Here is a 72,089-nt window from a genome sequence, read left to right as displayed (position 1 = left end):
CGGACATTTTTGCTTTTCATCTCATCAGAAAAGTGGCTGCCGCGGCCGGGAATTGAGCCTGCATCTTCAGACTCAACAGCACAACGCCTTAGCCACTCAGCCACCACGGCGGGTCATTCCCAAAATATCAATTTGTCACTCAACCATGAGAGGGCTAGCATGCCACTATTGCTCTTGTTACTGGCCACACCTGCATACCAAAGTCGTTATAGTACACTCTGACTGCATTATCTTCACCCCAAATTTTCGTTCCTTGTTTTACTGCAATTAATTTTATTCTTTGGTGCCTTGTGCTGTGTCAGTGCTCCGAAAGGAGTGCGGCAGTTCGGGAGTCCACCACAACATTAAAACGAGAAGCGATAAAAGTGTGCCAAAAACAACAGCCATGCTCCTGTTTGGTGTGTCTAAATAAATGTTTTATACTCATGGAACTAGACGTTTAAGTTGTCGTGCCACCACCTAAAGAAATAATTTTGCAGACATCGTAATGTGACCTCAAGATAGACCATACAGTCCTGAACTTTATTCGTGTGCCTAGCATGAAGTCTTTACTGCTCACTAGCACATCCGCTGCGAAGCGAGCTTGCGTGGCAAAGACAGTTGAAATAATTGAAGGACTCTAGGTCTCTTGCAAGGCTATTTTTGTGAAGCGTGGGCATTTTACCTTTTCACAAAAGTTCTGTTAGGTCAGATGACTGACTTCAGCAGATGAGAGTGTTGTTGACAGACACGGTGCGGAAATAAGATGATATTACGTTAGCTTTTATGCAGGATGCTTTACAGTGAAGCTGTTTACATCCAGCGTTTCATGAATTTTTTGTCTGTCAGTAAATCGGAAGCGGCACAAACTCTAGCACTGACATTTTGTGCGAAATTATGAGGCATTCCTTAGCACTTTGCATTTATCTTTGTAGGGAGGCATTTTGTTGTATGAGGTGTTCATGTATTGTATGTACATTTGTTTATCTGTTTTGTTTGTTTGCCTGTTTGTTGGTTTACGTGCTTGGGTGTTTTTATTTGGCTCTGCACTTACTTTAACCTCTTCTGTTGCCAAAACGTGCTTGGGACTTGCAAAAACTCTGCCTAAAGGTGCCGTGCTCCAGTCCTCCACCATGAACGGATAAGTCTATTTCCCAACACTGGGCCATCCACTGAGATCGAATGATCTTGAGGAACGGCAGGTTGGAGCACAACTTCCGTGAGGAGTTGAAACCTTTGTTCCTTCCCAGCTTCATTGGTGATCCGCCTTCATATGAATGGCTCACAATTTTGTAATTTCCTTTTATGTCAGGTTGGTGAAGCAAGTTATGCAGTGTAAACCTATATACAGTATGTCGTTATTTTAAAAAGAGCCTTACGTGGAAGTTGCTTGAAAGGAACTAGTTGTGAAGTGAGATATAATATTTTTTTATGTTTCAATTGGAGCCGCTTGTTCTAGACTAACATTTAGGCTTGAGAACTACTGTAGTAAAGGGTCACAAATTAGCCTACACCACATGTGGCTTTTTAAGATAATATTGATGATGATCTTTTTATTGCACCTCCTTCAGAAGTACAAGACCTCTGTGACAAGTGATGGTGAGGTCATTTTACTATAAATTTTCGCTGATCATCCGAAATTTCTGAGTTATATTTTGCATCTTACTGTGTTTGAAATATTCGTTCTGACTGCGCATAATGCTGCTACATAATGCATTAAGTCTGATTCATACTTACACTCTGACAGTTTCTTTTTTCCTGCCTTTGTTTTGTTTGGGTATGTACTTAAAATCAGGTTCTTTGCTTAACACCTCAGTGAACAGTTTATTTCACTCTAAGCTTAGTAGTGTTTCTGGAGGTACATTTTCTTATTTATTGTATGTATAAAAACGTATCTTTGTGCACGCATCTACCTTGTGGTGCGAATAAGCATGTTTATGATATGGTTCTTAATAAATGCTTACATTCACATTTAATGCTGGTGTTTCTGTAGGTTTTATTTCATTGAAAGCCACACAACTGTAGGTGCACCTCCGCTTAAGATGTTTCTTGAATGTGGGTATAAATATCCGTTCGAAGAAATGAAAAGTATACGCTGTTGTGTGCAAGGCAAAGAGGCAGCAAATTCTGAGATACACTGTTGACTGGATTGATGCTGACCATGCTGACCTGATTGATGCAAGTTCAGACCACGCAAGCATGCCTGATGTTCCCACCACAACACACTAAGCTGGCCCGACGTGCGCAATGAACCCATCAGACAGACCGGCCTGATGTACACACCAAAACATACCGTGCTTTCATGGTGTGCCTGCCCGAACCGACTAGACCGGTCTGGTGGGACCACCAGAACCTATCAGAACGTCCTGACTTGCACTAAGAACCCACCAGACCGGCCTGATGTATACGCCCAGCCAACCTGGTGTACACATCAGAACCCATTAGACCGGTCTGGTGTGTACAACAGGACACACCAAAGAAACCTGATGTTTACACCAGGATACAGAAACTTCTGTTCTGTTTTAAAAGGTATCACAAAAGGCGAAAAGAGCAACTGGTTCTGATAAATAGCGATTATAAGAGTCCCCTCATCTTTCTCGTAATTCTCAAACTTACTGAACTAACTAGTTTAAATTGATATAAATGGAAATCACTACGCTCACATTCCGCATTGTTTCGGTGTCCGCGTTTGTGTCGCGCGGTGATACAGCCCAGAGCTAGCACATCGGGATGGCTAGGTTCCGCTGTCTCGCCCTTCGAATGACGCTCCTCGCAATTTTCTTTCTGTCGACGCACATCTAGGCTTCATCGACGGCGTCCCCAGCTCCAGACCAGCCGTGCACGACGCTCTGCGTTCGGGGCGCCGCCCCTACGAATTCTAGGTAATGGCTGGCAGAATCTCTGGTTTCACTCTTAGGTGTGTGAATTCAAGTGACGTCGAATGGGCAATTGTTGTGGGTGTCATTTACAGCTTTGCTCTCCAATCACCTTCACAGCGTAGATTAAAGCCAATTTTTGTAGCTTGAGCTACACTGGCCGAGGTTGAGCAGTTTCACGTGGCTCCTGGAGAGCCGCGCTGCGCATGCGCTAGGAGCAGTGACGTCTAACGGCGCCAAGCTGGCGCGCTGGAGCCACCGCCACCGCAACTGCTTTGGATTCGGTTGGATTGGATTGGATTAGAAATCGCTTTATCCGCAGTAAGCATGATAATCAGCTAATACTAGACAATCAGAAAACCTAGGAATAACCAGCTTAACCTTTGCTCATAGTACGTATATCCTTGCCTAGCTGAGCTAAGCCACTGCTAATTTTTTACAACACCTAAAGTGGAATTTTTTGTTTGATTTATTTCAACTGCTACAGATAGGGTCCTGTTACATCAGAAGGCAGAAGAACACCGTTATTAGCACACCCTTAGATAATAAGAGTCTTCAAAGTAGTGAGTTGTGTGTTTTTAGCCAAAAGAAAGACTGCCTGGCACCGTTTTCAAATAGTAGTGTTGCATTGTCAAAGCAGGCCTGAATGTCCTATGAAAGCATTTAGGTATCATAAATTCTTCAGAACATTATTCTACACTTAGGCTTACAACCTGAATGTTTCATCTTCAGTTAGAAGTACTTCCCCGAATTTCAAGCGCTTTTGTTGAGACACTGGCCTATTTTACCGCAATGAAAGGCCCTTCCTGGTTGCAAATTTATGGTCACGTAAATTCAGTGTCACCTGTTTTTAATGTTGTGATGTTCGGTAGAGCTTCAACGAAAAGCTTTGATTGCGGCGACATTTGGAAATCATCACGTCTTTTTTTCAGATTACATATCTATGACTATAAAATTGTATGATAAATATTTCTATTAAAACATCGGTAGCGTTTGGCATTGATGGCATAAGTCCTAATTTTCAAAAAAAAAATCAATGTATGTTGTCCATTCTGTTAGCTAAATTCTTTCAGCAATCACTGGACACCGGCGAATTACCAGATAGTTTCAAAATTGGGAAGGTGGTACCAGCGTTCAAATCTGGAGATAAACATTCATCCTCAAAAAACAGACCAATATTTATCGCTAGCGTGCCGTGCAAAATTGTTCAGCATATAATATATTCGCACATCTCCAAGTTCCTCGAGCCGTCCAATTCATTTTTCCACCAATCCCAGCGTGTATTCCGCAAAACATTCTGTTGTGAGACGCAACTGCTCCTATTGTCTCACAAAACTTCATGCGATTCTTGACCGTTGTTCTTTCGCACACTGCCGTTTTTTGGATTTTGCAAAAGCTTTTGATAAGGTCTCTCACCGGTAATTGGAATTGAAACTGACGTATTAAAGTGGCTTGAACTTTCCTTACTAACCGCCAACAATTTGTCACAGCTAACGACGTTAGCTCATTGTTTTCCCCCATAATACCAGGTGTTCCCCAAGGAACAGCCCTCAGCCCATTATTTCTTCTTATTTACATTAGCGACCTACGTAACGGCGTTTCCTCTTCAATTGATTTATTTGCCGATGATTGTGTTTTTTTCGAGAAATCACAACTAACGACGACATTCATGATCTTCAAAGTGACATCAATGCCATTTCCAACTGGTGTAGCACGTGGAAGATGAAGCTGAACGTAAAAAATGTGAGTTTATGCGTGTTTCACGTCTTTCGACAATCATGCCCTCGTATCACCTGGATGACATTGCTCATGAATCAGTCTCATCGTAGAAATATCTCAGATTTTATATAACTATAACAACCGATCTTTCCTTGAAAAACATATTGATTTCATCATTAAAAAGAAAATCGCATGATCGGGTATCTTAAACGAAACTTTCAGTGGGCTCCTTCATCTATCAAGCTACCTTTTAACGAATCCATTGTCCGCAGCCAACTGGAGTACGCCTCATCGATATGGGATCCTCACGTGCAAGTTCTTATTCATCAACTAGAAATAATACAAAACAACTCTGCGCGTTTCATTATTTCTAACTATCAGCAAGCACCAGTGTGTCTACGATGAAACTGAACTACGATGAAACTGAACTGAACTGCCATTGACTGCCATTCCTCACCACGCGTCGTCAAATCGCTCTATTCTGCCTTTTCCATAAAATCTTTTATCATGATAGCCTTCACGGCTTTTATAACCACGCCGTCATATGTATCTGCACGTCTTGACCACTCCCACAAAATAGGCAAAATTTCATGCCATACAGCAACTTTTTGTAAATCATTTATTCCGTCAACGTCAAAAAACTGGAACCACCTACCCCGTCATATTGCTGCGACCGTTCATTCCGACTTATTTAATGTTGCTGTTCATAATACTGTTGTGTAACCTTATTTTTAACAAAGTGGCGTGCCTTCGATTAACGCCTTAGATGTCATTATCGTATGTACGTGCAATTTGAGCCACTGTACAATGTGTAGTGTTCCATGATTTGTATTTACGCTTCTACATTTTGTTGTTGTATTTTGTTGTATTTTGTATTTTGTAGGTATATATAATAGCAATTGCTATTTACTTAACCGGGGCATTTCCAGGGCAATTCGTATGTGCAATAGGCTTTGCGACGGCAATTTCATATTTTGTTTCTTGGAAACACGACCGACAAGTATTGCCAATCTAACACATGTAGCGACATCTAGGGTGGTTATACAGTTCGAGAAAGGTTATAAAAGGAATTGCGAACCGGCGCGACTTCAATATTCTGCTGCTGGAATTTGTGGCTGTTTTCAGCCGCTATTAACGCTAAACGCCCAGTGAAAAGGGCGGAACGTACCTTCACTTCGGAACCCTCTACGATTTCCGTAAAAATGTTTACATTCTAATTTTGTCACAGCACTTGCAGCCATAAGAGCCCTGTAAGTTTTGTTCGATGTAAATGTAAGCCTCGAGATCAGCAACCTGTCCGACGTTTCACAAGATTAGAATTTTCGTTTAGACGATGCTTTTAGACGATTATAATGAATACTTGCAGACAGAAATTGCCGCACCTACTGACAGTTTCCTCCCGTACAATATGTCACAGCGCTAAATAACTTTTCCTTCACCGAGGTAATTGTCATCTGACCCCTACTCTCTCTTCGGCATTCTTAAACTGAAGCAGTTTCAAAATAGGCTTCTGAAAAAATGAAATTTGTCTGAAACCTTGGGTTCCGATGCTCTTTCTTGATCCCAGATTACCCCGCAAGTACGTTTATCAAGACAATATCTCTGGTGATTTTCGTAAACTTATCGCATTTTTTCGTGTCATGTGCGCGTACTTGGGAGTGGGTCTTCGTCGGAAAAGAGATATTATTTTGGCAGGGCAGTTTCGAGTTACTTCTGTAAATACATGCTATCGGTAACTTTGTGCGTAACTCTGTCGTATTATTGCACTACCAAAGTCCACAGAAGATACTGCATTATGTTTTATAATCCGCTACAAATCACCGCCGAGTAGTCATGACTCCAAACTGGGGAGTTTGTGGTGCCTGTACCAAACATTTAGCATCTTTATGATGCACTTTATTATTCGGGTTTCTCCTTACTTTTCCCCGGCATGGACACCCGCCAAAAACTTTTAAGATTGACTTATTTCCACCAAGAAAATCTTGTGAAAATTGGGCATCAAACACAACTATCGAAAAATCGAAAAGAGTTTTCTTGATAGCAATTATGAACAATCGAAAACCACACAGTAAGAAGTCCCGAATTGAAGAATGGATTGGAAGTCGCGAATGGTAGTCGCGAACGGAAGATCTTGCCTTTATGTACCACCCAGTAGCTTGAACTATAAGGGGTCGTTCCTTTTTAAATGCAGAGCATTTCTTAGCCTCGCCTATTCCTGCGTCGGACGGTGTCAACAGCTCCGCGTCCGCAGCAGGTGCGCCTCTCCTTCCCTCCTCTCTCTCAACAGCAGCTGGCGCGCGCATGCGTCGTAGTCAGCCCGTTCGCTCCGTCGCGGTCTCGGCTTAACAGGTGCGTGATAGCAGCGCGGTGGGGCGTGGAAGGCCGCGCGCTGCTTGCGCATGCGCGCTCTCCCCCCCGTACTGCTCTCCCTCTACTGCGCGCGCTGCACAAATAGCGGCGAGCGGTCGCTCGCGTTTCAATCACTGCGTTGCTCCTTCCTCCCTTGGTTGACGCTCGTGCCCACGTTTACTCGTGTCTGCTACTCCAGCATCACGGAAGAAGCGATGGAAGCAACACTGCCTTCAATCAGTACTGAGGCCCCAATGCTCTGCATTTACTCGTGTTCCCCTCGCGGGAAGGCGCGGGAATTTTTTTGTTTCGTTTCACGCGCTATATTTTATGCGTTGTCATGCAGAATGTCGCTTTTTATTACTGTGAGTACCAATATTGTTGCCGTTGAGTGCAACTACATGTTTATTCTTTAAAGGGACAGTAAAGGGAGCACAGCACCGCCACATCTACGATGCTCACAGTGCTTCTACAATTCCAGGTGCTGACGTCCCTGGTGCCTGGAGCCGTTTGCCCTTACGTCACCGCGCAAAGTCCCTCCGGAACCACCTACCTGCACGAAGAAAGTTCTCCGCCCGCCGCACATCACCCTTCCAAGTTAAATGTCACCCGCCACCCGCTTTTAGCACGAGCCTGGCACACCGCCCGGCAACCTTGGCCCTCTCCGACATCAGCAACCACGGGACCGAATCGAGCGCTACATAAACAGCCAGGGATCGCCGACTGCTCGGGGCACAGCACCGCCACATCTACGATGCTCACAGTGCTTCTACAATTCCAGGTTTGTTACCTCACCTGCTCAAAAGAATTCCGAAATAGTGACAGATGTATAGGGGCGGTGTCGTGCCCCTACGACTTGAAGTGTCGCGGAGTGATGCCGTTGTGTCGCGATGCGGTTGTCCTCCATTTGCTGTGCGACATTTTGTTGTTACTATCCGGTGATGTTGAGGTTAACCCCGGACCCTCCCCTAGTGCTGAACTTTTACCTATCTTTGACGCTATCAAACGAGTAGACAGTGTTCAAGCCGCAATTTGCATAGATCTTGAACAAATTAAATCAGCACAGACTGCCCAGGAAAACCTTATATCTGAGATTATGAGCCGCTTCAACACATTAGATACAAGTCAACAAAACCAAGACATCTCAACTGCTGTAAACACTATCGACCGACTGGAGCATGCCATTACTACCCTAAAAGCCGCGAACATTGACACCAACAACCGTATGTGCAGAGGCAACCTTATTTTCTTTGGCATTGATGATTCTGATAAAGAACCTTCGAACGATTCAGATAACAAAATTCTAGACATGTGCAAAAATACTCTTGACCTAGCCCTAAGTGCTAGCGATATAGAGCGTGCACACCGCCTTGGAAAATTTTCTGCAACAAAAAAACGCCCTATAATAGTAAAACTGGCTCGCTTCAAGACGAAAGAAAACATATTTGCTTGCGGGCGTAAGCTGAAAGATATATGTTTCGCAATAAGAGAAGATTTTGCCCGAGTACGCACTTTGCACGCTCTAAATTGTTAAAATTTATCAAGCCCCAAAAATGGCGTTTAAGCTTAGCCTGGACAAACTACACGTAGGTAGCAGATGTTGCTCTTACGACGCTGCATCCAAAAGCGTTATTGAACACCCCACAGCACCAAACAGCAATACACTAACAGCCCCTACAGATACCTTATCTGACCCACCCCAGTGACGAACAAGAAATACTACCCTCTCTTCCTCCAAAAACCGACCTGACTCATTCCTTAACATTAGTGTGCTTTTCACCAACATACGCAGTATAATCCCAAAACGTGACGAACTCGAAAGCTTCATAGACGATACCGCAGCCGATATCGTCCTGTTAACCGAAACGTGGCTTAACAAGGACGTTAGGGACTGTGAAGTTTTTCCATATAACCCCAGTTTAATAGTATATCGACGTGACGGACAGGACAGACGAGGGGGAGGAGTACTGATTGCCGTTAGAGACAGCTTACTATCGTCACTAATCACTCACGACGAAAAAATTGAACTAACATGGGTATGCGTGCACAGTAGAATTGGCAAAATATTCCCCGCATTTCCCCGAGGGGAAGAATGTGAAAGTGCGAATGCACGAGTTGAATTTGCGCGGTTCGGTAATGTTCGCGAAAGAGAGATCACACACACACACACAACTACAAAGAAAGAAAGATGCATTTATTCACAGACACCTATTTGTGTTGTCGTTGTACTTGATTGCTAGAGCGGATCTCAGCTTTGAAATTTCGTGTCAGTACTCCTTTAAGCAGGTGCATTAGCCCTTCTCACACCCGATTCTTGTCCAATCCCCCACGTGGGTATGTGCCATGTCAGCGGCCAGGCAGCGCGCGCCCATCTCCCCCCGTTGCCAAGGAAGACGAGGAGATTCCTGGCCAATCCCCCATGTGGGTATGTGCCATGTCAGCGGCCAGGCTGCGCGCGCCCATCTCCACGTGCGCGGACATCGCCGGTGGACGCAGGTTCAGGGTCGCTTAAGAAGTGCATTGCACTTTACCGTCTGTTACCGTCCACCAGATAGTAGCCCCTCCTTTTGCGATAACTTACGTATTTCCCTAGAACAAATAAAAAAAGATATACCCGAGGCACCAATCTTCTTTTTCGGACATTTTAATCATCCCAGCAAAAATTGTCCGCTACTTTCAGTATCCAAAAAATCACCATATAGCGAACCAAAGCAGTTTCTTGAATTTACTCTGGACTTTAATCTGCACCAAACCGTAACATGCCCTACAAGGGGCGCAACACCCCAGATCTCTTATTAACATCTAGCCCAGAAAACATAAAAAATGTGACTTTGCTCCCTGGCCTCAGCGACCACAGTCTGCTTCATATCAGCATTTCATTGCCTATAAAAAAGAACGCCCCGACGCAAAAATCAATCACAGATTTCAAAAAAGCTAACTTCGACGCATTTAACCGTGAACTTCCACTCTTCTACGATGCTTTTCGACGGTTATACTCTGCTCGCGCGGTCAACACCAATTGGGAATTATATAAAAACACAATGCTAAACTTAAAGAACAGACATATTCCCACTAATCTCGTAAATACAGACAAAAATAGCGAGTGGTTTACGCAACGTCTAAAACGCCTACTTAGCAAGAAAAAACGCCTTTATCAGAAAGCAAAACTTCTTAATAACCCCATGCTTCGGGATCAGTACAAATTCATTGCTAATGAATATATTAAAGAACTGAAAGCTTCCAAAGACAAATTCTTCTCAACTGACCTCTTATCAATCCTACACCCTAACCATCGTAAATTCTTTCAAATTATCTCCCCGCCAGATCGTCAAACGCAGCTCCAGCTATCAAACGCAGACAACGAATTAATCGAAACTGAAAAATGTGCTACAGCCCTTAACGACTTCTTTACGTCAGTGTTTTCACCTGCTCAAAGCTTCAATTTTACCCAATTACCACACCACTCGCCGACCACAATGCCTGATATCTAGATTAACGTTGATGAAATAACTAAGTTAATAAACTCTCTTAAATTATCGTCCTCGGCCGGTTGCGATCAAATCAGCAGCAAACTACCTAAAAACACTATTTCCCTGTCAAGCACAATACTAAACTTGCTCTTCCAACAGTCGCTAAGCACTGGTGAAGTTCCCCACGATTGGAAAAAGGCACAAATCATTCCCATCCATAAGTCTGGAGACCGATCAAAAGCACCTAATTATCGTCCGATTTGACTAACCAGCATCCCGTCCAAACTGCTAAAACACATTAGAGCAACCAATTTAAATACCTATCTCGAATCAATTAACTTCTTTTATGCGCACCAGCATGGTTTTAGAAAACTATTATCATGCAAAACTCAGCTCTCAGAATTCACCGAAGATATCTTACAACATATGGACGATCGTCTACAAATTGACGCCATCTTCCTCGACTTCTCGAAGGCCTTCGACCGTGTCCCATACAATCACCTGCTTGCAAAATTATCTACTCTTGAAATCCCCCCGACACTGATTACTTGGACAGAACATTTCTTAAAAGGACGCGTACAATACACAACTGCTAACTCCCATGACTCGCGAATTTCTAGTGTTACATCGGGTGTCCCCCAGGGAGCAGACTTATCCCTCCTATTAAATCTACGTCAAAGACCTGCCATCTAACACAAAAACCAGACTCCGATTTTTTGCGGATGAACGCGTCATCTACAATGCGATTCGTAACCCTAGCGATTCCACTGATCTTCAAAAAGACATTGACACTATCGTTGCATGGTATGCAAAATGGCTCATGCCTCTTAACCTTAATAAGCGTCAATCCATGTCCTTTTATCGTAAACGCAGCATCAGAAATCACGCATACCATATCAGTTCAAATGAAATAACTCGAACAGACTGATATAAGTATCTAGGCGTTCACTTGACATCGTCATTATCATGGGTCACTCACATTGAAACAATATGAGCACACGCCTCCCGCACACTTGGCTTTTTGTGCCGCAATCTCAGATCTGCATCACCAGCTATTAAAAAACTTGCATATCAGACTTACGTTCGGCCTAAATTGGAACACGCCTCATTTATCTGGCACCCCTCACAAGCATATCTCCCCTACGAACTAGAATCCATCCAGAATCGCGCTGCTCACTTCATCATGACAAACTGCTCGCGTAAATCTAGCATCACTGAACTCAAACGCACACTTGACCTTCCATGTCTCCAATCACGTCGAATCATCTCGCGTCTCTGCTTGCTTCACTCGTTCTACTATCACCCACTAGCCAGGCACCCTCGACTTCAATCCCCGCCCAGAATCTTGCCGCGCCTCAACCATAGCAAAACAATCGCACACATTCAGTTCCGCACATCATCGATGAAAGATTATTTTTTTCCCTCATTCAATAACCCTGTGGAATACCCTGGCCGACAGTGTTGTTTCGTCCGCTGACCGCACGACTTTTCGCGAGAACTTAGCAGTGCATTTCACCTAAATGGTTTTTTGATAAAATGACTTGCTAGTTGAACCATATTAGCAAGAAACTTTTAGTGACCGGTGCATTCTGATGCCTATTACTTATGTATATTGCTCTTTTATTTCTAGTCTATGATTTTGTATATTTTTCTGCTTGCTTGTTTCCTTTCTGAGCGATGTTTTTTGTTCCCTTTCTTCGTCTTTTCTTCGTTTTTTCGGCCATTTGCGTGATGAAGAGTCCCTCACATATTGTTTGCCCCCGCCTTATGTAATGCCTCCGGCCGCTTAAGGCTTCAATAAACGAAATGAAATGAAATTAAAGGGGAAAAATACACAGAACAGGAATAGAAATTCTACCTATGTTAATGTTCAGCATGAATGTCACACGTTTTGAACCCATTTGAGGTCAAAACTGCCATTTCGACTTTCAGATACGGACAAGGGAAGGGGTACAAGGGCGTGCTGAGTGCGCCAAAATAGCACCCCGTGGGCCACAGGTTGCCGACCCCTGTATTTAAAAATCTAAGGAAGCTTGCACTCACGCGCAAGAACTGAATCGCGAGGCTGTTGTAGGTGAGCATTGACGCACACATAGTTACAGTAGCACGCCCTTCCTTTCGGTTGGAGACCTCTTCCTCAGCCATGCGAACAATCCGCAGCCCGGCCATGACGAGAACTGCGAAGACGTTACGCGCGAGGTCGCTTGTACGATAGCGCATGCGCACGACGACGCGAGCTCCCGCGCAAGCTTTCCTTTCCTCCATGTCCCGCGCCAAGGACTCACCCACGATACTGAATGCATGCGTAGGCTCCTCTCGAGTGTTGTGGCGGCCGCTGTCACGTGTATTTCCGTTGTAGAGTGGGTATTGCGACAGCTGCGCGACACCCACGCAATAGCGTTCCTCGCAGGGAGTTTTCGGCGTTCACGAACCCCGAACCTATGGCCAGCAACAACAGCTCCGCTGTTAAAACCGGTTGGCCTAAATCGACAGATTACGGTGCCAGAAATCGGAATGCGCTATTCACGCGACTAGCATTTTCTTTATTAAGGCAGAAAACGCCGGATACGTGAAAGGGGGTGTGGACGCCCCTTACATTTTTTTGTACTACGGTTTTCATACCACGGAAGATTACAACAAGAACACATTATAGAAACATTATGTTACGCTGCAGAAGGGTTTATTTACAGGAAGAGATGGGAACCAGTAAGTTTAAGGAGGCAGCCACTGAACGTTCCGACAGTACGAGCGAGCACCGACTTCTGTCTCATTCTCGGCTATCCAGAACCACTCGACACATACCCCTTCATGAGGACTAATTCCCATAAGCGTTGTACTACTCCCCGACGATGCGTGATATTTTCCCTTGTTGCAGACGAGGCCACACGGGCCGAGTCACAGTCAAGGGCGTGTGGAATGTCTTCAAACGGGCGACGTGGGCGAGTTGAGTTTTTGTAGACCTGCGTCAAGATGTCATCAGACGAGAGATAACGTAAGTGGCGTCGCTTAAGCGATCGCTTAAGTGACGCTTAAGTGACGTCGCTTACGTGACATCGCTTAGGCGAACATCATTGTACGGCCTAAGCTCTCTTTAAGATCCCTACTCATTACCGAAGCAGTGGAGACTCCATTGATGAAAACTTTAACCTTATTTGTTCCAATAAAAACGGGCAGAGGGTTGTCTATCAAAGGCTCTCCGGCGACCTCACCTCCATCGGCCGCACCGACTAGTTTCCCGGCAGAGGCGGAGGCAATCCTAAGCGACACCGGGGCGACGGTGAACGGTGCTGGCATCCAGAGGGGGGGTGTTAAGCTACGAATGGAGGCGGCTGTAGAGGCGTTGCGCTGGGACCGGACCTCTTTCTCTTGCAAAAATTGGTGACGGGAAAGGAGTTCTGGGACCAGAAACTTCCGAGGCTTAGAGGGTAAGTCCGGAGTAGTTGTGCCGAGAATCTTGCATGGTAATCCGAGAGCGTTGGCGGAAAACTGCGCGATGTGTCCCACGATTCCGCAATTGTAGCACGTAGGTGGTGGGCGCATCATGTTTTGTTGCAGGCTGTTACGCCCTTGGGTCGGTAGGTGCGTCGGTCTTGACTGTGATAATTGTCCTCGCGTGGACGCGAGTAGCCGCCGAGAGATGAGGGCCAATCCCAGGCGGTGGTTTAAGCTGGCGGGAACAAGTGTCGCGAGCTGCTGAAGCTTGCGGAGTTCACGGAGGGGTAGGATTCAGGAGGAACCCAGAATCTTCGGGACGAGGCATCCTGCTGCGGGTTGCAGACGCAAGTCGTAGCGCTGCGATGCACCGAGACACCATGCAGGCGCAGTTCTTGTCGAACTATCTGCCGTATTGTCGCCGCGAAGTCTACGGCTTGGTTGTCGTCCATGCTGGCCACAGTAGTGAGATTTGCCAATCGGCCAAACTTCGGTGCGATGCGGCGTGTTTTCAACGCTGCAAATGTTTGGCAATGGCGAATGACGTCTGCGACGGTCATCTGGCTGTCCATATTAATCAGAAAAGTATAGACGTCTTCTGATACCCTTGAGTAGGTGGCCAACCTTGTCGTCCTCAGACATTGTGGAATGCAGAGTCTGGCGCAATTTTAGTACACCCTCGATATACGTTGTATAACACTCTCCGGCCAGTTGTGCCCGCTGAAGCACAGTGTGATATGCCCGCGTATTTTTCGCCATGTAATCCCCGAAGCGCTTTTCAATTTCCTCGACTAGTCAGCTCCAGGTGGTCAGTGTGCCCTCATGGTTTTTGAACCACGTCAAAGCGGTGCCCTACAAGAACACTGTGATGTCTGCCAGCTGCACGGCACTATCCCAGCGATTGAACTTGCTCACCCGGTTGTAGTGAATGAGCCATTCATCGATGTCGTCTCCGTCGTTTCCAGAGAACATACGGGGCTCCCTGCCCGGCTGCCAGTTTACCGTCAGCATTGTGTGATTGCTTTCAGTAGTCGCAGCTGGGGTTGATACCGGTGGCGGTAAAAGACCGGCGACTCTGCGGTTTCGGCGAAGCTCCGGTGGAACCCTCTTCCCGTAAGGTACCCAGCACCTCCAGCACAAACTGTTACGGTTCAGAAGGGTTTATTTACAGGAAGAGACGGGAACGAGCTAGTAATTTGAAGGAAGCGGCCACTGAACGTTCCGGCAGTACGAGCGAGCACCGACTTCTGTCTCATCGTCGGCTATCCCCCATTATTTGACACATACCCCTACCAGGGAATTGATTTTCATAAGCGTTCTACTACTTCCCGACGTGACAATATATAAATATTTTCTTCGCATAAAATATTCCTTCGGTGGCGAGCACGTAAAATAAATGCAAATCAAAACTTTACGTCTGATCATTGCATTTACAGAACACAGACGAGAGCTTTTATACATTGACAGACAGGCTGGACAGGCTGATTCCCTAACGCTTCAGATCCGGCCACCATACTTTCAGTTTCGTTTTGGAAAAGGCGTGCTCTAGAGTGGTGCCATTTTAGGGAAGTCCATAATATTCGATGGTGAACTCCGAAAGCAATAGCCCCGGAAAGAATCGGCCAAAGATATAAGATGTGTAATCGACCCGCTTGATCTTCTTCGTAATCTTCCGTTCTCCGCGCGCCGATGTTGCTATCGGTAATGCATGCCCTCTCCCGATTAGAACGTTATCGCCAGTGAAAGGCAAGAGGGTAATCACCTTGTCATCATCCGTTCGCCGGAGGCTGCCATTAATAATCCGTCTACGTTTCGACCCGGGAGAGCCGGGCAGGACTACTAAATAGTAATGTCTGCAGGTCTTAATATGTGACCGATGGTTTATTCTAGGAGCGTTAAAAAATTACAACTTCACTGTTAGTTGATCCAGTTGGCAGTTCGATTGCTGGAAGCGTAAGGCGCGGTCACAACTGATAGCATTTCACTGACGTCTTTTTACCACGCCAGGAAGGCGCCATCGCGGGAGCTCGCTGGAGCAGCGTCGGAGGAAGCTCAGCGCCATGCCCGCTTTACGTGTCACCTCTCAGGAGTCCGGTTTGTGGCCTTGGGCAGTGATTAAGGCGGTGTTGTTTGCATGGGCGTCACTGGTATGTCAAAAAGCGTGTCTCGTTCCGCCGGGGACTAATCAGAAAAGACCAAGCCAGCCCGCTCGCCCAGACGAAACGTTGTCTGCGTCGGCCATGGGTTCTAGACGTAAAAGCTACCGCGGTCAGCGTGAGAGCACCTGAATCACACGGGCGCCTCGCGCCTAGTTTGGGATGCAATGGCTAGGTCACGAAAAAATGAAATGGAAGCGGGTGAGAGAAATGGCAGCCTTATTTGCGTATTTCTCAGCAATTAACGCATCATTGCCCGGCGAACAAAAGCCGAGAGAGCAACAAAACGTATGATCTGTAGGGTAAAACAAAATTTCATGCAGCCTTTAGTGTCCCTTAAACTGGCAGCTACTGCCATGCACGCAAGGGTATGGTGACCCCGCAAGCAGTTTTGTAGCTTTTTTCCTCAGACGTTCCCATCCTATGAGTGGGCGAATAAACGCTACCATATTTCGTCTTATATTCTTCCATAATAGCCAAACTTCCTTTTCCATTTCAGTGTCCACTTGAGGAAGGCTCTCCTGCTGGGTGCCAAAGAAGAGTTCACCAAAAAGCTAAAGCGATTTTGGGGGATCGTGTTGTGAGTATTGTATGCCTAATTACTAAGGCATGCGGTAAAAGAAACATCAGCAAATTAGAAGAAGCAACCGTCGAGCCTCACAAAGCAGCGTGAGTCCTCACGGTCGTCACAAGCGATATTGCTGCGTGCACATTCAAGAATTTTTCAAGATTCGTAGTCATAATTCGGAGGAAGAGCAGTGCACGACGGGGCGTCGTGAAACTTTACGAACAAAAAATAGGGAAATAAATGAAGTGCTCTGCTGTCAATACCGATTTCGCAGACGGAAACTGAAGTTTTGGAGAGATTTGCATTACCGATAAGACTCAAGCTGTGCAAATTTAGGCTGGTTAGGCAGTTTTTGTTCAGAATGTTCATGTTTTCCTTTTTTATACAAATTTTCAGTGGTATTTGCAGTGTCAGAGTAGAGTACCTGCTCCGATGGCTGCAATAAAGTGACAAGTCTAATGTCAGCGTGTGTGTCTTGTACGTTTATTCTTCATTCTTGTTTCAATGTGGGCTCTTCACCATCCAGGAATAAATTAAGAAGTAATGCAAAATAGTACCGTATAAAAAGACAAACGAAGGTTTAATTTCTTTGAACGCCGTCCCAGGCGCGTGGTTTTATTGCTTGACCAACAGCATCAGTCATCTGTGCGATTTTAACGTCGGTTCGTAATTCATTGCAGAACAGCCAGACCCAAGCTCTCACTTTGGTAGCAAGGAAGAACTCGTTTGGCATTTTCTAGCACCCGAGTACGTAATCTGTTTCTTCACGACACACATATTCTTTCCCATACCTCTTGCATGTTGTCTCAATAAACTTTGTTGCATCGACTTTATGCTGAAAGACACAAATTGAATGAAATGTACCGTTTAATGCATAGAGCAATCTAGTCACGGCCGCTGTCAGCTGCGCTAATTAAGCAGACTAACCGTTCAGCATATAACATTAGCTAGTTCCCAATATTGCTTTATGTGGCTTACGTATTAGCAAAAGTTGCCTCCAAATTTCTCAGCAATGACTTACATAGCTTCAAAAGAAATAAAATGTTCTAACTCACCCACTAACATACCTTCACTTATTCTGGTAACGTTTCAAAGATCCACCACCAACTTACGGCGCTAGTAAACTTGTTACGACGGCGATGCAAGTTGAACAATTCCGTTCGCAAACAGTCACACCTCTCTCCAGCAGTGGTCACTCAAACAAACAGCTAGGTTCCAGCGCTTACACAAAATTAGAAATTATGTCTTAGCGACACCCCCCACTAGGATCTTGAGTATACGCAAGGCATCCATCGAGCGAAAAAGAAGCGGGTTTTCTGACAGGTTCTTCAATGGAGAGTTTTAGCAGAGCAGAGAACCGTTCACGGCACGGTATACGGTAGGTGGCTGTCGCTACTGCGCGTGCGCAGAGACGCAAAAACTGGTTGCGCGCATGCGCAGGTGTACTGGGCACCGTACAGGGACTCGTCCTCCGCTCTGCTATAACTCTCTGACAACGCCTGTTACGATTCAGCGTGACGTGCATCGCCATGGCCGGAAAAGTTTTTTTGCATTCAAGGAAGTTCCGTGTGTGGTAGTAATGCCAGCTCATTCTGAGATCCGACATGTATGGACATGTATGTGTCACATCTGCTGCCGAAGGTAGAATCCGGTTCAAACTGGTTCAGCCGAGACACGTTCTAACAAGCCGTCCGGGCTTGACGGCAGTCAGATGGACTCCTCTTATTCCCCCTCTCTCAGGCACAGGTGTACCCGCTTCTGGGGAAGGCACCACAGGACGTATGGACGGTGTTGTGTAGATTTGTGCTTTTGGAGCCGTGCGCGACAAGCTGAACGCCTGTTGACGGTTGGGAATTCTCTGTACATATTCTCGCCTTCGGTAAGCCCAGGCCAGTGCGTCCTCGGCCCCCGTAACGAAGGATGCGTTTCTTTGCCCGTTCGAGTTGTCATGTTGTAAGCACGCTTCTGTGATGCTACTTGTATCGTCGCTGTTATCTACGGGTCATGCATTAAAAAAAGTTAAGTTTGGCTTCGGCTCTTTATCTTGGAAACGAAGGCAGCTCCCCTGGAAGTTGCTCACCCACCCCGCTATCAAGGCATGACGGAGGTCGGTACTTGCACGCTATTGCCATGCAACACGCCACAATTTCTTTCATCCTGACAGGGAAGACAGTTAAGGGGGTGCCCATGGTACAAAAAACCTGGAAGGTGGAGTGGGCCTTGTTATGTGAAATTATGAGAAAATATTTCCCTGTGGAAAGAGCTCTCATGTGAAGGATGAAGGAAAAGAACCTCAGCTTTTACGCATTCCATGTATGCTTTTAGGTTTCGCTCAACTAACTTGGTGGTAATACCCGTAACTGCAGAGACATGTTCACTCATATTGAGCAGCGCAATTACTCTTCCACATTTAACTCCAAGGTTTAAGCTGCATGCATGAGAAAAGCCGGCATCATTGGCGGACAGGACCATGCTCCCATGTTCTGACAGCATAACCTGGTGCAAAGAATCTCGTTGTGCTACTTGCGCCCGTGCTTACAGAAACGCCTGGGGTGGTTAGACGCTGCGCCAGCAGATAGGGCGTACAAGCATACCGGCAGCTGCTATTACGAAATTCGGCCGGTTCAATATCAGGGTTTGCGTTTCTTTCAGTAGATAACGAAATGTGCCCCCGAAACCGGCTGAATAAGAGGGTGTTAACGCACTGTTTTCTGTTTTCTATTTGTTCTATTGATTGTTTCAGTCTGGGGCTTGGCGCGCCGGAGCTATACAGACGATAAGGCGCGCCGTAGTGGAGGCCTCCCGAATATTTAGCCACCCGGGAATCATTAACGTTCGCCGAAGTCTCGAACACACTTCTATTTGACGTAGTTGCGCTACATATGTAGGAAAATGGTCACTAAGAAAGCCATAATCAGTTATCTTTACCCATTTACTGAGTTGCTCAACAAGTTATAAAATGGCCTTTCAACTCTCCCGCACGACTAACCTATTGGAGAGGTGAGAATCATTAACTGGGTTCCGCTTCTGACATGCGCGGCCGACGTACCGGTCAAAGTAAAGCTGGAACTAAGTTGTGAAGTCGAAAACCCCGATTAAGCTCTACAAAATATGAGGCCGCTAAAGCTTCGCCTGTACGTGTAAAAAGCAATAGCGTAATCGTACTGGGCAATGAATAAGACGGTACTGCACCCAGCACAGACAAACGCACATCCATCCGACGTGAATCAAGAGGGAGCGCCCACTAAGCGTATAAGGATCTCTTTAAATTCCGCACATCAGTGCGCCAGGCAGCGTCGTTAGGGACCAGTCACGTTAGGCTCGTCAGGTCACGTTGTTACAAAAACTGACATCTTTGTGCTCCAGGGCGTTCACAGCAGCAATCCATACTGCACCTTGAAGCATTTGCGAATTCGGTTTCATGCATTGCGGAAACATCGAAGCTGCCGTAAACTGCAACAGGAAGAGTGTCGAGGTGCGTACGCAGCGACTTCTGTCCGGCGAGGCTGGCGTCACCGGCGGGAAATACAGCGTGCCGCCTCTCGCGCTGGCTGCCGCTGCGACTTGCCGAGGGATGCAACTTACAGGGGCTAGGCCCGAGGACCGGAATACAGTGAGGCGGAGGTTACGTTTTCAGCGCAAGGGCTGCCCTGATCTTCTCACGAAACAGTGGCCTTGGTTTTTATTTCCGGATACACAAAGACTTCACTGACGTCATATCCGTCACGGAAAACACGCCTGTACAACGGAGCAAGCAGCCTGTAAAGACTGCACCCCTGCACACAGGGTCTTCTTGTCGGGAAGCAACCTTTAGTACTAAAGAGTGCGTTATACTTAGCGTTGTTCGCTTTCTGGTTTTATATTTTTACAGGAAAATATTTTTTGCCGGGATACACCAATATTTCACTGATGTCATATCCTTCACGAAAATGACACCAGTACACCTTCGCCGAAACGACCCGCCAGCAGGATGTCGCTCTCCAAGCACACCCGTAAGACAGCCGCCGACCCGCAAATCGTGCTCAGCTGCCGACTTCGCTGCACGTGCATTTCCCTTTCGTGTTTTACCGATTCCTATAGCAGAGGAATCAACCACATTTTTTTCTGGCTGAAAGGGACTCTGAATGGATTTGTAAACATTGTGGGATTACTTGCGCAAATTCTAGTGTGTAGTCCCTAGGCCATGTTTTCACCAATATCGTGCCTCTACGAGGCTTTGTTTAGCAGAAAAATCCAATTAAAATATTTCATTCTCTTTGCATCCTCCTTTCTGATTTCCTAGGACGTCTCGTATGACGTTTACCTGGCTTGACTCCACTACTGTGCCGCTTGTGGGCCCTTCGGCACAGTCAGTCGGCCGGCAGCCGCGGGTCATCGCACTGCGTTCACTCAGTTATAATTTAGCCACGACTAGATTTATGCTCGGAAGAATGGGGCTTTAGTTTGTTATTTTGTAGTCTGTAGCAAGCTAGTAAAGTCAATAAAGTCAAAGTAGCTCCACACAAGGGCACATGCGACGCTTCGCTGACTTTTACGGTAATAAAAATCTAAGGCCAATTGAAGGCAAGAGAAGAGTCAGCGAAGTTAATATAGGTACTATACCCGCCGTGGTGGCTAAGTCGCTAAGGCGTTGCGCTGCTGAGCACGAGGTCGCGGGTTCGATTCCCGGCCACGGTGACCGCTTTTGTGATGGAAGCGAAAAGCAAAAACTCCCGTATCTACGAGATTTCGGCGCACGTTAAAGATCCCCAAGTGGTCAAAATTAATCCGGAGCCCTCCACTACGGTGCGCCTCATCGCCTGCGTTGCGTCGGCGCGTTAAACCCTACAATCAATCAATATAGATACTATGGAAATAAAGTCAGATGAACCAGTGCGCGAAGGAATTTTTGCGCTGGGTGAACTAGCATAGCGATCAGCAGCACGACCACACAGTTGCGATTCCTTTTCTGCCAAAGAAATCCCATCACCAGAGGTGAAATATTTGTGGGAATTCAGGGCGACGCTTACTGCACATGCGTTAGTCAAGCTAATGTAAACCTGATGGGATTGCTCAAATTAAAAGAATAAATAGGCTATACGGTGCATACATTCTATCTCCCGTCTCCGAGGGCGCTCTGCTAATCCCTCGGGGGTCTAAAGCTTTGGGTGCATTCTTTCGGAATACACCAGTTGCAATCCCCGATAGCGCATTTGTTTTTTTTTTGTTTTTTTTTTTGTTGTTGTTGTTGTTGTTTTGTTGTTGTTGTTTTAACACGAAATTGTTTTATCCTGGGGAACTGAAACCTCACCGACATCATATCCGTCACGGAAATGACATCCGCAGAAAAAGTTCTATTGACGCGGCGGCGCTAGGATTCAAGCCAACAATCAGTTTGGCCGCAAAGGGAAGTGTGAAACACTTTGCCAAAGGAGCCATGAAGTCACGCCCGGGCAGCTGTACGAACGCGCGTCATGTCTTTCCCTCTAACTTTCTCCATTCAGACGGTGCTGTCATCAAGGAGAGGGGAAGCGAAGTAGTGCGCCATGGCGGTAATGAGCGCCGATTGTTGGCGCCTCGATACGGCAGTGTATAGCAGCGTAAGCTGCTGTGTTTATCCATCCGTCGCCTATGCTGCGGGTGTGATGGCCTTGTGCACGTGGAGAAAAACGTATTCCTCCACTGTGTATTCCTCCACAGTAGCCCTATGTAGGAAAACTGTTGCATTAAGGCGGAAAGGCAACGAAGCAGACTGGCGAATGTCCCTCTCCTGACTGCTTTGGTGTGACATGAGACATGCCAGCGGGACACAGAACGTGTTGCCGCATTCACAATACACTGAAGCTACGAACTCTGCCTGCCACGTTCCACAAGCTGATCTTGTTGCAACGCAAGCGTCTTCCATACACCCCACGGAGCACGACCGAAGTGGTTGCACGTTTGTCGAAGCGACCAGCCAGCAGGACTCCGCTCGCCAAGCATACCCACAAGACTGCTGCTCACCCGCAATTAAGGCTCCTTTTGTTGTAGCGGACCATGACTTCAGCAAACGATTCGCTGACAACCCGTTAGGTTTCGTTCCCACGGATTGCGAGCACCTGTGGTTTCAATGGGATTTACGCAATGCTCCGGCGTACGTAATTCAGTGTCTGATGTTGATGCGTCTAACAATGCCATACCGACGAAATATCAGTTGCGATGTGCAAGTTCATATTGATGCAAACTAAACATGCAACTTTTCCTGTGAAGGCTCCTTTCGTTTTCGTGTTTTGCCGATTTCTATAAAAGAGGGATAAACGACATTTTTTCCCTCAGCAACGACATGCAATAATTATATGCTCATTTTTATTTCACCCAATCCTAACCACGCTGAATCCAAAACCCCCGGGGCATAGAATTCTAGCAGGGACCAGGAAAGTTGTCAAAACAGCTGGAATAAAAGAATAAATGGTCTGAACAGTTGAACCTGGTTTACTTGTTAGAAAATTTTGAACGACATCACGTGTACCTGCAAGTGTGTGTTGCGAGCCCAGCCCAATACCGTATATAGAACCAGAATACGAAAAGAGAGGAAGACGCAATACTGGCACAGATTGACAATGAACATGTAGGTAAATTTGTACAGTGTAGAAAGTGACCATGCAGTTTTCGAACGAAATACCACCTGCTGGAGAAAGGAGTAGTTGGTTGGCTGGCTGTCAGATGATGGCACATACCCACTAGAATGATTGGAAAAGAAGATTTCTGCCAGATCAGGCTCACTGCGTGCGCGATCCTCCTCTTCTTTTCTTTTTCTATTTTGCTATTGATTTTTTTTCCTCGGGTAACGTTTTCTATACTCAATTCACCTTTTTGCCGTCAAACTTTCATTCCTCCTCGAGCGAGTTGACAGAGTACATGAATTCTGACACTAGCGCGCTGGCGAGTTCTGTTTGGCGTGGTTTTGACGTATTCGCTGACTGCTTGCGGGCACAGCGCCGAATCACCCAACCCTTGGCCTGGTGCGAACACGCCTCTTACGACCCAAGGAAGCTCTAAAGGAAGGGGGGGGGGGAGGGCCGGGCACAAAGTGCATTGCATTTGAGCATCGCCCATGACGCGGAGGGCGTTCACTCACGGTGTACGCCTCGGCAAGTGAACGTCCCAATTCTAAGCCGTGCTTCCAGGCTTACCTGACGCAATCTAGTTTCCATAACATAGCAGAAGCGCGGTATTCCGATTCATGAGATATCGAGAACATCCAACGAACGATAAGTTCGGATGACAAACATGTTGTTTCACAAAACCGAAACTAAAACAGGTTATAATTCCAATCTTGGACATCTTCCGAGCACATTGCATCCCAAATACGCGTCACGCCAGTTAGTTGTTGCGGCCGCCGCAAACACCGGATGGTCTTTTTTTCTTCTTTCATACTTTATAAAACCTGCTTTATCGACGGGATAAACAATGAAGGTGTGTTTGAGCCACGCAATGCAATGAAAACAAAAGCAGGAGTTTAACAAATTCACTTGAGTGTCCCTGTAAGAGGTGCACCCGGCATGCTTGGTACGTGCAGGTTTACCGGCGCGTGCAGTCCGTAGCCGCATTGTTCACCTTCGGGAGTAAGGGACCGGGTGCGGTGGAGGAAGCAAGGACGGAGGGTGCTCGTCGGGTACGAGTGCGTGCCAATTGAGCCAGCGCCCGGTGGTGGCGGGCGTCTGCTTTGCTTCGGGAGCGCTGGAAACCCGTTCAGCGGGTGCTCCCCGCAGTCGTTTCGCGATCTCTAAGGTTGTAAACCAGAAAGCCAATGCTAAACCACATTATTGTTAGGCAGAAAAATCAAGAACTGAGCTAGTAGGTGTACATTCATTATGACAGAGTAGCGCAAACTTACCGGGACAAGAGAAGAACACGCCACGAGCACCAAACGCGGTCTGGGTGTGTTCTTCTATCGCCCCGCTATTCCACCCTAATGAATTGTTAGGCAGGTGGCAAAATTCTTTCGCTGACAACGCGCAGGCAGGATTACCCACGAGGAGCTACCCTATACTGGAAATACAGAGGGAGGCGAGAAACCACGCAAAAGGTACGTGTAGTTTGGGCTTGGTGCAAACCATGCAGATCATCATGGTTCAACAAATGGACACAAAAAACACTGGTCGCCCTTTGTACCACGGGCATTATAAGTCTTGGTTTCCATCTTGAAGTCTATGCGATTGGCTTTACGAGAATTCTTTAGAATTATACTCTACATAATTTTTGTAAACGTCGAAGGATATGTCGTTAACATCTTTTTTTGTTATTGCTTAGGATTATGACTTTCCCAAGACTTGCAGAGGCTGATCTGTTTGTTTCGAAATTTCGTGTTATTTCAGTATACTTCCACGCCACCCATTATACGTACGTAAGTGTAGAGTCGTGTACTTTTGTGTGTTTTATGAATTGCAAAGTAATAATGTAGGCTTTCCACAACGTTTCTTGCTGACAAATTTGTCGACGAACACTTTACGTGGAAAAAAATTATTTTCATGCATTCAAGTGTGAACGTTGCGAACAGAAATTTCTTCGTAAACAAGCAAAACGGAGTTATGGTGTTTTCAGCGTACACCTTTACCAGCAGGTGCTTTTTAATTCTGTTTTTGATATGGTCCAACTGACCTTTCCAAGGGTAGAAAATCATATATTAACCTGAATTACTGACATTAATGTCACATTTCCTTCATTACTTAAGGTTTCGGCAATTCATAAAATACAGAAGTCCGAAGTGCCAAGAAGCGAAGCAATTAACAAACTATAGAAAAATATGCTGTGACAAATTGAACAGCTGCCACCTTGCTTACGAAAAGACGGCAGCAAGCGATTGCCCAACAATACGTCTCATCGCGTGAAATCGTGGGGCAATCCGCCGGTCGAGCAGCGCGTAGCATACGACGCGTCTCTCGCAGACGACACGACAAGCACCGGAAAAATAAATACAGTAGCTACCTTACGTTTGCACCGACCTTTCTGGACACCTACTAACGCGTATGACTTCATAATTCTAAATAATATTTCATCCGGACCTCACCTTAGCGCGAAAAATGCAGCACCCGCGCAGCGCAAAAATCACACAGAGATCAGCGTCAGCTCTTGCACTCCCGTAGACGGGAAACTAAAGCACCCTCCTATGGCCCTTCGGGCAACTTTTTGCACGGCCGGGCTCGACTCGAAAGTCAAGCCCGGCGGTACGCTTTGGCCGCGAAGGCCACCACAGGAGAGGCTGGAGCTGCGAACGTTTAGATGTCACACATAGGATAAGAAGTTGGTTTCCAGTGAATGACGTTTCGTTCGATGTGCGCCCTGAAAATCCATTTTCGCAATACTTATAGACGTTTGTCAAGCGTAATTCTACCACCTAGGAACTAAGCGATCGTATCGACATGCCGCAAACAACTTGAGTATTGTGGCGAATGCGGGACGTACATGAATAAGCAACAGCTGCGGTGGCTTTTCAAACCAACATTGTTGCTACGACGACCGCTGAGTTAAATTTCTGGATTTCGCCCGTATTTGCGGGAAGTGGGTAAAGCATGAAATCATAAAGCGTGTTCAGCACGCGGAAATGCTCCGCACACACGCCTGCCGTGCCTGACCGCACTGCCGACGAAGCGGCCCAACCGGCGCAGGCAGCGGCGGCAACAGATTTTTGGGGAGTTGGGAAGCGCGAACTAACGATGGGGACACGAGAAGAATACAAAGACGACCCGAAGCGCTGCTATCAAATCAATTTTTATTTCGAGACAACAGCGCTCATTTAAAAAAGTATTTGTCACTGTCCCCGTCGGTAGTTCGCGCTCTGGTCCCCGTCATTAGCTCTAGTCCCCGTAGTGAGTTCGAACTTTCTATCCCCACTATGTATTACCACCCCGCCCAAGCTTCCGTTGTTGCAACAGCTTGTCCCCGCCTTTGTATATCCCGCTGATTGCGAAAAACGAGTTCAATATGCGATAAATGGGATACTAGAGTGGTGAAAAATTGTGCTAGGATTGTCATTCGCAATGATCGTCAAAGGGACATTAAAATATCTGTCTCGATGCTAATCCTATAGGTGGTATTCAATAAAACGTTTAGCGGACGATTTCTCCGCCTGGCAACACTGAAAACCGCCATGTCGGTGGCCACTGTACAAGCGCATGCGCTTTGCGCCCGCATCTAGAAGAAAAAAAAACACTAGGGTACATCGTCTGCTGCGTTTCAGCCCGATTACTGGTTGTGACGTCAACAGATATAATAATATTTGCACTCACAATAAGTGGTGGCGCTCTACCTACCCTCGAGCACTTCGAATCCACGGAGGGTTAAACCGCGCCTGCGTACGGCGCGCATAAGCAGCATAAGTCCGACGCTGCAGTTGGCTACCACCGCGGATGTCGACGCAAGTGCACCCGCACCCCATCCACGACTTTGTCTGGTACGTGCCCTCTAACACGTGGTTGAGTACAAAAACCGAATAATTTCTTCAGAGAAATCGTTCACGTGTACACCGATTTAGCGCTGGCTTTCTCGTGCACTAAACGTTTCACACTCAGCAAAACAACTCACATCTGACGTTAGAGCGCGGCGGCTACTTCATACGCGTCTAGCGATAGGTAGGTCGTACTGTGCTGCACTCAACAGCACTTGGTGTCGAGGTATTACTTTGCGTTTAGTGGGCAACAGTTTGGAAATGAAGCAGTTCCTGCTGTCAAAGGGACCACTGCGCTCACGTTGTAACCTTTGTGCCACGACCAACTCGCACTCGCTGGTAGGTGTGAGTGGTGGCTGGGGTTGAATTGGAGAAAGGTTGTCCCACTCATGAGCGGAATCATGACTTTTCGCGTAACCAAGGCTATCACGGTACAATTGACTATCGAACCACACGTACACGCCTTGCACGGAAGCACAAGGTCACGTCGAGGCCCGCGGCCTGCCTTGCCGCCTTGAAGGCATGGAGAAGAAGAGGAGTGCCTGATCTGGGTGCCGTGCGTACAACGTCGCCTTGGCAACAGACGCTTGGCCACAGATATGGCGGCGCACTCGCAGGGTTGCCTGCATGCATTCCACGCCATTGAATACCGGCTCTATTACTCTACGCCGACCGGCTGTGGAGGCTGATGAGCGGCTCGGTAACTAGGCACCGGCACCTGTTCGTTCGTCTGCAATACTGCGAGCGGCTCAAGGATGGCGCTACCTGCCCGTAACAGCTGACCTAGATCATGACGGGCAACTTGATTACCGACCGGTAAAATGGCAAATAGCGCAAAAACATAGTTCCGCATACAAGAAAGGGGATGATATAGTGTAGTAAAATGTTGTTTTATGGATTGTCATTCCCGATTATAACAATTTTGTTGATCAAATGTCAGCTGCGACGCTATGCCTAAGGGTTCCAACATGCGTAGAAGTTGATCCGAAGGAGTTGTTAGGGAAGACCCTTTCCTAAAACTCGTCGCGCGCAAGCGTGCTGCATTTGGGTTCCCCTAACTTCTTGGCAGCACCCAGACCTGGGTTCCCCTGTTCTCAATCACCCTATTACCACTATTTATTACACCACAGCGTATTCCGCCTCGTACACAGCCTCGCCTTCTGTGAGCTGTCGTAAGTTGTCGAACTCTTTGGTGAGTTTGATTGTGCAAAAGAACGCCCCCCCGAAAGCGTTGAAAACTCGCGTTCATACATTGCTGACAAGTTGCCGCGAAAAGTAACCTTTTCATGCTTAAAACATACGGTGGTGATTCTTACGAAATTAAACCGTACATAAAAAAGCATTGAATCATACAGTCACTGGTTAAACCAAACTTCAGATTCTCTTAGCACTTTTAAGCATGTTTGACGAAGCAATCCGCTCTCCCGCGTCATCAATGCCGGCAATGCGCGTCGCAAGCGCGGGTTAGATGCCGACTGAGCTGCACGTTTCCGTCGTTGTTGCAAGGTTTATATTATTCGCGCACAGCCTCGTACCGGCCACGTCGCGAACATTTCAAAATAAATTATTAGCGCATTTTTCTGGGTACGGTGTACGATCTATGGGTCATGACGGTAGCAACTACCTAGACGCGGCGGTGTCGCCGGGAGCGCCCGAATTGTTTGCTTGCGCGAATCATTAAGACACTAGACTTCTTTTTGTGTAATTTGCATCAAACGACGAATAGCGAAGAACCCGGTAGCGGCAATAAAAAGACACGGTGACGTAAGCGCAGGAATTATGTTCTAGCGGACGGCAACCTATCCCGGCATTTTATGAATGGAGCCACTCGTAGGTGGCGCCACGGTATGCTATCGATGCCAGCGGAGACCTCACCTTTTCTGGCATAACGTGGCTGGTGGCGTCCGTCCATGTCAATGAATGTTACTCCTTGCCTCGGCCAGCAAAGGTTCCTTCACCCTAGCCGCAACGTTATTCTACCCCTCAGCGGCACGTGCCAGCGCCCAAACTTTGCGCTCCTGCTCCCGGGCATATTCGGGGGCAGCACCTTACATTTCTGGTAGTATCTGTGGGTACCCCAACTGGAGCTCGGGATTCTTTCCTTACGATCAACGCTGTCAACGACGCCGGATTTTCCGCTCCAGCGCGATCTTCACGCTCCGCGTCCAAGTTTTACCTGGCATATATTAAAAAATTCTCCCATAGAGCCCGTTCGAAGCACCATGACCTTTATTCGAACCCCGAAGTGAAACCTCCAACTCGTACAAAGATTACCAAAAGTTGTAAATATAATGTATGTGCCCTTATATACTTTTGTCTCATTATTTTGATATCATTTGTTCTCCGCTCAAAGTAACATAATAAAATCGACGGTAAAAGTCAATTGTTTGGAACGCCATGCTTGTCATGGCATGTGTGAAAAAAATCTTGACGTACCTTGCATTTCGTGCCTGCAGGGTAGTAACCATATTCTGTTTCCTTTGTTTTGGGATTGCGGCATATGAAAGTACAACCAACGGGAGGTTCGGGGGGCTGAAAATGGCAGAAATGACACAAACATTACCCGTTTTGCGGCTGTGCCGAATTCCTACGAATCTCCTCTCGACATTCCACTATGTGGCGCACGATAAAGATCCCCAGATGGTCAAAAGGGCCTATCTCCCCGCGAGGGGGACTCGAGTAAATGCGTCGCATAGGAGGTGGGTGTAATGCGTTAACGTTTAGTGTTTGGGGAGTTGGTGGTAGTGAATGCGTTGTATCAGCAGCTTCTTGACGTAGTTTGAATGAGTCAAGGATATAAGGCGCGTTCGTAGCCTTCCATTCTGTGTCGGCTTTGTGGCGCAGTGGGTAGATCACCATGTACCTTGCGTTCCGCCTGCAGGGTCGTGGGATCGAAACCAGGCGCCGGTAAGTATTATATTTTTATATAGTGTAGGGGGAGGGTGCGGACCTGTTGTTGAGAGCGAGGAGGGTAGCGTGATGCGGGAGAGGAGGAGTGGGGGAGAGGGCGCGCCTGGAACGGCTTTTGCGGACGCCGAGGCACGCCAACGCCGACAACGCTGGGTGACATCGTGAGTTAAAGAAATGCTCTGCATTTCAAATTAATCCGGAGCCCTCCACTACGGCGCGCCTCATCGCTTGTGTTGCGTCGGCGGGTTAAACCCTTCAATTTAAATTCAACTATACGTGCACGCGCATGTACTTTCTACAAGGTACGGAGACCTTTACTACTTTGAAGCAAGGTAGCCCTCTATGCGGGAGGTGCTTTCCACGTTCGTACGCAGTTTTGTTTTATTTTTGTAATGGTTCTGGCTAACAACGCAAATGATATACTTTTTTAAGCACCTAATATTAGCTGATATCAAGGGGTGGGGAGGGAGCTGGGGGCTTGGCGACATATAGCTGGTGTGGTGACAAAAAAAATCACATACAATTACGACGCGCCTGGGTCGCATCCCACATGCTTTGGTAATTTGGAAAATCGTTAAAACATCTTATGAGTTGGGAAGGCAAAAACAATAGTGTCCACTCGAATTTTGCTTCCTGCTTTTTTCAGTTTTTCCCCTCGAGTAACCCTTCGTAGTTTATTGCGAGTCATGCTGCGAAACCAGAATCATTTAGCAATTATTTTTTAAATCCAGCTACCGCTCATTTAGGCATGGTTTTACTGGTTAATGTGGCGCCACTGGAGAAGCACAACGAGATCCATGCTTGGGATATACCGACTCCGGACTACCCCTGCAGTCTCTGCGGCCCACATGGCTCCAGCACGTCCAGGCGCTGAAAAGCGGCGCAGTGCCCGTCTTGTGGTTTCCTACTACGACGCGCAGTCATGGAGCGTTACTAGAAACGCGAGTTTATGAGAAGTTTTTTTGCTTCCAAAACCAGAATAATTGTTCACTGGGAAACGTATTTGTCTCGCAGTTAGGTGTTTTACAAACTCGGTTTGTGTTAGCGTATCTGCGCTTCTTTAAGGGTTCTACAACGCACTCTGCAAGTGATTGCTTCGCTACACCCTGCCTTTCCTCGAGCCTCTTTCACTACAGCCTGCCTTTGATCGATCCTATTTCAAGAACTAATGGCTTCTGGAAGGCTTGCAAAAAAATGTTTTTGAGTGTGCCTTCTGGTACATAAAAGATACCCCAGTCTTTGTGTCAGGCTACGAAGAATAGGCGAACCTCTCCAACTGTCTCCTGCCAGAAAGAATTCCGTCGTGCTCGCCTGCGCATCGTAGCAAGAACATTCGCACCGCCCCTCCACTCTGTTCTGAATCGGAAGTCGAGGTTCGAGGTATTGTACTACCACTGCACCAGATCCAGCAACAGTTTCACCAGGCACCATGGACACGAAAAATCTTACTAACAGTTCGCAGCATCAAGAGGAAGTCCAAATTCATTCCGCCTGCTCAGACATTAACATTGCTAATTGCTCAGACATTGCTCATCATTAACATTCCTAACATTAACATTAACATTGCTCAGACATTAACATTCCCTAATTGCACTAACTTATCGGATATATCGCTGAGAGGTGCGGCCATTGGTATAAGGGTACGCTCTAAACAATCACCACTGAGCTCGGTCATGAAACTTCGTCGCTGGTTTGGAAACTGACTCTTCTGGGTGCTGCATTGCTGCTCCGATTCCGATTTTACTGCTCCGGTTCGGGCATGGCGGACCTTCCCCGGCACCCGTCAGGCCTTTCGCATCCGATGGTACTCTCGCGTGGGAAGATTCTTATTAAAACAATCACGTCCTCTTTGGATCCTTCAATATCCTCCCTGGTGCAGTAGCTTCCAGCTCAGTGTGGTGTTGCTGAAATTATTCCTACAGAGGTGCTGCATCCGTGCATTGCGATTCGTTAGTTACCACAGTTTCTTTCACAAAGCGCTACCAAGTGCTTCTTGCTTTTTCGGTTGCGAAGATCTCTTAGCGTTCATTCTGGACGGGCTCTATCAGGAGCTACGTGTTGCTGCATACAATCGACTCAGAGAGTGTAATCGGGACTCCAAGCGGTGTGTGAAAGCGCGATGAAGCTTTCCCGCGTCAGATAGGTTTGAAAGTTGCTTACTATAGGAATTTCCTATTTAAGCTTCGGCAGACTACCTGTCTCAGTTCCCTACCTCTGCCTTTCCAAAAGACCTTAAGCACCTTTACTCGTAGGTGCATCATTGCTAAGTCGAGCACAAAACCACTGGGGTTTCGTTGGGCCTGCCACTCTCCGCCCAGGTCTTTAAGGAAACTTCTTGGGCGGTGATTACATCGGGTATGCCGCAACTCGCAACAAAGACGCTCTGAACATTTCTTTCGAACCCTGCTTTCAAGAGCGGGCTGTAAACCCTAGGTCAAATTATTGCTTTATCGTTTTATCTAAATCCTTGTAGGGGTTTATGTGTTAGTGTTTTTACAGTTATATGTGGAACAATTTTTCATGCACCTCTACCCGCATCTGCCGTACTAAGTCGAGCCTACCTGACTTCGCTAGATAAGCTAAGAGCGTTCTGTTTCCCTCTATATCTGCCTTGTTAGTTACGATGCTGCCAGAGATTTATTGAACAAACTAAGATAGGATACCCCGCTAACGACTGCTGAAATATAAAACTGTATAGAATGAAGAGTATAGGCAGTTTTCAACGCGAGAGCAATACTTCGCTTTTTGCCCAAAGGCCGCGTCTTCTGTAGAAATCAGTGGCAAAAACAGCACACCAGGTACTTCATCTATTAAAACAATACTGGGAAAGTGGTGGCAATCCAAATATTTGCGCCCCCGCCACTTCTTCCGCTGCGTACGTGAGGGCGATCACCTCCATTCCAAATTTGCAGCAGGAACACTCGGGGGGTACATTCTACGCTGGAAATAAGATTAAATGCTGGTTCATGGGTGCCTCGGGGCCACTACCTGTCCTAGGTCGCGTGGTTTGCGCCAGAGCTACAGAAACGCATCCTGTAATGGGAGCCGCGTCACTGTCGCCACCATGAATTGTTCATCCGCTTAAGTTTAGTCAACCCCATTATCTCAGAAGGTGATATATCTAAGTGTGTTCAGATGTGCCATTTCATTCTGCAAAAGTAATCCTTTCTCATTCACACAAGAAAATGACCCATATATTTCTCTCTGGTAACAGCAATTCTTGCAGCAGCCCTACCCTCTGCTGCAGGCTGGTATTGCAAAAAAACCCAACAATTCCTGTGCGGCTGCATAGTATAATCAGCCTAAAGAGATACTTTGGATGTTTAATATTTCCCGCTGGGCAATCATTTTGTATTGCGGCCTATAACTGGTTAGGTAAGCGCAGCATACACGCTTGCGTGCGTAAACTGTCATATATAATAGCGCACGGGTACAAGCTAATTGGTGCTCCATTGTAACTTGTTAAGTACAGTAAAGGAAACACCGGACGAGGGAGACAAGGCCCAGGGCAGGGCACAAGACGAGGGAGACAATGGCCAGCACCGGTCCTTGTCTCCCTCGTCCGGTGTTTCCTTTACAGTGCGTAACGGTGCTGTCATGTTTGTTGGCTAGCGCTCCATCGCTGACATTTTTGTTCCGGGTGGTGGCGCCTGATCAAGGGCAAGGCCGTCAATATTTAGCAGGTTCTATAGCAAACCTGGAAGTGAAAGTTCATAAATATTCATATGCATCTTTTCTGTGCTTCCAATTGAAATAGAAATTCTCAGGAGCATTCTGTGCTGTGTAATGCCTGAAATAAAAGGTTTCAATACAAAATTGCGCGCTGCTGCTGTAGCCTTTTAAAATGCATTATACAGGATCACACCTAAGAACTGCATATACTTCATCCTCTAGTACTGCAGTGACGTCAAAGAGTCCCGCAGTGGTGCTTTAATTTTAATATTACCAGTCTCAGTGATGAATATTGAAGGGGCCATGAAGACAAAATGCAAGTTCAATTCATTAGAAATATCGCCTCTTTATAAAACTACTGGTAGCAATGTTAAAGCAAACTTCCCTCGAATGAACTGTATATTCATAAAAATGTGGAACAGGCATGCGGCCCCCAGGCACTTTTCCGCGCTAAACCTATGACACGCAATGGGAAGCTTGTTCCGATTGGCTAGGGCCGACAAATTCATACGCAAAAAACAAGTTACACAGGGATTATAACCTTTCAACTAGTTATTGGTGGTTACATTTACTGCAAATTCTATTTATACAGTAAGAATATTGGGCTAATCAATGGAATTTACGAACAAAGACGTAAATATAAAAGCATTAAAGCGTACGGCCTGCACTACGCCAGCAAACGCTGCAGAGCCTTCGGCCCCGTTGGACTTGTCTGACACGACACTGGCCAAGTGGCTTAAGTGACACTGCCATTTACGTGACCCTTCCCGCTGAGTCATACATAATATTTCACGAAGCGATTACCATCAACTGTAACAATGAGTCATGTAGAAGTCCGGTAAGAAAAAAACGGGTGAAGACAGTGATCCTTCCGAGGTATTTTTCCACCATCTATGAATGCCGACGGTAAACAGGCTAAGAAAAAATATGTTTCGCCATAGGCGCAAGCCTTAGTGAAGATACTAACATTCGTTTTATAACCCTCCTGTGGATACTCGTTGAATTCGACACACGCCTAGTTACCCTCGCAACAGAGTGACGCAGACGCTAAATCAAAGTCACGAAAAATAGAGTAATATTGTGACACACTAGTTATAAATGGGCTGTGGTTGCTAATGAGGATAATGGCAGCTGGCTATCTTAACACTGTCCGCCTCGGGTGGAGCGAACACAAACTTACACATCACTACATCACCTCCTCCCAAAAGGGAGTGGCACAACATCACTGCAATTTCTCAAAATTGGCAAACCGCTCAGGCTGGCGTCGGTTTCTGGTGGATTGCCGTGGAGACTCACTTTCAGCACTTGCCTCGGTGCCGTCACCGAACACGTTACTTGGTACCCTCACTGAACGCACCAGCAATACTGGTACCAACACTGAACGCACCAGCACTTGCAGTTGGACCTGTCATTCTGGCTGCGCTGACAGGGGTAGTAGGTGGCTGCAGTGTCTGGGCCTTCGGGGGTTGTCCTGCTGTGTAGCCGGTAGTCCCATGAGAGCCACAAGTTGCACGCGTCGCAGGAATCCAGGATGCAGTTTATGCAATCAGCCTCGTGTGATCTCAAACGTGACCATTCCTCAGCTTGTGCGTGTCCTCATACCGGCGCCGCACCACTAGTAGGTAAATATAATGGGGAGCCCTTTGGCACATGTCCCGGTAGCTTAACCCGAACTGCTCGTGCTGCACTCAATGAATAATTTTTGGGTTCTCGACGTCGATTCGTGTAATTCTTGCTGGCGAGCTGTTCCCGAGTAACCCTTCGCTAGATAGCTTCAAGCTCCACGCCTGCCATCGCGGGAATACTTCCAGTCGATCCTGCAGCCAGATCGAGCTTTGTCCTTGGGTCACGGCCGTGTAGGTTTCTTGCACGTAATTAAAACAGCCATGAAGAAAAAACACAAGTTTGGCTCATTCGAAAGATTGCCTCGTTAGAACCACACTGACACCACTTTTAACGCAAGCTTCGCTCAAATAAGCTACATAATTAGGAAAAAAAGGGAATGACCACGCGACCCACCAGCTCATTTCCCGAAGCAGAACCTATGATGTCACACTAGAATGATCTGCAATTTGCGGAGGACGGCAAAAGCAAACACAAGTTAGGCAGGGCTTACTAGTTTGCATAGTGAGCTATATGCCCGTTAAACATACTGCACCTTTCTTCTATGACACTAAGAGAGAGAGAAGGCTCTTTATTGAAAAAGCAAAGAGTTTTGCCGGTGTTTGTGATCACCTACATGCTTCTCTGCTAGGGATCGGGGATGTAGGGATAACAGGCCCTAGAGAGAGGTGGGCAGAAAAGAAAAAAAAAGAGAGAGGAAAAAAAACGAAGAAGCAAAAAAAAAACACTGGCGTGGTTTGGCGGGCGTGGCGGACTATTTTTTAGATTGTGTTACAGAATTTACAATTTTGAAATGTGGCCAATGTCCTCCAAATATGAAAACAAACTTTTTAGGGCCTGACGCTGCTTCGATGGGCTAGTCTATGGTCCTAAGATGGTCTTCAAAGTTACCGGCCCTTGATCTAGGCGTTCAATATCTTCAAAAAAACGGGATCTTGGTGCCAAGTAGGCCACACATTCTAATAAGATATGTTCGACGGTTTCTATGGAAGAACAGTTATCGCAGTACGGGTTGGTCGTCAGTCCGAGGCGAAAGAGGTAACTGTTGGTGTAGGCCGAGTTCAGTCGTAGACGATGATATAATGTCTCCAGCCTACGAGGGAGCTCTCTTGGAAGTTTTGATGTCAAATCAGGGTCAATCGCGGGCAAAAATACTTCATTATTGGGTTCGTTGCTGCGCCATAGCCGGTTTCTTTCACTTACTGCAAAGCGATGGGCCATGGTGGAAGCGTCTGTTTTTATAATTTATAATTTATATATAATTTATAATTTATATATATATTTAGAATTTATAATTTATAATTTTATAATTTAATATGGCAAAGAGGGAAAGTGCCTCCGGAGTGGAAGCTTGCGAAAATAATACCACTTTTAAAACCTGGGAAAGCGCCAACAAGTTACGCATCTTTCCGGCCTATTGCTTTGCTCAGTTGTGTTGGGAAGTTAATAGAAAAAATGATACATTCAAGGATGATCTGGTATCTTGAGAGCAGGAAAACTTTCCCACAAGAAATGAATGGCTTCCGTCAAAACAGATCTTCGATAGATAACATTATCGCTTTAGTGTCTTCTACTGAAGAGTCACTCAATTCCGGCTGTACACCAACCGCCATTTTCCTGGACATCAAAGCTGCCTTCGACTCGGTCTTTCACGCAGCAATCCTTGCCGCTCTTGAAGACCATGGTCTCGGAGGCAGAATATACTCATGGATAGCGGACTACCTTGATGGACGGCAGCTTTTTATGTCTACTCCAAGTGGCCCCACATCTTACTACGCTGTGGAAAAAGGTGTGCCACAAGGTGCTGTATTAAGTCCACTGCTATTCAACCCAGCCCTTATTTCACTCAAGAGAGTCCTGCCCCGTGGAGCGAAGATCACACTATATGCAGATGACATCTGTATCTGGTATGCCTCACGTTCTCCACGATCTACGCAGCAGCGCCTACAGAAAGCCCTCCACAACATCTCTAGCTACCTCGCAGCCCGTGGCCTTAAGCTGTCCCCAGATAAGAGTGTAGCCATGGCCTTCACACGAAAAAAGATGGATTGTTATCCTCTGATTCTAGGCGGCCGCGCACTCTCATATGCACGAGTTCACAGATTTCTGGGAATTCTAATAGATCGCAATTTGACCTGGTCACCCGAGGTTAAACGGTTACGGGCCCGCATTTCTTTGGCCACTCAGGTTTTGAAATGTCTTGCGGGTTTGCGCTGGGGCAGCGATTGTCATTCTATGGTCATGCTGCACAACGGTTATGGGGATGGTGCGCTGAGGTACAGCCTCCCAGTCCTACAACGTATATCAGACACAAGCAAGAAGAGTCTTGAGGCAGCAAAGAACAACAATTTCGGCATCTGTCTTGGGCTTCCGAAGGGATCTTCGAGCGTCGGAACCCTTGCGGAGGCACGTTGCTTGCCTTTTGACGTGATTAGAAAACAGGAGACTCTCCGTGTGCACCTGAGGCATCGGCTTCACTCAAGCAATCACTTTTTAAGTCGCGTATCCTCAAGCTGCTCGAGCTCTGGATTCGCCCAAGCAATTGGCAGAATACCCCTGTTAATTCCAAACCAGCCGAAACACATAATGCCTCGAAATTTTCCTCCTTGGAACGTTACTCCTTTACAGATTCAATGTCGCATCCCTGGAATTGGCCCCAAGAAGACAATGTCCCATACTGAAATACTACATATTGTGCTAGAATACATGTATAAAATGCATTCGGCTAGAACACACATATTTACGGACGGATCGTCATCCCCGCAAAGCTCTTCATCTGGAGAGAGAGAGAGAGAGAAAGACTTTATTGGTGTCCTGCGAACGAGGAGAGGTAAGGGCCATGCAGGTCCTTCCTCCCCCCGCGACTTAGGTCGTCCTCAAAGCAAGGGCCCGCTGGCTTCCGCGCGGTCGGTTCCCGCGGGCTCTCGGGGTGGAAGCCCCAAGAGCGCGCGCCGGGACCTCCCTGCGCCTCTGCCGAGCAAGGGCGGCCTTGAGCCGCTGGATCTCTTGTGCTTGCACGTCGGGGTCATAAGTGTTCATGGCACTAGTGGTTCGAGCGGGCAAGTCCTTCGAGGCACTCGCCTCCACCGGGTTGAGTTCACAGTCCCACAGTAGGTGGGCCAAAGTCGCACATGACACGTTGCACACACTGCACAACACCGACTCGTACACTTCCGGGCACACGTGCCGCGCCAGCATCGGCGTCAGCACCGAGTTCGTCTGGAGCTGCCGGTACAGTACCGCGTCTTCCCTGCTGAGGCGGGGATGTGGGGGCGGCCGAAGCCGGCGCCCCGCACGGTACCACTGCAGGATGTAATGTACGTGCCACTTACGGGTGAAATGTTTTCATTTCGTCTGGAGCGACCAACATCATCTACAGCGGCTGAGCTATATGCCCTTAAAGAAGCGATTGTTTACGTCTTACGCCAACAGCCGCGTCAGTGGAGTATCTTTACAGACTCCAAGGCAGCTCTGCAAATTCTGTCAAGGAGGAGCAGGTCTTCCCCTCACCATACCGCAGCCGCCGATATCTCCTACCTTCACCACCTCGCTTGCATTGCTGGACACACTATAAAATGGCAATGGATACCTGGCCACAGTGGTATTACTGGAAACCAAAAAGCCGATGAAGCGGCCCGTATGGGCCTTAACCACCGCAAATACCGCAAAGTGTACTTTATGACACTAAGAACGGTGGAGTAAACGGTTAAGTTCCGAACAAACACGCAAACGCGTACGCCAATGCGTACGAAACTACCGCCGGCGGAGCTCGACATCTCGCCGTCGCGCAAACAAATTTTCGGGTTCGAGGCTTTTCGGGGCCAACGAACCGTTCCAGCACGCACAGCCGCGACTTTACTTGGTGTCTTAATCCCTTGACAGGAGGTTGGCCGTCATATCGCCAACCAGCAAAGGTAAAAATAGAAACTAGAGGAGTAAGGAACAGCAAGAAGCGACGACATAGTGCCAGTCGTCGCAGAAGTTTGGAATGGTATTGGCTTGCTGCTGTCATTACGAGCTCGTTTCCAGTTTACAACCACTGAAAACTTCAGTTTGTTCGAGTACTTTACAATGAAATTTCGTTGCTGCGTCCTGAAATGCCAATGTAGCACGGGCAAATCATCGAGGGAGTGCGACATCCCCGCCGGTGAAGAGATCTCCTTTCATTTACTGCCCAATGACGACCCTCAGCGAAGCAAATGGCTACGTTTTGTGAACTTTGCAAACGGGGGAGAAAGGGAGCTAAAGGAAATACGAGTGTGCTCGCTTCATTTCCGACGAAGTGATTATGGCAGGGACGCTTACGTTAGCTCACTCCTGGGACAAGCCGCCGCTCGTCGCCGACTTTGTCAAATCGCCGTCAAAGCACTCTGAGCTTGGAAAAAAATACCGTACACATCGCGCATTGATGGTCGTATCTTTCTGGTCGGAGCAGAGATCTCGCGCGAACGGCTTTCCATACACGACACCGGCCAACTGGCATAAGCAATACTGCTACTGAAATTTAACTATTATTAACCGTAATAAAAATACGGCACATACCTACCAGTCTGAATTCGTCCGTCGCGACGGGGTGGACCAGGCAACGGTGCCGACCACTGGACGTTCGTCTGTTGTGGGTATCGCGGAATGGCCGCTTTCCGGTCCATCCGTGTATCCCACAACTCCTGCGGCTCGTGCACTTAGCAGCATTGAGCTTTCAAGTGGTGTGAGGTTGTTAAACGCAAGCCCGAGCTCCTCAGCGAGTTTTGTTGTCCGGACCAGGCGACTCCGTGACTAGGGCTGCGGGTGCACTATGTTTTACTAGTATTTTTAAAATGGCCGCCGTCTCGGTTTCGGCACGAGTTCCGGTTCCTGTCTGACTCCCGCGTGTGGGTGCTATATGGAGTCAACATACTAAGTATCTGTTTCATTGACCGGCTCGTATGACGCCATTGTTCACGTCACGAAATGTGCAATTTAGTGGGAGATTTAAAATTTTGGCTTACATTGCCTTATTTCTCAATGAATAAAGCATCATTTGCTTCCGTTAAAGCGCTTCTCGTACTATGAAACACCTAATCTTTCGAATAAAACAATCTTTCGTTTTCTCTTCATGGCTCCTTTAAGTATTTGGTGCAGAGCTAAATCCCGAGGTACACGGTCATAGCCTCCTTCACTGGGCGCTGTTCCTCAAAACACACCTGAATGCAGTCCTTTAAAGTACGATTAAACCACTCCACTTGTCCATTTCATTACGGATGGTAGAATGTGTGGTGGATACCTCCAAAGTGCACGATTTCTTCAAAATAGGCAGAAATATATTGTTGTTATAAACAGTCAATATTTTCTTCAGATAGCTTCACACCGAAATGTACTCCGCTATAAGGACATGGCGGTTGCTCAAGGGACGTTAGAGCTCTTTGAACTCGACTTCTTGCCACTTGTTCGAGTAGTCTGCTAAGGTAATGAAAAAACAGTCCTGAGGAGCACTTGCGAAAGTACCAGCGATATCGATTCGTATCTTCTCCCGCGGATCCGAAGGAAGGAGTACAGACTGTATTGGTGGCACAACTGCATTTGCTGATTTGTCAACTGTCATGTTCTGCCGAAATAGCACACGCACCAGGCTGGTTCCGCATGCTGACGGGCCTGCCCGACCGACAGTACGCATATTTCAAAGCTTGTACGAGTGCCATCTCGTAGCGCTACAGCACATAGCACAAGCCGATGGCAACGATATAAAATTATTGTTTTTCCTTTAACGAAAGAAGCATACTGAAAGAAACACAAGTGACCGAACACACACCACAATGCGCACGCACAGAGTTCAGCTTTACTAGTGGGGAGCATATCGTATGACTGGTTTCGGCAAGCGCGAGCTGCAGGGAAGTGCAGTCTGAGGGGGGACCGCTGGCATCGGGGTGTCACCCATGTCACTGCAGCCCATACAAAAATATTGTATGGTCGGCTATAGAAAATCCTTTTTATGGTCGTCTTTAGCTATTTAGCCCAATATACTTTACACTTTTCTATGGCTCTCTTTAGCGATTCGTATCGCCATTCCTATGGGTGTCTTTAGCTTCTTCTATAACCGGTTCTGTGGTTGTCTTTCGATATTCGTATCGACATTCCTATGGGTGTCTTTAGCTTCTTCAATAGCCGGTTCTATGGTTGTCTTTAGCTATTCGTATCGAAATCCCTATGGGTGTCTTTAGCTTCTTCTATAGCCGGTTTTATGGCTGGCTTTAGCTCCTCTTTCGATATCGCTATGGCTATAGAAGAATCCAAAGACACCCATAGGAATGTCGATAGGAATGGCTAAAGACAGCCATAGAAATGTCTAAAGATAATTGGGCCAAATAGCTAAAGACAACCATAAGAAGGTTTTTCAATAGCCTACCATACAATATTTTTGCATGTTCTGCAGCCAAAAGAGAATCACCACTACTTCAAACACAGCGACAGCAGAAGCCGCTGAGAAATCATTAGCACGCTGCCATGCCGGCATAGAGCCTTGCAGATCTCTAGAACTTCTCCTGTTGCATGTAGGTTGCGTGCCTAGCTGAATTCTGTAATATATGCACCGTGAACACTTCAGCGATATAGGGGGAGTTCGAGGTTGCGATTGCAAACACTTCGCCAGTTTTCATTCACAAAAGTCTTAAACATAGGCATTCAAGGAAAGCAAAACCAAAGGGTTTATTCATTCCATTCATTACATAAAGGGCTACTATCTACGCTACTTCACCATAAGTAAGCAGTTGTTCACATACGCCAATCGAAAAACACAGCAGGCGCATTCCAACACTCTGGCTCACGCTTAAGTGACTCGCTCGACAGCCACACTACGTGGCACATTCCCTGCGAACGCCCACCGAGACACAAATACCTACAGGTGCTGGGTAGTCCACAGAAAAGAGAGCACTCAGAAGTTGTTCATTACACTCAGTACTCAACGCACACAGCTGGAAGTACGGTGGCTAAAATGGAAATGCACTCTCAATAAAACAATGAAGACGGTCACACACATTGTAATGATAAAAAAACGTTTTTCCAAGTTCACTCAATTATTTCCTTGTAAGCTTTCTCAGTTAGCGAAAAAATAGTTATTTTTGTCACATCACCGCGGCCAAATCTTCACTTCTGTGTATGTTGCAATGCCCATGTGGCGCAGGGTAGTTTAGAAAAGTATTCGTGAACACCAAAAAAAGTTCTGCATTTCTCGCACTATAGAGTCTCTTCAGTTCGTAAGATCACTCACCCTGGAGTTTTGCGTACGATGAAATTCCTGTCACAGAATCGCAGGTATACATTTTCGCATGACTGGAAGTTGATGCTCAATTAATCGTAACACTGCCACCGTAAACATCGAAATTTACGACACCGAAAAGCGACACATTTGCTTGGCGTCACACCATCTACACGAACACATTTCCGTCGACTCGTAAATTCCCAGTGCCAGGCAACACGTGCCATGCCCGCGCACATGTGCAAGGAGACGAAATGGGGCTGAGTACATCCAGGTATAAGCAGGTCCATCGCGATAGCAAATAGTGCAGAGATACGTGCCCATCTTTTGATCTTTTCTCCAACTTGTTCGCCGGTAATTATATTTTTTGGTAAGTAGAAGATCGTGTAACGTTTTGTTTTCTTCATCCGAAAAAGTTGTACCTGTTCTCAGTACTCAGGGAAAATTGTCTTCGCTTCCTAGAATTTCCTCACCGCGCCTCCTTCAGTTCGCGTGGGTCGCTCTCCCCTTTTTCTTAATTACTAATCTGAAAGTGGGCTCCGCGGGAGAAAGAATGCGGTTGTTCGCAGCTTCCACCATATTTCGGAGAGAGCGTACCATGGGCCGCAAAAGTTTTTTCCAATCTGCTTCGAAGCTGTGAGGGCTGTTTTCAGAGAAGCCCGCTTTTTCACTTGACGACGGCAGCGAAGGGCCGCAGAGGAAGAATTCTCCGAAATTATACGTCTTTCGGTCAAAGTTCATTTGCAAGCTTTGCCGACGCGCAGTAGCCAAAGTTACAACCTGAATTTGAGCGTTAATCAGTACCTTCCTTTAATTGTACTTTTCCCGTATTGTTGGTATAATGAGTACCTAACCTTATTGAACAAATACGCTCATATAACCGGCCGATCAACCTCATCATCGTTATCCAATCTGTGTTGTAGATGTAGCTAGGTAAATCATGAGTATATGAATTTTGCGTCATAAGTCATATTGAAACCAGCAGAATAGGATTTAATGGTTGCTCGAATCATTCCTTTATAGGCTAACACTTTTCGATTAGCGGCTGAAGACTTGGAGCTTTAGGTTACTATGTAGTTAGCTAAAGAAGCCTTTATGGATGCAGGCCTGTAAGTTCTGCGCCCAACGCTTTCTTAATGCCCGCAAAATGTTGCTTAATTATCACACGTTTAAAGGTTTACAGTTATATATTCTACTGTACCCAGCCGCAGAAGCTTTTATGGCTGCCTCTCTTTAGCTTTAAAGTAAATTCTCTCCAATAGCTGGCAGAAGACAACCGTATGGTTATAAGTTTGTAGACGTAGAGCTAAAGAACGGCCCATAGCCAGCCAAATGAGCTTTTATGGCTTTTTCGCTATAGCTTTAGGACGAACTCTTTTCAATAGCTGCCAAACGACAGCTGAATGGTTTCAAGTCTGTAGACTTAGAGCTAAACAACGGCCTATAGCCAGCCGAATGAGCTTTTATGGATTTCTTTCTATAGCTTTAGGACGAACTCTTTTCAATAGCTGGCAAAAGACAGCTTAATGGTCTTGAGTCTGTAGAGTTAGAGCTAAACAACAGCCTATAGCCAGCCAAAAGAGCTTTTGTGGCTGTCTCTCTTTAGCTTGAGGACATAATTTTTCCAATAGCTGGCAAAAGACAGCTAAATGGCTTCAAGTCTGTAGACTTAAAGCTAAACAATGGTCTATAGCCAGCCAAAAGAGCTTTGCCGCAGCTCGTCTATAGAACTAAAGCCATACATATTTCTTTAGCTGGCTACAGTAACCTGAATAGCTGTGACTCTATAGACTAAACACACTAGGATGTTCTATAATCGTCTAACGAGAATTGTATGATTTACAGTATTTAGTGCAGGATCTTTAAAAACTTCAATAGCTGGCTATAGCCTAATTTATGCCTTTTTTATGGGTCACCATAGAGACCAATAGGTGGCCATAGCTCACCATACATTTTTCAATAGACGCCCATAAGGCATTTTTGTATGGGTGACACGATTACAAGTGTCACTCGAAACATCAGTGCCCTTCACTTCAGTAGACGAAACACTCGCAGCTGGAATGATTCTGATGGCCTTTGCTGGGGCGTCGAGTGCGGCAGCACCCGCAGTATCCAAAAAACAGCGGCTGTGCTCTTGGAACATCTGGATGGTTTGCCTGGGGGCCCTCAGAGTGTTCTGACACCTCAGACTGCCACGGTACCGCCAGGGAATGATTGTGGCTCCTCGCCCTCTCGTGGCCGGCTGGTATAAGGAACCCACCCCAAAAAGCGTTGACCGCATCCACCATTGCCGGCCCCAAGGCAGAATGTGGGCGCAAGCCACGAGTAAAATCCGTCGTTCTTGATTGAGTGGCTGCGGCTCCTACCGATCCTCTGTTCATCCGGAAACTCTGAGTGATGTGTTGAGACATAACTGTAGTCCGTAAATCAGGCCGCAGTAAATCCGGGGCAATTTTCAACTTCCGACCCAGGGAGGCTCATCGTGGCCGCAACCGGTTACTTCAAGGGGCTTCATGGGGCGGTTACTTCATGAGGCTACTTCTTCGATATTAAGCAAACCTTTAGCTATCTGCTCCTGTAGGTCATCCCCTGGCTCCGCTTTCTTTATCTTGTGCTTAATAGTCCATACCCCACGCTTTGCTGCTCCATAAATGGCTGGGGGTACGGTGGCACAAAAATTTGTCGGATGCCATTTCTACGCAAGAAAGTCTTGTATTCTTCACTTTCGAACACTGGGCCATTCTCGGGTACGACTACATCAAGGAGTTCATGCGCCGAAAACGTTTTTCGCGTGCAGTGAACGGTGGCTGCAGCCGACGAGTTGGACACAGGAAACACTTCTATCCACCCCGAGTATGCGTCGACTACTCTGAATAAGTAAGCATTCCTAAATGCTCCGGCTTAGTCTACATAAATCGGTGATCAGGGCCTTTCCGGTAACGGCCGTGGCTTGATCGGTGCCCGCCTCGGTGATCGGTAATTTTGTTGGCAGGTGCAGCACGCTTGTGCCGTTGTTGTGCCGTCATCTTCCATGGATGGTCATCAGACATGGCTACCGGGTATGGCTTTCATTTTTGCAACTCCTGGGTGCCGTTCATGCAGCAGTCGTAGCACGTCGGTCTGAACGGACGTAGGCATAATCGCCCTGCTTCGGAGCACAATGCGGTCGCTCTGTGTACTCATTTAATGAAGGCGAATCGCGTATGCCTTCCACGGCGCTTTCTGGGGAACTCTGATACCAGCCCATAGCGCTTCGCGAAGACGTGGCAGGCACGAATCTTTGTTTGTAGCGGCTGCAATAGCTTGCGCTGACAGCATCTGGGGTAGCATCCTTGGAGCATAAGAGTCTCCGCGGGTTCTCGAATGGCATGTCATTTGTTTGAAGCGGAAGCCGGCTCAGTGCGTTGTCGTGGGGAATGAGGCCACCAGGTCGCTATTTCAAGAGATAATCATAGCCCGACAGGAAGAGTGCCCATCGAAGTATTCGAGGAGAGCAAGACTCTAGAATCAGCTTATTTGCAGGTAAAAGCCCCAGAAGGGGCTTATGATCGATTTTTATTTCGATTGATCGCCCCCAAAAGTACTGTTTGAAGCGTGTTTCTCCGAAGAGAACTGTCATGTCCTCATCGAGCGGGCTGTAGTTTTGTTTTCCTCTGCTGCGGCCTAGCTTATGGAGGAAAATGCAATTGACCCCTCTGCTCCCGACGTTTCTCGCTGGGCTAGAACCGCGCTGAGACCATAAGGTGACGCATCTGCGACTAGCACTATAATCGTCTTTGGATCTATATGCGCCAAGGTCTCGGCAGATACTAAGATGTTCCTACTTTCGCCGAAGGCCTTTTTATGACGTGACGTTAAAGCCCAAGACGTACCGGTCCCAGCAGACCATTCAAATAAATAAGCACTGTCGACAAGCGAGGAATGAATTTCCAGTAATAGTTGATCGACCCTGCGTAGCTATGCATAGTTTTCAAGTGCTGTCGTTTTGATTCCGATAGGAAGGCATCCACGTTCCTGGGAATTGGGCGCAGACCTTCGGCAGTGATGACCAGGCCCGAGAACTCGACGTGGTCGTCCCTCATGAATTCGCACCTCACTAGCTACAGGCGCAGGCCGGCATCCTGAAGGCACTTCAGCACTTGATTTACATTTATCCAGTGTTCCTCATCGTTCCTTCCCGTCACCAGGATATCATCCACGTAGACAGCCATGTGTGGTAGGTCGTCCAGCAAGTCTATATTTCGCTCGAACAAAGCTCGTCACCCCATTCCCCTATTGCATCCTCGTCGCCAATTGTCATGTTCTACCGAGATATTGCACGTACGAAACTCAGTCCAAATTCCGACTGACCTACCCTCCCGGCAGCACGTGTATTTCAATGGTTTTAGAAGAGCCATTTCATGCTGCTACAGCATATTGCACAGCTGATGGCAACAGCATAATGGCACAAGATGTCACCAACTGTTTGATATGCTCGCTTATGCCAGGCCACCAGTATTTTTCGGAGCCGTTGCTTCGTATGCGTGATCCCTGGGTGTCCATATCGAACCTGCATTGCGAAATAGACGGGACATAAAGCTTACACCATCTTTCCGTAGGGGAACCCTGAGTAGTATGCGAAGTAGCCATGGGGTCGATTGAAGTTCTCATCAGTTTACAGTTCGTCGTTTACGTTGACGTTCAGCTACGCGTGCCTTCGTTGTATCAGTAGCTTGTTGACGTAGTTTGAATGGGTGAAGGACATAAGGCGCATTAGTAGCACATGCTCCCGTCTTCGTTTGTAGCGCAGTGGGAAGAGCGCCACGTACCTCCCGTTGCAGCCAGAGTCGTGGGATCAAAACCGGGCGCCGCCTAACTATTTCTTTTTATAGCGGGATGCGCTGAAGTCAGCCCAAACGGTGACGCTGCTGAAGAGACGCGCATGCGCAGTAGAGTGCGGACGGAGGAAAACGACAACAAGGGAGGGAGGGACACAGCCCCGAGCATGAGATGCTTCGCATCTGAAAGGATGCACGACGACACAGCGCTGCACTCTCAACTCATGCATCCAACTGGCCCAACTTCCTATGCTTCTGCAATATCCGGGTGTGATTCATAAGCGATCATCAGATATCGGCTCACCAACAAAAAACGCACAACGAACTGCTCCCTCTGAGCAGCAGGTCATTTGTCACGAACAGTTCGTCCCAAACCCTGTAGAACGGCGTTGCTTGGACGTTTTTCACTGCTTCACATGGCAAAGTGCATGATCCTGCGGAGCTGCAGTTCCAAATTCCTCACGAGTTAAGTAAGAAGAAACATTGCAAAGAGTATCTTCCAGCTACGGAAGGAGTACAGACTTTTCTTGCTGTAACCGGGAAAAGACATCTGCGGCAGTTTTTTTTTTTCACTGCCCTTCCTCTATTCTACTTTCTAGTTATACGCCAGTAGTGTAGCATGCCATCTCGTGAAACTGAAAGGCAGACGGCCCGCTCCATTGGAACCCTGCAGTGTCAACTGTACCTGATGATCTGTACGTAACGGCAGGTGCTGTCTCCACAGGTACACCTTCGAGTGCTCACATGCCGCATGCAGGCTAGTGCTTCCAATTCACCTACAAAGCATTTGGCTTCAGCTGGTGTTAGGCACCGTGATGCAAAAGCAATGGTAGGCAAGCCTTCACCTTTTTGTTGCCGAAATACAACTCCTATTCCAATACTAGAAGCATGTACCTACTTACAAGTACCTCGGCCTCCACTTTCAATCGGATCTATCATGGCACCATCATATAGAACTCACTCTTGCAGCTGCTAACCGGTCTCTCGGGTTATTGAAACGAAATCTTAAACAGGCTCCATCGCACTTAAAAAAGCTTGCTTTTACCACTTTAATTAGCCCTAAAATAGAATACGCCAGTGCCATTTGGGATCCTCATCAAGCCTACATCGCATCAAATAATGAATCCTTACAAAACCGTGCTGCTCGTTTCGTTTACTCAGATTATTCTTCTTATTCCAGCGTCACTAACTTAAAAAACCGTGCTGAGCTACAGGATTGGGCCCTTCGTCGGAAATATGCGCGCTTATCACTTTTCCACAAACTTTACAATCACCCGTCATTACATGACAGTTTCTTTGAACCCCCCTGTTCCATCTTTCCACGCCGTGATCATCCTAACAAAGTTAAGCGCCCGCTATCTCGCACACTTCGTTTCGCTCAGTCATTCATCCCGCGCGCTATTATTGAGTGGAACAGTTTACCCGCACACATTGCCATCGAGAAAGACTCGGCTAAGTTTTTAGAGCTCATGCGCGCTACGCTGACCAACTAATTATTTTTTTTTGCTTTTGTTGTTCCGTTTTTTGCTGTTTTTAACATTTTTTTAACTTTTTAACTATTGTATAACGCCATGCAATTGCTGCCCGTATTCATGGTTTGCGTTTTGTTGCAGTTGTTACGTTGCATTGTATCTTGTTGTACTGCTTTTTTTCTGTTTCTTTTTCCTTTTTTTGCTGTTGTAGTGTACACACCATGTGGTATTGGCCCCCTCCTATGTAATACCCTCTTCTAGAGGGCCTTTAGGGGTAACCTGAATAAATAAATAAATAAATGTGTTGAGACCACTGATTTCAAAGCAGGGTGATAAAGCGGTAAGCAGTTACTTGCCAACAGGAGCTTCAGTTGGCCAACACAGAGTTTCCTTTGGGGGTCCGAGCGAAACCTGCTCCCGTCCCTAAGAGCATCCGTAGACGCTCAACGACATCACCATAGTACGGTATGAATTTTCGATATTCCCCTACCATGCCTAGAAAAGAGCGCAATGTCGCCTTATTTGAGGGGGTTGGTACACCTGGAAGGCCTCTAAATTCCTCAGGAGTAGACGAACCCCTTCGTCGCTCACCCGGTTGCCCAAAATGTCAAGCTCCTTCATTTCAAAAGTTGAACGAAGCTCACACTAACGCGTAAGACTTGAAGGTAGCGAAGCTGGGCCAACCTTTACGACCACCACGAAAGGGGACTCACCTGATCACATCCCTAAAGCACTTACTAATTCATGACCCACAGGTTCGAAAAGTATCCTCTACGGATACGAAAGGTTTTACAAATTTATACAGATAAAATCCTGACGTCGTAGTTTATTTAAGAAATATATCTCTTTTTACTGAGATAAACAATATAATAAAGAAACGCATTTTGGTTTATCCAGTTTTCACTACATACCCCTAGCTGTCTTGCAAGCTAGACTGGGACGAAGCAAGCCATCAAGCAAGCTAGACGAAGCAGTGCAGGGAGATAGCGGCTGAGCGTCGTCTGAAGTTAGAGAAGCGCAGAGTAAAATACGTTTTCAGAGGAGGTTGAGAGCAATGAATCAACATAGGTGGGCAGATAAGGTTTCAGATACCTATCCTTGAAAAGCTTGGACACGCAGTGGTTAAGGCAGGCTAGAAGGCTAACGATGAAATGCGCAAATAACAGTGGGGAATCTAAAACAGCCAAGAGTTAGAGATTAGTTAGCGATTAGTTAGTTAAAAGTAGTTAGAAATGTACAGGGCAGAGAAATTGGGCATCGGAAAGGAAAATTTCTACGACAATTCCCAGGGCAGTGCTTTGCTTTTTGAGGCTAGAGCAGGTTGCTTGCAAACTGAGAGCTTTGTGTGGAAGTATTCCCAAGTGATGGGGTATGCGGGGTCTGCGGGAAAGAAACAGAAACTATGCGGCACATAGTGTTAGAATGCGTGGGTATACATCCAAATCTACATGAGGGAAATGTTTGGCTTTCAGAAACCCTAGTATTTAAGGGTAGCACATAAGAAGTTAACTACAAGGCTGTCGAGGCGACGGAAAGACGATTAGAATGCTGGTGGACGAGAAGCAGAGAGGGGAATGTTGCTTAGGACAGTTACCACCTGTAACAGGAAAAAAAAATATTTTGTGCCTAATAAGTTTTTTGTGCCAGCCCTAAGCAGCGCTTACATTAAACGAAGAGTGTAAAGCATAGGTATAGTATTCCTTTTTTTAACATTACACGTCATGACCCCGCTACAAAGGGGAAACCAATAGCAATTATCAATCATCATCATCAGCTACAGCGTTATTTTTTTCATTTCAGTGCAGAGGTAACATGTGTCTGAGATAAGCAAACTAGGCCGTTGTGAACATTTGTATTTATTTGTAAATATGGTGTTTTTAAGTCCATGGGTCATGAAGTAGTAAATCCCATAGGAGTGTTCACAAGTGAGCTCCGCCTAAGTCCGCGGTTGCAGGCGATTTGCTTCTTCTTCGCTACCGCAACGACCTTTATTCCATCATTGTTGCTATGACTGTGAGCTTCTATCATTTTTTTCAGAAGTCATATACATTTGACATCGCATCGCAGGGGCGTACGCTATGAAGTGTATTTCCCGTTCCGAGCTAGTGCTGCCACGATTATCAAGCGCTGAAGCATTTTTGGGCCGACCTCGGCCAATCTCCCTTTATGGGTATTCTCGGCTAGACAAAAATGCGAAAGGGACGCTAGGCGGTCGTCGTGAGGCACCACACACGAGCTCTAGACATTTTCTTGGTTTGTTAACTGCCGGGCATTCGCCGCGAGGTCCGCGCTCAGGCACGCGTGCTCGGCAATTTCTTGGTATTTTTAACTGCGGACACAAGAAATTACGATTTGATGAACAGCTTCGCTGTTAAAATGCACTTATCATTCCGTTTCATCTCAGCATTGCCATTGCACTTGCAGCATTGGCATTGCAACAGTATTATCCTGCCGCAGGCAGGCATAACAGCGTTCGTTTGTACACCAGAACACAAAAATGTCATCAATTCTGCAGAGAGTATTTCTTCTGCCATGAGAAATTACTGTTCGTTTGTAAACTAGAATACACAAATGTCATCAATATGCAGAGAGTGTTTCTGCAGCCTTGCGAGATTGTTGTATCATCCTCTGGAAAGCAGCGGGGGCCGCGTCAAGATCAAAACAGACACGCTTGTACCTGTGCACTGCAATGAAAGCAGCGAGGTCTCTCCCGTTAGGGTTAACTATCATTTGATGATAGGCAGAGGCCAAATGCAGTCTTCAAAAGAACTTTGTCGCATGCAGTTTGTGTAGTACCTCTTCCGTGAGGGGCAGGGGAAATGATTCTACAATGATTGCTTTGTTATGTTCCCGCCGGTCCACAGACATCCTACGTTTCCCTTACATTTTCTTCAATACATCTATTGGAAAGACCAATGGGGCCCGGTCACGTTTATCAATTACATCTGCCTGTTCCAGACTGTCAAGTTCAGCTTCAATAGGTTCGATCACCGCAAACAGAAAGCGTCGCAGTTTTGTGCTTCTAGGAGCAACATCCTCGCGTATCCTGGCTTTATGCACGATACCCTTTGTAAGACCCAAATTTTCGTCAAACATATGAGAAAACTGGGATAGCAAGTCAGGAGAGAATCTTTGCGTCTGGAAGAAGTCTGGAAGCAGTTCAGTTACGTACAATTTATCTCTAGTTGCAGTGTGTAGACGACGTCGATTCCCAGGATATTTGTGCCTTAGAGTACCACGTAGACCAGGAGTTGAGTATGCTGGCTCCTGTACCAGACTGGAGCGACAAAACATTCTTGAACTTTTATCTTTATGCTTAAAAAATCCAGCAATGTCGCTAATTTTGACTGGAGCGGTGGTGGCGGCTTGAGTTTGTTGTGCGTGTCAGCACGGAGATTTGAAACAGCAGAACCCATGTCCACGAGATAATCGACGGGCGTTTCTTGTACTTGTACTTGCATGCACACTCCGGCGCTTTGCTCATCTTTACGCTGCAGTACGCTCAGAGGTGTTGGATCGCGGCATTCAGCTCCTTAAACAGCGAGGGACTTCTTTCTGAGGTTTTCACTACAACAGACTCCCTCGAACTGGCCTACCTTGCCACAATTGTTGCAAGTCTTGGTCCTTGCTTTGCAAACGTTAGAATTGGCTAAGTGCTTCGAAGCGCCGCAGCGAAAGCAAGTCCTCCTGTTTTTGCCCGACAGGGCTCGTTCGGCTGGCCCTGTCGTCAACGCCTATCAACTCCTTGCGCGTAGCAGATAACAACTCCTTGGATATACTGCGCGACTTCTTCGATACTTCTTGGAATGGTGAGGCCCCTGTCCAATGTCATTGAAGAGCCTTCCAAAAGTAGCCGCTCTCAAAGTACGGTATTGCTCGTCTTTGCCACGTATCCACTCGTCAGCCCTGTCATTGAAGGTGCTGGTAAGTGAAAGTTCTCGTAGCGCAAAAACGAACATGTCCGCGGCCTCGTACGGTTAGTGAACACATTTTTCAAAGTGGTGACCTTCAATGACAACATTTGTACTTGCTGCGTAGTAGGCCTCGAGCGCGTGTAGAGCAGCTTTCAAGTAGTCACCCGCCTTGATATGCTGCTTTTCTGACAGCGTGCAGTAGATTCGTAGTCACTCGACCGCCCGGCAATGAAGGAGCGCCTTGCGGCGTAGTGGCGGGTAGCCGTCGCTTGCCGACGCCACCACGTAGTTCTCGAACAGCTGACGAAGCTTCTGTGCCGGGATTTCTGCAAAAATACAAGCTTTGTTTCGAAATGACGCTGTAGCGCCATGGAAATGCATGTGTTCTTGTGCTGGAGCCCCGAATTGAGGGGCAAAGTAAATGTGAAAACCTTAGAGAGGAGCCCTGGAGCAAGAACGCAAAGCGACAAGCGAAACGACGGAAGGCAATGCGTGTAGCTTTGCGCCTTTGTTGCAGTGCTCCTAAGATTATCACCTTTCCGTTGCCACTCAAGGCGGCACCCCAGCCCAAGAACACATGTATTTCCATGGCCCTACCACATCGTTTCAAAACGACGCCCTTTTTTGGGGGAGTTCGGCTCCTGGTGTCGGTATAAACGACGGCGGCAGCGTTACCGCCATTGAAGATTTCCATATGCCTCCTCGGAATTTAAGTGCTCTAGTGGCGTTCCGCCTACAACCAAAAGTCTTAACGAAAAGCTTACAACCCCGTCGCCATATGTTGTATCTGACGCACACCGAGTCACCGACTCACCAGAGGAATAGAGGAATGCGGAAGCTACCTGGTACTCGCGGGAAGGAGCATTTATTATTTTCGCACACTATTTACAACTCGGCTGCCGTTAATAATAATTTCGGTGGAAACTGGCCATCTTAACCCTGTGGGCCACTTGTGTCACAAACAGATCGCAACGTATACGCCATTGTCAACATCTCTAAATATAATGCGGTGCGATAATTGACATTCTGGCTCAAATTGTTTAATTTCTCAGCGTATTAAGCGTCTATGGCTGCCGGAATAGCGCTGAGGGCACTATAAAATATCAAATCTTTCGAATAAAACAAACTTGAGATTATTGCCCTTTTGAACAATAAAGAGAAGCGTTCATCAGCTCGGCCTCAAGATCTTAAGTTCGATTCACGTTAGCGAAGGTTAAAAACTGCATGGATTTTAAAACGCTTTACTCAAGCCTTAATGCTGCGTGAATAATTCAAGGAAAGTATGTTTAATATTAGAAGAAGAAATTTTATCCTCACGCCTTGCGTCCACTCACGTTAAGCGTCGTCGCATCCACATGAAAGCAGCCCCAAGTCATCTTGTCCAGTTCGCAAACGCCTTTGTTGCAGGTGCCCCGTTTCAAAGTGAGTTCCTTGTTGTAACCATAAGCCAGTACCTGAGAGAGACGACATTTGGTTAATCTACTCCAGTAATTTTATAAAAACTTTGCCCAAAAGATTTTTCTTGATCCTGATCATCTGTTGTGGCGTTTAAGGCTCACCTTTATGATTCTTTTTATTCAGTATCGGTAATATTATTTCATTATTTCGCTTTTATTATAATTAATAAACAAAGAAACAAGCTTGTTATCTCTTTTTTGTGCAGATGCACGCAGTTTTTGGTGTTGGTTCCTCTACGCAAAACTTTTTTCGTGGTTTGGCTTGTTTGATGGCTTTTTTTACTTTTCGATATTTGTGGAAGGATGGTAAGTAGGAAGAATATATTTTAGTTGTTCTTTTTTGTTTTTTGTTGGTGGTTTTTAGCTGCGTTTTTTTTTTTTTGCTTTTCTACAAATTATTTTTCGACCAACGATTCCCATTGCATTGTTAAAACGATGACACTACAAACTAATAGAACCACCTTTTTTACTTCTTGAACCATTTTTTAACAATCCGCGAAAGACACAAAAAACATTTAATTTCCGAGGTTATGAGTTTGGTGTAGAAACGGGGCATTAGACAATTTTGTTATTTCGATGGTCGTCGGTGTTTTTGATTTGTAGTTTCTTATAATTGCTTGAGGGGTTAAAATTGATATCACCAGTTCAGTCTTAAGGTACTATCGTTTTTGATTTCACAATTTTCGCAGGACGATAATCCCCGTTTACTCACCTCGCCAACTACGCATGTTTTTTGAACAGATGTAGGGCTTTGTAGGGTTGGTGCGGTGAGGTACATGCTAAAGAATGCTTACACATTTTAAAAGGAATCAGGTGGAAATTCGACGTCGAGAGAGCCCAGATAAACGTACAACCAAATCTGCTTGTGCATATTCGCCAACGCCGCAAAAGTAAGAAAAACAAAAAAGCATGTTTGGGTTGATAAATCACATAAATCAGCTTCACTCTTTCCGTCACCTGAAAACAAAACGCGACAACGACAATCCTACTGTAATTGCTACGCAGTATGTAAACTAGCCCAGTGCGGGCTCTCCAGCAATTTTTTTACCTCTTGTTCCCCTTAGCCTCCGAACCCTTACCTTTGCCGATTTCACCTTTGTCCTTGACTTTCGCAGTTTCCGTTACACAAACTGATTGGTATTCTGATTAGTATCCGCACTTAACATTTTCTCACTTTGTTGCAATGCTGCTTACTTCGCCAATATATTGTTATTATTGCGTCCTGTGTTGTTTTATGGCTAACATATGGGCGCTTGGGCAGATAATTTCTTTCCTGTTAGCTTCGTCCCCCACCTTGTTGTGACCGTTTGTAGTACAAAATATATTATAACTACCGATACAAGACAACACGCCGCATCACTGTTTCCGCAGTCGGCACTTGTGTGTTCTATTACTACGATAAGTTTAAAGTCTGCGAACATCATTCACGACATTAGACATACTTACGAAACATGTCAGGCCGGCTGCATGGGTCGCTTTTTTACCTATTTCAAGTAAACAGGTGCAGTTGTGCACGTATTGAACCTGTAAGATATCACGAAAAATTGCCTGTACCATTTCTCATTTGCGGTAGGTCAAAATCTTCACAAATCATCTTAAAACTTGACCCTTGTTTGAAGTATTGTGTGTGAGTTAAGAAAGCTAGAACTGTATCCATTGTTTACGTTCCCACTCTGTTGTTGCAATATTTATCTATTTATTCATTTACTTATTTGTTTATTTGAAGTCTTCACCAACAGTGCCGGGCCTTCTCGGGTGATGCACTGGGTGCAGTAATATAAGGTACACAAAAAGACAACATATAAAAAGGAAAATAAATTTCAAAATAGGCTAAAGTAGATGTGTAGATAAATACAAAAAAGGAGACTGATAAAGGAAGGCAAAACGTTTTCTATACAATAATATTTGGGAGATCGTGTGTAGAGCATGCACTAACGAACACATACAAGCATAAGCAAGGTGGCGCTTTTGGTACAGAAGCACAAAAACAGACGACAAAGTGCCAGTGAGACCTCATCTCAACATGAGAATTCAAAATATCAAATTTTTCAATAAGGGTGTGAGAAGAACCATTTCATCGCAAAAACTGTCAATAGAAGATAAAACAGACTGTTAAAGGCATGTTGGCATCGGCTAGCTGCTGTCAGGCTCAGTGATATGTCAACATAAAAGCAGCTATGTGGCCGCAGAGGTCTGCCTGGCGCTCAAAGGTGAACAGAGATTACAAGGCAAGCGCAGTCAAAATGGCGAAACAGCGCCATTTACCTCCTGCAGCCATAGTACCGCAACGAAGGCAGTGTTCACTGCTGTATTTTTGTTTTCAAAATACACGGCCGGTACATGGCAGGAAGCGAAGAGAATGGAACGAATAAAACTGTCCTAGGTCATGCGTTTTCTTTCTAACGTTAATTTAAGTCAGTTGATCTCCCACAACCTAGCAATGCCTTCCATCAGAACATTAGAAAAAAGCGTTATATCCACCGGGTGGTAGCAGACACCTGCCTTCTCAATATGCTAGTGAGCATAGAGGAAGAAAAAGTTAGGAGACGGCGCTACCGGAGAAACGTGAAGCCTATACATGAAAATTGGGCCCATCTCCCCGCGAGGGGGACTCGAGTAAATGCGTCGCATAGAATGTGGGTGTATTGCGTTAACGTTTAGTTTTTCGGGAGTTGGTGGTAGTGAATGCGTTGTATCAGCAGCTTGTTGACGTAGTTTAAATGAGTCAAGGATATAAGGCGCGTTCGTAGCCTCCCATTCTGTGTCGGCTTTGTGGCGCAGTGGGTAGAGCACCATGTACATTGCGTTCCGCCCGCAGGGTCGAGGGATCGAAACCAGGCGCCGGATAGTATTTTTGTTTATATAGTGTAGGGGGAGGGGTGCGGACTACGACTACGGACGTCAACGCGGGTGACATCGTAAGTTACTGAAATGCTCTCCATTTAAAACTATAAAATCATCGCACAAAGTGTCTTAATTGCACCCGGGGGCGTGATTCATCGGGCCCGCGCGGCGGATACGCTTCTGCCTGTGGTAAGCTTGTTTGAGGAAGGTGAACTTTCCCGCCAACAACACGAAGCTGCCGAAGCTGCCCTCCCCGCCCCCCCCCCCCCCCCCCCCCCCCCGTTTACTACACCAAACCTGTAGCACGCGCACACAAGGTAGCGGAACGCTTGATTGTAACAGAAGACAAGTATAAAGGAGTGTTCGCAAACAGAGATTGCATTCTAAAAAACTTGTACGCATGATACAAATTTTCTGCGCAAGCATATTTTTATAAATTCAGAGCTGTAAATCAACGTAGCGGCAAATTCGCTCTTGTGCTTTGATTGTACCTTATCGCAGCTAAAGGCAAAACTTGGAAGCTCTGTGCACGTTCTCAGTGTTGTGGCAAGAATGAGATCTTGCTCATCCTACAGCGCCCTTCTGTAATTATATAAAACTCTGGGTTACATTCATCATGACCTTCTATTCGTATCGGAAATGTCCACTTCATGCTCCCACACACGACAAAGCATGCATTCTCGAACGCTACGAGTGCGCCCAGAAGTACCACAGTTTACTTCTACCCTGGGTACGATTGCCGTTGCAGGCGTATATACGACTGCTCCGCTGCTTTCGAGCGAACTCTGTCGTGTCCACCTACGATGGCTGCCATTGCATGAACCCAATCTATTGTGGATTTCTTCGAGCACGTGCTCCAGAAGCAGTTTGCCGGCAGCCGTCGCGCATGAGCAGCCCATATTTCCCTCTCGTTACGAACCAATTGTGGCTTCACAGAATACTCATTCGGTGCTCTAAAGGCCACCATTCCGCCTATACATCCCGGAAATTATCAAGAAGCTGTGTTTGCACTCAGTGGGTTCAAACAGTGGCTTTTAGCGTTTTTTGAAAAACACATCTCTATACTGGAGGCTCTGTGACTGAGTCAAGGCCAACCACGGCGGTGGTGATCTTAAACCTGCAAACAACCCGACGCTTCGCAGGTAGCCATACCGAAGGAGACTGGTTTAGTCTCGCATGAGCCACCTCAAGCCTGCACCCTGTTCTGTGACGTAAAGTCAGCACTTCACGTCTTCAATGGTGTCATAAGGCAGGGGCCTTAACCTGTTCTGTGACGTAAAGTCAGCACCCCACGTTCTCAATGGTGTTATAAGGCAGGCGTCTTATTATGGAATTTCCGTAAAAGTGGTGGAGCTGTACTTTTTTGCGGTGCAGAAAAAGCCATGTTTTGACGATTCAGTGGTTCGAGGCCATTTTAGATTGGCCGAAAAATAATGGGCTCCCGCGGATGCAAAAAAAAATATTCTACAGGTGCAGCAGTCATGTGCCTTCTCTTTGCAAGACGCTACACGAGCTCTCTTTTGTTTGTACATCTTATGCTCTCATCTACATGTTTTTGTCACACCTGTGCTTTTTTTTCTCTTTCATTTTTTTTTCATTCTGCAACAGTGACATTGTTTGCACAGTCGAAAGGATATTGTGCTGATTTGTGTCACACACCCTCGTCTCTCTTTTTTTTTCTATGTGATGAATTACATTCATATATTATCGGTAATTCTTTATCGGTGCTGCACGTAAGCTGAATTAATTAATAAATACGACGAGCGCTGATTTTTCTACCTGTCGAAAAGTGTGCAGGGCGTATTGGCGTAATACTGTACAACGGCACCAGTGAGGACACTCAAGCTCCGATTTAAACGCAATCCCGCAATCCTGCATTCGTTCACACTGAATTTGAAGTTCATTTTAGAGTAAGCCTACGTAAAAGTTGGAAAGGCAAACGTAATCCATGAGGAGGCCACTAGTAAAAAATGCGGAGGGACCTCCGAACACATCCAGGAATAGCTTGTGCACAATATGCAGCAGACAGTGTTTGCTAATCGGGTTTTACGCAATGTATAAACACGAAGTAGTAATCGGCTAACAGGAAACAAAAAAGTTCATACATTGTTCAAATATATCATGGTAAAGAACCATTCTGCAATTTTTATGAGAGTAAACTAAAAGTAAATGTTTTATGTGGAGTGTAGATGTCCCACTTCTACATTAGGAGGGGTGAAAATATAATTACACACTGATAACGCGAAGTACTCAATTCACAGTAAAATAAAGGTAGGGATTACAAAAATACGATCAAATTCTAACTTCCAAAATAAAGGTTCATGTAACATGCTCGAAGATATTTCGTTCCAATCGACACATTTTGTTCTTTCTCGGCTGTGTCAGGACAATCGAGCTGGAGTAAGTTCATTTTTTATACGACGCAGCCATTGCGTAGGTCGACATAAAGCGAAAGTTTTAAACCTTGCAGACGCCCTCTTTATACAATGTTTCGTGGCTTCTTTCAATGTTTAAACACTATAGACGCAGATAAAAAGTCTCAACGACTACGTTGATGACGATAAATCGCTAGATCTCTGTCCTTGAAAGCTACCAGAAGCAAAGTGGGGTGTCGAAGCAACGTACCATGGATTATGACTCATGACATGAACCTGGCTCGGTTATACTCTAGTTTCCACTAGTTGGATGTTTTAGTGGAGCACAAAAGTGATACTTGCTTATTATTGATTGTGGGAAAGAACGGGTCCCCATACAATAGCAAAAATGTCCTCCTACCATGGAGCCCAGCGGATCCGGTCAAAGGCACGGGAATGGCAAGGTGAGCTGGTCAGCACCGCTCTTCCCACAAAGCAATCAGAACAAACCGACTCAATCCTCATCTCAACAGACCACCGACATTAACCAGCAACTAGCCGAAATAATAGGTCAACTCAGAGAATTAAGAGCTGAAAACCAACAGCTAAGAGAGGAAAACAGACAACTGAAAGCATTGCTAATTACCAAAAATTCAATCCCTTCACCTCAAACCCACACACAAATCGAAAACGAAACCACTCCCCAACCCATGAGTGACCGCTGTCCCACACCAGCTCCTGCCGAACCCGTGACAACATTAGAACGAACAGTAGCTGGTCTCTCCGTAGCCATCATGCAGGTTCAGCAGCAAATGAAGGAAATAGTGATGCAAACACAGCAACTGCAACAACACAGCACCCTAAACGAAGAAAACATGAAAAAACTATGGCAACATATGTGACACACTAACCTAAAACAAACTACCCCTGAGCCAAACGAGGATGATCAAGGCAACCACAAGAAAGTAAAACTTAACGTTAGCCCAGAAGCACTGCCTCTGCCTCCTGACACAATGGATGATTATGAATAAGCCAATTCAGCCAAACAGTAACAACCTAACAATCTGGCAGTGGAAATGTCGCATGTATAAACAGAAAAGTGGCGCTTTACACCAATACATACGGCACGTAGAAGACCGCCCAGACGTAATAGCCATACAAGAAACTGGATCTACACCATCACAACCAGGCTATAGCACCCACACAACATCATCCCCAAATAGCAGAATAGCCACGCTTGTCGCAAGATACCTTACAGTCGTACAACATGCAATAAATGGCAGTGATATTGATTACATCCTTATAGAGATCCTGCCCACCAAAAGGGGTCAGCCTAGTCTTTTTGTACTGAACTTATATAGTCCTCCGAGCCGCAAGAAAGAGGACTTCGATTACCTACTCGCTACAACCCTGAAACTGGTCAAGAGAAACGCAGTGGTCATCCTGGGAGATTTTAATGCGCCACACCCGGCCTGGGGATACGGAAAAGCAACCACAAAAGGAAACAAGCTATGGGAACTCATCCATCAACAAGGCCTGACCCTTTACACGGATCCAAACTACCCAACAAGAATTGGTAACAGCATAACACGAGACACCTGTCCCGACCTGACGATAACGAAAAACCTTTCACGAGCAGAATGGCACAACTCTGAAGAGACACTTGAGAGCGACCATTGTATTCTCGTCACCACAGTCCCTCTCACGTGCAAGAACCACCCCGTAAAGAATACACGCCTCGCCAACTGGGATGCATTTCGAAAGCAGAGAGAAAACAACCCCTCTTCAGAGATTACCAACATAGAAGAGTGGGTTCGAGATCTGCACGAAGACGTATCCAGCCAATCCAAGGAGCTGACTTTATCGGAAGAAAAACCAGCCTTCGACCCTCATTCACTTCACCTCTGTCATGCCCGAATAAGTATGCTCAGGAAATGGCGCCGACAGAAACTGAATAGGAGACTCAAAATTCGAATAGCAAAAATTACGGAAAAAGCCTCCAAGTACGCAGCGGAACTCATGCGGCAAAACTGGAACGAACTTTGCAACAAACTCCAAGGCACGTTAGGTAGTGCAAAAACCTGGGCGCTATTGCGAAATTTTCTGGACCCTACAAAACGCCGATCAGCTACGCAAAACACCATCAAGAAAATCATGCACCAACACCCAGGAACCAACCAAGACATCCTTGATGCTCTACGGGACAAATATATAGGTCAACAGCAACCGTCGGACAAGCCAGAGGAGTACAGAGGCGACCCCAACGAAGACCTGGATAGACCAATCACCCTCTCTGAAGTCAAGCAGGCGGTTCAGGCCCTCACCAATAACACCACACCGGGAGCAGATAAGGTCACGAACCGCATATTCCGAAACTTAGACGATACCTCCATCCAGGCCCTTACAACTTATTTCAACCACCACTTGGAAGAAGGCACACTGCCAAGAGAATGGACTCACGCTGATATCGTCCTGATTCCCAAACCAGGCAAGCCACCCAAGCTGGAAAACCTGCGGCCTATTTCCCTAACCTCTTGCATAGGCAAACTGTTCGAGCAAGTTGTCCTAAACAGACTTCAGCCTTACATAGAAAACAATAACTTTTTACCACCAACAATGTTTGGTTTTCGTCCGCACCTTAGCACACAAGCTATTCTCCTCCAACTCCACGAAGAAATTACGCAGAAGATCTGTCCCTACAGCACCAAAGCCATCCTGGCATTAGACCTCAAGGCTGCATTTGATAACGTCAGTCACAAAACCATACTCAGAAACCTCAGCGACATAAACTGCGTGCAACGTGCTTTCGCGTACATCAGCGCCTTCCTCCGCAACCGTACCGCCACGGTCGGCATAGGGGACCTCAGAACCCCCCCTCTTCTAACTCCAAACAAGGCAACCCCGCAAGGAGCTGTATTGTCGCCAACACTCTTTAACATAGCGATGATGAAACTTCCAGCTCAACTCGCGGCGACACAGGGCGTGCACCACGCTATCTACGCCGACGGCGTCACCATATGGGCAAACATCGGCTCGGACAGCGAGATACAGGAAGCCCTGCAATGTGCGGCCGACATTGTCCAACAGTACGCGCGCAACAGCGGTCTTGAATGTGCGCCGGAAAAGTCGGAACTACTCTTGAAGAAGACAAAATGCGGAAAAATTCAATACGACCATCCTCAAATCTCCCTCACATTGGACAATCAAGATATTCCACAAGTACAGACTATTAGAATCCTCGGACTCTACCTTCAACAAGATGGCGGTGGATCGCACGCACTTCAGCGACTCAAGCACAGCACAAATCAAGTCATCCGCATCATGATCCGAATCGCAAACAGGCGCCATGGTCTTAAAGAAGAAGATACCACCCGTCTAGTACAAGCACTCGTCATCAGCCGGGTAACTTACACCGTACCCTACATCACAATCAAGAGGCGACAACAGGAGCAATTAGAATCCCTCGTCCGGCAAGCCTACAAGCGAGCCCTAAATCTTCCACCCACCACCTCGACGCAGAAGCTACTGGCCCTCGGCGTCCACAGCACGGTAGAAGAACACGTTGCTGCACACCTCGTCAGCCAACGAGAAAGACTCCAGCTGACCCCGACGGGCAGGCAGGTTCTCGAATGCTTAGGGTATCCAACACAAACTACAGGCCATAACCACACGATGACACTCCCACACATGTATCGCGACAAAATTCACGTAAGACCTATACCTAAAAACATGCATCCTGATTACAACCAGGGGAGACGAGAAGCCCGCCCCCGTGCTCTCCAAATCAAATTTCAAAAATCCTAAGACGTGCGGTACACCGACGCAGCCAGCTATCCAGGGAGGTCAGCTATGGTCATCAGCGTTATTGATGAGGACATGCGAGAACGAACGACCGCGACAGTGAGTACACCACGCCCTTTAGAAGCAGAGGAAACGGCAATAGCACTAGCCATCACGTCAGCCCTGCGAACCAAACACTTAACAGTAGTATCCGACTCGCAAGCAGCCTGTCGCAGCTTTAGCAAAGGCCGAATATCTAAAATCGCCCATCAAATTCTGACTAAACATTCGCCCAGTCAACTACCCACAACTTCAGTAATCTGGACACCAGGACACAGCGCCCTGGACGGGAACGGACGAGCGCATGCATCAGCCCGAGCTATCATTATCCGGGCCCCGCCACCTCAGGACGCCCAGTCCACACTTCCAGTGCCAATCCCTTTGACATATCATGATATTCTGCAACATCAGCGTTTAAGTCGCCGCTCTCTTCCTCCGTCGCACAAACACCTAATCAACGAGGAGACAGTAGAATGGCGCCTGTTCCAGACGAACACCTACCCACATCTCAGCCTCCTCCACTCGATGTACCCCGCTGTCCATCCGTCAAATCAATGCCCACTGTGCGGGCGAGAAACAGCTACTCTTTACCACGTCACATGGGCCTGTCCCGAAACTAAGACAGTGCCCGTGAATGACAATCCAATGAGTGAACAGTGGGAAGCCGTGCTGTCCAGCTCGACCCTGGAAGATCAGCGCCGACTGGTCGAGAGGGCCCGGGCGACAGCCAAAGCTACAGGGGCTCTGGAATTAGGGCTGCTCTCACTTGGGAAGACGAAAATCTACTTTTTGCCACCAATAAAGTTTTTCCTCCTTCTCCTCCTCCTCCTCCTCCTCCTCTTCTTGTCTCTTTCACTCTTTTGCCCTTTTGTCTGGTCCAATTACATTAACACAGTAGTTGCACCCGCTGTTCATTCATATTGATACTAAGACCGGTGAGACTTTCCCTAGCGGTATTTTCCAAGCCCAGCATTACATTGCACACTCCTCGTTCCAATATTAGATAATTTCATTATTAACACCTTGATAACTACAATCCATGTCTCCCACCTGCCTTGCGTACGCTTTCCAACTCGTTGTGATTATTGACATTGTCGACTCAATTGTCTATAGTCTTTCTACTCCCCAGTAGAAATTTGGGCAGCCTTCGGCCGACCGCAACATCGATTTCATGGCGAGTTTACTCATCAGAATTCTTGCCGTACACTTCGGAACGCTTTTAAAAGTTAACATATTACTCATCGAAGGAACCCTTAATCTTCGCCAAAGTATCCGTCATTAAGTTACAGTGCCAAAAACAATTATGATTTAGGTTCTCGTCACCCTTCTGTGTAATCTCCCCCCCGGACGCCCAATCGAAATGCACGTCAATCTATTTGTCGAAAGACGTCTCACAATTGTCACCTTATCACCTTTCTCGCAGAATTGTCAAACTTGTCACCTTTCTCGCAGAAAGACAAGAAATGTTCCCTTTTCCACTAATGGCCGCACTTTCTGGGAATACGCGTCATAGCCGTATAACGGTGCAAGTATTTCCTATTTTAAATAAATTTTACTTTCAACATTGGCAGCAGATAGATGAAGGGGTGAAAGGGGGAGTACTAGTTTCCTATATTACAACATCAAATCTTAGTCGTAGTGCTCTTCGTTGAGCTCTTTGCTAAATATGACAAACTGCCCCGAAAACTCTTTGCACAAAACCTCGTTGCTCTTTTTTTCTTTTTGGGTTGAAACTGAAAGTTCAATGCACTTGACATTAAATTCCTAACTCTTCGATGTACTCATCAGCAAAATTATTCCCATATTTTTGTGCACTCCTCAGCAATAGTCTTGTCATGGGCCTTTACTAATCTCCTCTCTGATGGCTTATGCCACCATTTAAAAATGGACAAGGTTGAAACACGTTGGTTTGTCGTCACACAGGAAACATCTCAATAAGTAAATACGAAGAACGACGCCAGAACAATACAAGAGCTTGTCCCACCCTCGCCCTGTCCTATATCATTACTGCGCCCTATATTCTGTGTAACGAGAAAATATTTATTACAGTCACAACAGGCCTATCAAGGCGGCTGAGTTTGACGCTTAGGCAAATGTCTTTCTGCAAATAGTTCTGTTATATTGTTCGGTTTATAGTGACAGAATTTGCAATAAGAATATAACTGTTTCAGTGCCATTATAGGTGGATCTCTTGATTTTCTGGTAAGGAATATAATATTAAAGATATCCTAGCACAGACCCTTTCTTTCGCTTGATCAGCAAGTATTCATGCTCATTTATTGCAGCGCCTGGTACTGCAAAGCTTTTCTGGTAGTTTGTCTATACTTACAGAGTTTTTTCCAACATTCATTGTGCGCTCTCGGCACCTAAAATATTCGGGCGGGTCTTGTTTCTTTTGGGCTACAACACGAAAGCCTGTGTTGGCGCAAAAAAACCAAATAAATTTTGTTAGTATCGTGGCCACGTGCATGGCGGCAATGCATCTATATGTGTTGTATAACTTTTACCACACCCGTTTCCTCTGTAAAGGAAATAAAATATGGCATGCAGCAATATATTTCTTACTTTTCTTCAACTATTTTGGTTCGGCAGAGGACATTTAGTGATTTTTTTACACAATTTACAAATGCGGAGGTAGACATGATCACAATATCGAGCCGCAGAAAATTATTACGCACAGTTGTGCCGGTAATATTGTTACCTAGTGCATATTTGTGGTTCTTGCTATTGTAGTCTTCATTGTGTTAAGATTGGTTTAGGTTCTTCACCTCTTCTTGCCTTTTAAAAATGGTGGTGTCTCCTATAGATCCGCCGCCTACCCACACACTGTTGCCCTGCACTCATACCCTGCCCTATACACTTGCACGCATTCTGACTTGATGGTGTGTAAACGTGACGTTATTCCTTCTGTATAGGAATCTTTCTACATTTATGCCTAACGCCGTTAGGCTTCACTTAATGGCTCCCAAAATTAGGCGTAAATATTCGTCGAACAAGGGTGCTCCGGCAAGGCTCAGTCATGGTAACAGGTAGAAGAATAGAAACGCCAACTAACAATTAACGCAGATCCACTCAACGTGAAAGCTCTCGCAGTGCGGAGTTCACTCGACAGAGGTGCTGTGGCGCCCTCTCGCGACTGATTTCGGTATCAACCTGGTGCTCTACAGAAAGTTGTCAAGCGACATGCAGCCCCTGAAAGGCGTATGAAGAGAAACTGGATTAAGTTTTTAGTCACTTTTGGTAATTGCTGAGTAATTCCCGATGGTCTCCTTATTTTATATCATTGTGCACTTTTTTTAGGTGCGAACGTTTGCTCTGCAGCATGAAACGGTGAAGGCGAGTGAGTCTGAATGTACGCAAACAGGAAGTTTTCACTGAGGAAGTGTAAAATGCTCCGGTGGTACGGCCCAAAGAGCCAGCGTCTGCAGTCGGGCGGCCGGTTTGGGTTGAGTCCCACACTGTTTAGTATTTGCTATCGAGAACGTTGGAGACCCCGGCAAGTCCACAGAAGATGGTGAATGTCTGCGGCCGATGCCAACGTGGAGCAAAATGGACATGTCAGGCCAAACGGAGCCCGTCGATTCGGGGAGTCGGGGACCAGGTGTGGGTGACAGCTGCTGTAAGGGCAGCCCCGACACGTATCCTTCGTACGGCCACCTCGTCATCGCGGGTGAAACCACCAGGGAGGTTTGATCCACACAGTGGAATAAGTGCGCGTGTCGGTGACCAACTTTGAAATTGCGTCGCCTAAAAATAAGGGCAGTAGAGGTATATGAGTCGCCGCATCCGCCTGCTGCTGTCCAGGGGTCGACGTCCTCTGGGCCCAAATAATCCACTCTGAAGCTAAGCGTCGCAGCCTACGCGTGGATAGTTTGGGATATCGGTTCTTGATGAAGTACTTCCGAAGGTCTCGGACGGCTTGCTTTTGAGTCAGTAAAAATGATGACAGGTTGTGACTGGGCTGGCCTCAGCAGCTCTATAGTCGTCAAAGCGTCGGGAATCGCGTTCAGCTCAGCAAGTGTTGACGGGGGCCTCTGAGGTTGTAGTAATGGCAGGTTTGACAAAAGTGCAAGGCTGAGTTTACGACGGCTGTGGTAATAGGCTTCCTGAAATACTGGCGTCGACGTAAAACATATACATCTTGGCCAGCACTCGATGCGAGTTTCGGCTCAACACAGCCGGCTTGACCGACACATAGGCTTCCGTCAGTAATCAATATTCGGGTCCAAGGAGGGGGTTCTAGATCGGGGTCTGGAGGCGTGTTAGTTTGGAGGCCCATATAACATCTTAAAGCAGCCACAGGTGTGTAAAATCCCGAAGATTATTTTTATTTTTATATAAGACCGATACAGGACCAGACAAGGTAAATATAACTGGTAGCGAAGCTTCCATAGAAGCCCATACGTTCAGAAAATGGCGGCTCTTTAGCTGCTCATGGGGCTTAGCGCCATCTGTGCGAGGAGGGAACACTTGCGGTGGAACAAAAAATAAACAGGATGTGACGCAAGATCCGGTCAGAAAGTGACGTCATTTTGGTGGCATTAGCGGGAAAATATGACTTCAAAATAGCCTTAGCAGGCCTCTGATCGCTGAGGGCTCATGTTATTGCCATCTGACGCAAGTTGACGAGCCCTTGGCGTGTGTGCGTAAAGTCAACGCCAGCTTATACTCGTGACTAGAGAATCGTACTTTAGCATACTGTCGTATGATTTGCCTCGCTCTTTATAAAAACATCTTGCATCTTCTCTGAACCTTTATTCTGTATTCATGCCTTCCACTGTTGTATAAAAGCAATCAGTTGCTTATTTTAATTGCAGTGGGTGGCAAACGTACCAGGGCACTTGCTCCGAGCCAGCTTGAGGTGAAATCAAGAGATAACTGTGACATAACAAAGCTTTAGATCCATTTTTTTTTCGAAGCACCACCACGTCCCCTTACACAACCCCCGTGCACGTATTAACAGTACTATAGTTTCCCGTTACCTGTGGAAATGAGAGGAAAATGGTGCAGTAAAACGCCAGGCGTACGGGAGTTGCTGTTGCCACCTTTTGCAGCACATCGTTTCCGTAGGTACCGAGGAAAGCGCTCCGCTCCAACCGTTGGCAGCATCGTCCCGTAGTTCACCGTGCTCGCCGGGCACGGTACTAAACGTGTTCACCGACGATACAACGCACCTCGCAAGTCCACGCACAGCAAAAAAAGCCGCCCGCATCTTCCCACGGGGGGAACTCGAGTAAATGCGTCGCATCTACTCGAGTCAAGCAAAGCGTCACGTCAAGCGAAGGCCAAGCAAAGACGCCCTTGACTGAATTCCGAACGCGCGCTCCGCCGCTTATATACGTTGAGGGGACTGCGTAAGCCGGTCCCAGTCGATGACGACGTTGGCGTACTTGTAAAGCGGCGTGGACTCTAGGTGTTTGAGCCAAGCGCGGATGTTGGTTCACCGGAGAACGGCACACCGGTTATATGCGCAGCGCGCCCGAAGGAGAGGAAACCGCGGAAGAGAGAGTACTGCACATGCGCCGGCCCCAGCGCGTCTGCCGCGGCTATGATGCAACACAATCCAACACAATCCACTTTAATCCAATCCAATCCAATCCCAATCCAATCCAAGCCAAGCCAAGCCAAGCCAAGCCAATCCAATCCAAGCCAATATAATCTAATCCAATCCAATGCCCCTCGCGAGAGAGGGTTCGAATCCAATCCAATGCCCCTCGCGAGAGAGTGTTCGCTATAGCCTCGACTCGACGCGCATGCGCAGTGAGCGTGTGGACGGCGCCGACGCCGACGCCGGACATCGTGCGACTAACAAATGCTTTGCATTTAATGTATCAGCAGCTTCTTGACGTAGTTTGAATGAGTCAAGGATATAAGGCGCGTTCGTAGACTCCCATTCTGTGTCGGCCTTGTGGCGCAGTGGGTAGAGCACCATGTACATTGCGTTCCGCCCGCAGGGTCGAGGGACCGAAAACAGACGCCGGATAGTATTTTTTTTTTATATAGTGTAGGCGGAGGGGTGCGGAGTACGACTACGGACGTCAACGCTGGTGACATCGTGAGTTACTGAAATGCACTGCATTTAAAATTAAGAGCACACCAAATTAACAAGGAAGAACGAATGCAAATGCGCACCACCAAAACACGCGAGGGGCGTTTCCCAGCAGACGAATTGTAGGAGCGCCTTTCCGAAAACTACAAGGACTGCATCACAGAGCAATGACATGTGCCATTCTTCAGAGGGCTCTACAAAAAAGGTTTTTAAGAATTAACAGCATTTTCATAAATTATTTGCACAGTGGGCCTAAATAAATGTGATTCAGAAATAAATATCGTTCGTAAAATATAAATGTTGTTTTGTTGTAGAACAAAACTTGGTTTTTTGTTACTAGTGCTTGTTCCCTCCTCACCTAGTCGCGCTTCAATCGCCACTCCCATAAGCCCCCATGCTGATGTCGTTGGCAATAGGTTCTGAACCGCTTTTCCCCCAAAGCTTCGCTACCATTTATGTTTACCTTGGACCAGACGGTTACTTTGCGCTACTATATAATGCTTGCATAAGGCCTGACACCTATTTCATGCCGCATTGTAAGATCTCCGTAATGCCACCGAGCTTCTGTATACGTCTCTGTACACGACTTGTATGAGCGCAGCGGAGTTTCAGCTTGACTTCAAATAATTTCAAAAGCGCCAAAACAGCGGGACGAAATGTCAGCCACTGACTACCAACTGTTGTATTTGTATGCGTGTAAGCTATTTTATACATGAAACATAACAAAGCAAACGTTAGAAATCTGCAGAAATAGAAATAATTGCCCACTAATGCGTATCATTCTTGTGACGTTTGTCTAGAGTGCGAGCTCTTTAAGCCAAATATGGCTATGAGTAGCGAAAGATATTGAGTTATTTTATTCTTTTCACGCTTTCTTTTGTTTCTTTTCGCCAGTGATGTATAAATATGTACCAGTAGCTGTAGTACCCGGCGATGCCCGGGTGCGCCACTATAATAATGACACTAATGCGTATAACAGTTGTTCAGCTATTTATTATGTTTCATCATTAGGTAGTTCCCCGTGAAGTTGTACGCAGTTAGGAAGTCCCCACTACTATCAATACATAGGCTCCTACACAAGGCTTGTGGTAATGGCAAACGCTTGGAACTGATGTTTTATTTTAACCCTCCCGAAACAAATTGTAACAAAACGGTGCGCTGAAACGAATACAAACGATACTCATCAGTCATGGTTTATGATACATGCACGGGCTCCTACGGGAGCAAGTCCTCCGAGATCACCCCGCGCGCGCTTCTCTCAGTTTTTGTTGTTTTTATGTTTTCAAGTTCCACTCAATTAGTTCGCTTCATTTGGGCTATTTTACACATTTTAAACATCTTACCGTGATAATTATGCACTTCCATGCAAAAAAAGGTGATTACGCGGCTGATGGCGCTCACGATATTTTTATACGCATTTCCGTAGTTCTTTTCAGCGCTTTTTTATTTTAGTATTCGTTTTTTGAGGAGGTGCATAAATGCCTATTTTTTGTAAGCTAACTTTTAAAATTTATTTTCTATTTTCGTTTTTTTTAAGATTCCGTATGACTAATGACCTCTGTTCACGCTATTATAACAATTATAACCCGTAACGCTCTACTAATCATATATTTTTGCACGAATGTAGCGTGTTACACATTGGCCAGTTTCGACGGATTTTTTTACTTTATTATTAATGTTTCCTTTGTTATTTCGTGTTTCATGGATTTTTATACTTGTCTTCGCTTTCCACAGCAGATGTATAAAGGACGCATATTTCTGATTTTGTGAGTTCACTTTTATAGTTTATAGATTTATTATTTGTTGTTAAAATTGCGTTAGATCAGTTATACCTACTTGCGCCATTGTAACAATTAAATCTGATAACTCCGACAATTATGCATTTCTGTGCCAACGCAGGGTGTTACAAGGTTATTCTGTTTGCACCATTTTTTTATTCACGTTTTCGTCATTCTTTTTGCGGGTCCTCTACTTTTGCCTCCGTTTTGTGGGGAGCTGTATTTGTTATATACTTTTGGCTTTGTTAACATCAGTTCTATGTTTATTATTTAATTGCTTTTTCTAAACAACGTTCGACCTATTATACTCATGTACGCTGTCGTAGCTATCAATTACGTTAACTCCGCGGATTTAGATTTCTGTTGGATGCAGGGCTATAGTGCTACACATTTGTCGTTGTACTTTGGGCACTATGTTCGCTCTAGAATTGGCAAGAACATTCAGACTGCTTTCTTCTAATTGTGATTGTACGCCTCATATCATAAGACTTAAATTACAATTATATGCTGGCTTCACTTTGATTAAGAACGAAAGGAGTGGTGGTGGGGTCCCCTTATGCACCGACCAAGATGGGAGGGTCGACCTGCAAGGGCGGGGGCCTGTGCCTCGAAGGTATCGAGTTCTCGCCGATTCCAATGCAGCGCACAACCATAACAGGTGTTCTCTGTCAGCATCTTCGGGAGGAGCTGCGCACAACTTTTACTCCGCACGATCACTACTTTTGACTGAGTAAATGGAGCCGCACAACCGATCTCACCCCAACACACCTCACGAGCAGTGTGCGCAGCACATGCCATTAACACTCCGTCGGTGCACAATGATCCTGGGGACGTGTGTGCAGCTTCCAATGTAAACTCCGCGTTCTCACATGGGAGATAAAGGCAAGGCCACTGTGCAAGCAGCCATAACCTGGACGTTTGAATACCTGAAGGAAATTTAGCCGAACTACCAGCATATTTTCGTGGATGGTTTTGTTATTGAACCCCAAGGGGCTAGCGAGGTGGCAAATGTCGTTATAGCACTGCACGTTTACTGGGCAGAACAACTAGATCACGTTGTTAATCCCACAGAGAGCGAGTGCATGGTCATCATGCTTGATAATCAACAGCACATAATCAAACACCGCCACCAACTAAGGAATTGGCTGGAAGTTCTAAAGCCCCTTTTGGGAAG

At 46.4% G+C, this 72,089-nt stretch overlaps 1 long non-coding RNA gene across 1 annotated transcript; it reads right to left on the bottom strand.

Moving 5' to 3' along the window:
• Window positions 1-53,927: 53,927 nt before the first annotated feature.
• On the bottom strand, window positions 53,928-65,504 carry LOC144173453 (uncharacterized). The gene is made up of 3 exons (XR_013323277.1): window positions 65,418-65,504; window positions 55,497-55,574; window positions 53,928-54,047 (listed from the first exon to the last, which is right to left on the bottom strand). It is a non-coding gene; the product is annotated as an uncharacterized LOC144173453 (long non-coding RNA).
• Between the last annotated feature and the right edge of the window lie 6,585 nt (window positions 65,505-72,089).

This window comes from Haemaphysalis longicornis, unplaced genomic scaffold, assembly GCF_048455015.1.
Source record: "Haemaphysalis longicornis isolate Haplotype H1 unplaced genomic scaffold, Haemaphysalis longicornis Haplotype H1 scaffold_3, whole genome shotgun sequence".
In the NCBI taxonomy this organism is placed as follows: domain Eukaryota; kingdom Metazoa; phylum Arthropoda; class Arachnida; order Ixodida; family Ixodidae; genus Haemaphysalis; species Haemaphysalis longicornis.
The sequence above is the reverse complement of the archived record's forward strand: the minus strand, read 5'-3'. Positions and strand labels throughout refer to the sequence as shown.